General features: G+C 41.2%; 2 protein-coding genes across 2 annotated transcripts; both read right to left on the reverse strand.

The window, feature by feature from the left end:
• Window positions 1-4,883: 4,883 nt before the first annotated feature.
• CTLA4 (cytotoxic T-lymphocyte associated protein 4) lies at window positions 4,884-8,132 on the reverse strand. The gene is made up of 4 exons (XM_036387040.1): window positions 8,075-8,132; window positions 6,548-6,898; window positions 5,974-6,083; window positions 4,884-5,054 (listed from the first exon to the last, which is right to left on the reverse strand). Exons 1-4 carry the CDS (start codon window positions 8,130-8,132, stop codon window positions 4,884-4,886), a joined length of 690 nt encoding a protein of 229 aa, XP_036242933.1.
• Window positions 8,133-40,329: 32,197 nt separating this feature from the next.
• Window positions 40,330-50,282, reverse strand: CD28 (CD28 molecule). Its single transcript, XM_036387019.2, has 4 exons — window positions 50,204-50,282; window positions 43,746-44,099; window positions 43,374-43,492; window positions 40,330-40,641 (listed from the first exon to the last, which is right to left on the reverse strand). Exons 1-4 carry the CDS (start codon window positions 50,256-50,258, stop codon window positions 40,504-40,506), a joined length of 666 nt encoding a protein of 221 aa, XP_036242912.1. The 5' UTR covers window positions 50,259-50,282; the 3' UTR covers window positions 40,330-40,503.
• Window positions 50,283-71,941: the final 21,659 nt, after the last annotated feature.

Consider the following 71,941-nt stretch of genomic DNA (forward strand, 5'->3'; position numbering starts at 1 on the left):
CCAAGCTGCTGCATCACAGGCTAGACCATGAATGTTAGTAAATCCCACCCACAACACAGCATAGTCCAACAGATGTTACCCTGTTTCAAGTTTTCCCAGTTGTATCATCTGCGCTGTTAGAGGATGTGGTCATCTAAAAGTATCATCTAATGGAATCATGTAATTATGTGAGAAATTCCATTTTCTTTGAAAGCAAGGTCTTGCTTTTTGCTGAATGAAGCAGACCAAACTGGATGTTTTCATATGCTACTCTCTAAAAACAGCAGTCAGAAAAGAATGAAGAGGAAAAGCTGTCAATGAAGAAACTGAGATCTTTTCATTCAACTGAAACTTCATAATCACTAAAAAAAATGTTCAGTGAAATATAAAAATGTGACTGTGATTAAGGCAGCTTGCTATAAAAATAGAAATAGAAATAGAATTATGTTTGAAAAGTCAAAAAAGGAAAGAATAGTGAAATTTTGAGGAGGTAACAATCTTTTAGTTCATGGAAACATCTGCCATGTTACCCCGGCTGCAATTACTAATGATTCCCAATGAAGTTTTGTTCCTTTCCCAAACTTTTCCTTGCTTCCCCCCTCTAGTAAACCACAAAAATTTTTAATCTGCCTTCAGGCACAATTTTTAAATATCCCCTTCCTGTAATTTCTAAGACCTTTTATCAATAACTGTTATGTGCAGGGGCCCCACTGCTTAGCTGTGATAGAAGCTACCTCAAAATAACTTTTCCATATTCAAGCAAGAATGCAGTTTGCAAATGTCAACAATAAATTGGTTTCAGTAATGCATAAATCCATCTGCTATGCACCAGCCTTCTTTGGTTTGGATTTCCTGTTACAACTCTTGGATACATCATCTGATTCCTGTTTATGCCTCTCCTAGGGGGAGAGCTCTTTAGTCATGGTTCAGACTGTTCCTGTCACAGGCAAAATCATGCATTTTTTGGTTGATTTTTCAGAACTCGCTCCCCAGCAATAGCTTTTATCTAGTGAAAGCCTGTTATATCTTACCTTCCAAGGTACTTTGCCTCCAAACTTTACCTCAGTTCCTCACACACATACTCACACTCTTTGGACCTACAAAGCTCAAAATCAGTACTGAAGCCAGGAATTGTATCAAATCTGTTAGGAGTTACCTGGCCAATGCCAGCACTGGTTATTGGAAAACAAGAAATTAGACCCAAGGGAGTCTTGAGCAAAAGTCAGGACATTAGGAAAGATAGCAATAGGTCAAAAGTGTCTGCTCTTGCATGACCTAGGAGTCCTTGATGATTTTTGTTAAAATTTATTAAGTATCTGTGGAAAATGGCATTAATGGACTTTCCCTACAGACATCAAGGCCTGACGTACTAGTGAGTTCAGATTCATATATTCCTTCAAAGAGTGGGGAATCTCTAAACCTAAAATGATAGACTACTCATTGCCTACTCACAGAGTAGCTGTGTGGGAAACCTTTTTCATAGGTTTTTCTCTATCAGATAGGACTCTGAAATTTGAAAATGACAAGGAAAAAAATAGTTCAGATAAAGAAGTGGATGAAAATGAAAGTAGAATATTGGGAGCTGGGAGTGGTGCATGCATATGCTATTGTCTTTGATGCAGACCTGTATACCTGTGAATTCCCACCCATCCAGGCAGAAACTCACACTCTCTGTTTCACAAACAGGCCAACAGATCTCCTAAAGAGGTGAAGAGCACATCAAAAGAAGCTCTTCCTGAACCTCACCAAGCAGTATGGTCTCATAATTTGGCTGTCCAGGTAAGATACTCAGTTGTGTTTTAAAACTCCCCGTTCTAATGAGCAGAGTTCTGAGTTCAGAGTTCCTTTCATCTTTGCTTTGCACATTCTTCCCAGAAAGAGTCATGGTTTCCTCTTTATTGCATTTTCTGGGATGTACACTGATCTAGCATTTTCACCTTTCATTTTGGTACTGCTGCGATCTCACAGAACAATTTATTTGACTCGTACATATAACAATTTTGGAGTGCTGATAGTGAAAGATGCTTCTCCCGGCTATCAGGGAAAAGCACAGACCTTGAGGTTCTGGGAAGCATACAGGACAATGGAAATTTCCTGAGGTCTGGGCTCTTCCCTCACCAGAGCTAGCTGCTACATGAACCATAGGGAGGTAGGTATAAATATCATCTCTGCAGGTACTTAGGCTCCACTCATCTCTGTAGTGCCAGATATGAATGATGAGAATATGATTGTCAATAAAATCTGAACTGAAATCTCACTTTGGTCTTCACTGCCACATCTGCTGATTTGAGTGCACCTACTACCCTGCCAGAAAATTCAAAAGGGGAACCTGGCTTAGAACAAAAAGTAATAAAGCATTATATAACATTCTGCTCAGTGGTAAGGAAAGCCAAAGAAAATTAAGCACTACAGAAACAAGAGAAGGTTGGAAATAGTAACAACTAAGGAGGAAGAGAAGATCGGAACAGAGAATCTGGGCAAAATAATGTCTTATAAGATAATTAATAAACACCATAATTTTAGAGATTAATAAGATAATTAATAAGCATCAATAATTATTTAAGTGCAGGAGGCAAACACAAAATGTTGCTACTACCATATGTAAGACTATTGTTTCTGTTCTGCTCTCCCAAGACCTTCACAATTCAGCTATTTTAGTAACCTGTTAGTTACTTATGGCAGAATTCTTCCCTGGTTGTTGCAGACTGAATGTCTCAAGGAAACACAGGTGTACCAAAAGGAAATTGTCCAGGTGGATGCAGAAGGCCTAGTTATGGTCAACTTAGTGGTCAGAAATAGAGGTAAATTGGAATATGCACAGGTTCTGTGGTGACACAGATTCACAGCCAGCTGTGGCCAGATGTCATGATGTTGTGGATACAGATCCAAAGCATCTCTTCACCCAGGAGGGATAAGCTTGGAAAACAATGAACTTGAACTGCTTTTAGATTGCTTAAGAAATGTAAGTATAGAGAAATTGTCAAGGAAAGGAAATAAAAGAAACAGTTGATTCCTGACTAGAGCTCAGACACATGATTCACTACTTGCTATGGTGGAAAAAAATTGCCCTGGATAATTATTCATGCTTCCTACAGCTTCTACAAGTGGATCCATGGGTCAAACCTATTTTTCATCATGGAGTCATGGAACACACTTGCCTGATCAGGCTGCACCTCAAAGGGCAGAAGTTCAATCATTTTGCAGTGACAATAGATATATGATCTTTTACCATTTTTTATCCCCAAAACACTGGATTGTGAAAAATTGGGGGAAAATACCAGACTAGTGTCAGAATACTAAAATACCTTGAAAAGAAAGATATGTCATCAGATGCTACTTTTGCTTAAAGCAGCACTTGTATATCAACACTGAGAGAGCAGTTAGCACCTGCAAACACTGGCAAATTGAGAATGTGAATGTGTCTTTGCACAGTTGGAGGTGGTGCCAGATGAATGGGCAAGAGAGGGAAATCAGGCTAAAAGAGCTATGAGATTTGGTGTTCTGGGAGCTGTTGCCACTACAAGAACATAGAATAAAGGGCTCTGGGGTTTGGCTGCACAGCTGTGCAGCCAAGAGGATGGATTCACAGCTGTGAAACAGGCACATGCTGCCAGTGTTTTGGATTGCAAGGTGAAATTTTGATAGCAAAGAATCAAATTAATAGATAGTAGCTGAGAATTCTGAAATTGTTTTAAGCTCCAGCAGCTTTGTGTGTTGACTGGCATTTAGTGAGTGAGAGTGTCAGAGTGGTGCAAAGAAAACAGGATTTGAAACTAGGACAAGGTTTTTCTTTAAACATGTACAGGAGGTGCTGTCAAAGACATTAAAGCTACCTTCTGCAAGTGAGTAACTCTGATGGAAGTGAAAACATGATTGGTAGAGTGTCTGAAGCACATCACAACAGCTGTAACTAGACAAATAGAACTGACAGATTGTAATGGTGGCTGGCTGAGGAGGAAAGCTGAGAACGGAAGTGTTGGCATGAGCACACAGGCTGTCTCTGAAGGGCAAAACACGGGGTCAGAGAGGATAGGTTCATGTTGTCTTCTCTGCTTTCTAACATGTAGCCACTTCCTGTTTCTCATTATTCTGAGAATAGTGAACAAGAAATGAACTCAAATTTGGGCAAAGCTTCAAGGTTTTTATTGAATGGTACATAACTAATAAACAAGATTTTACACTGTCAGTATTTTCATGGAAAATAGACTTTTTAAATACAGCAACATACTTCTGCCTTTTGGATAGATGCTAATTTAGCATTTGTAAAACACAAGGCCCCAGCAGAGCTGGAGCATTCTCCCAACAAGAGGGCTCCTGCTGGTGCCTTTTCTCTAACCAAACTGTCAGCACTGGCTGAGAGACCATCAGTCAGCTCCATCACAGCACTTCTGGGACACAATGCTACTCAAGAGAGCTAAGATCAGGCTTCTAGAGCAGCAGTGTCATCAGTGCCAGCCTATGGGGAGGCCTCTGTGGAAGTGCAGAGCACTAATGCCAGAAATGGAACTAATAAATATCAATGCAGGGAAAAAAGTCAACATTCCTTTGTACATTAGTGTGCTCTCCTACTCTCCCCCCAGACTTGTGGATCAGCCTTGCAATGACACACAAGTCTCTGTGATAATAGTGTTTGGATTTCAGTTGATCAGTAGGCATGATGAAATTTGACAGTAAGATGCTCAACTGCAACAGCAATAGCTCTTAATGCTACACACTTACATATATATATTACATATTGGTACAATACATCTCAAAAAAGTCAATGGCCTAATGTAGCCATCTTTATGTGATAGGGTTAATCTTCAAATATGAATACATATGCTATTTATTTTCCTCCAAACCATTGAAGTTACAAAGAATATTCTCTCACCTTCCTGTATGTCTTTTGTAAAAAGATAGTTAATTTATTTCTTTAACTGAAATGAATTAGCAGGCACTCCATCCCAGCTAGGAAATGGTTTCTCTCCTTCCTTGTTACAGTTAACAGTGATGTGGAATGGAATCACTTTTTTCTCTAGCTTTTCAGAAGGCATTTTCACATAGACTCCAGTAGTGAGGCATCGTCTTCTCTTTATCTGTAACATAAGGGAAGAAAGTAAAATAAACAGGCAAACACAGCATAATCATTGAGCAGCACATTATAGAGAAACCAATGGATATTCTTGCTTTACTGAGTAGAATGTATTCTAGGCACCTTTCTCTGCTTCTTAATAGAAGATCTGTTAAGAGCATTTGATGGAGGATCAGGATGTACAGGGGCTATTTATACAAAGGGGACAAAAAGAGTCCTGCCATTCATTTAGCTCCTTGAAGGTGCTTCTGCTTCAGAGTTCAGTGTTGGTTCAAAGCTAGGAGTGTTCACACCTGACAGCTTCATTTACCTTCTAGGGACAAGGACTGATTGAAAAATCATTGTTTGGTTTCAAGATCAGGTTCATTTCTAGCAGACTATTAGTGCTGCACACCCCTGCTGGAAAAGGCAACCCAGGCTTACATTTTGCATACTTTTGTGCAGACATTTCTAGCTGTGAAATAAGAAATGCTTGAAGTTACACTTCCCCTATCCAAGGAGAAGGTTGTTTAAATTTGCTTTGCAGAGGTGAATGATGAGAAAAGGAAAAAATTAAATTCTGGGATTTTGTGCGACTCATTTGTGAAGAGAGAGTACACGTGAAGACTGTTGCCTTCATTCTCAGAAGTATCCAGGATTTTGCCTGGTTTTAAGCATCCAGCCCTAAGCCAAGGCTCAGTCCAGCTGATGGAAACTGGCTGCTGTCTAGTATGCTGGCAACACAAATGAGCCATAAATAAATATAAGTAGCAGGCCCAGCAAGTTCTCTTATTTTGCATTATTGTAATAACATTGCACTTGCAAAGTGGAACATCCCACTGGGTTTGTTCACAGTGTTCTTCCCTGTTCTCATTTCTTTCTCCTTGTCCTCATCACACAAAGGGGTATTATTAGCAGAAGGGGGCTGAGTTGATGGGACTTACCGCTTTGCCCACAAGAATGGCTGAGATGATGACACTGTAAAGAAAAAATCCTGAGGCAGTAGCTCCTAATACCCAGAGGTATATGGCAGTGTCTGGACAAGGTTCTGGATCTAAAACATATGATATCACACATGTCACGTCACACATGAGTCTCATAAGGAAGGCCCTAGAGTCAGTGAGTCAGTCTCTACACTGCTTTTCTCTTGCATGTGCTATCCCAGGATACCACCAGGACTGAGCTCTGAGTCGCTGCCTACTCAACCTCCAGTGAAAAGAGTTTTTATCTGTAGAAGAGCTCACACCTTACTCTGACTTTTGCACTTCTGTATCTAACTGCCTAGACATAGGTGTACACTGCATGGTGTTGCTTATGCTATCATTCCTTGGCTATGACTATGCTTGCTTTGGGCATCTGCAGGGAGACCTGGAAGAAATAAGAGCTAATCAAGATTTTCAGTGCTGAAACCAGTATTCACCCTCACTTCTTACAAACAGAACTCTGAAGACCCTTGAGATGTAATACCTGCTCCCTTAACTTGGAAGTATCCCAGTACTGTGAACCTGCTTGCCTTACCAATGACATAGAGATGTGTGCCGTTCCCCTTGTTCATGAAATAGGGTGGAGGGTACATCCGCTCCATCTTGCAAATGTAAAGCCCGGTGTCATTTGCTTGCAGGCCAGCCAGCGTGAGGGTCACATTGTTTTGGCCCGGGGTAACATGGCACTGAATGATCTTTTCCACAAAGACTGTTTTGAACTCCGTGGTGTATGATGAAGCACAGATTTCTGTGATCTGGTCACCAGTCTGTTTAAGCAAAGTCACTCGAATTTCCTTTGCATTCCCGATGTTCTTGTATTTACACACCAAGCTGGCAACTCCTTGCCTGTTGGCCAGCACAATTGCTGGCTGAGTCACTTCCATTACTGTAAGGAAGTAAAGAGTGTGATGGTAAGTGAGCAGTCAAGAAAGGATCTGGAGTCATTTACTTCAAACCTGTACAGTAGGAAGGGAGTTCTGCCACCTCCTGTTATCCATGGGTGATTCCTAGAAATGCTGTTTTCAAAGAAGGGACTCCTAGACCACAATTCACATTAGCAGTGCAATAATATTCTTTAAAAAGTTCAAGAAATGCTTTGAGTACTAAAAATTATATTATAAATCTCAGCAATTACTTGTTGCTTAAATAGTAGGTTATTTGGCCCCTTAGGCAATAAATGGCTTGCATGCTTCAGTTTTCCTCAACACCATCTTCTTAAAGATACTAAAAAAAAAATAGACTATAGATGATAAGGTTGAAATTTTAAATTTAAAATCAGACTTTTAAACCACAATTTCTGCCTAGTAGAAATATATTTACATTTAGGAACAAAAAAGTTGACATCCTGTATGGAACATGGAACAAAATGATTTAGGTAGCAGTAAAACTGAATAGAAAATCTGTCTGCATACTTTTGTTTCTGATCTTTTCTCTCCTTACTTTTAACTAGCTACTCCCAAGCCACAGTATACACAGCAACAATATATACCCCAACCTAATATAACAGCACATAACAAAGCCTGAGGAACAGACTGCAAAAAAAATCTTAACGGGAAACTATAGTATCATGTAAAACCTCACTGACAGCTTTTTGCAATTTCTATACTTTATCATGACACATGATGAGATGGCACTGTCTTTTGCTTTAGTAAGCTGTGAAGACTCAGCATTGTTTTTTCAATCTCATTTTATATCAGTCCATTTTGGAGCAGGGTTTATCTTGTCAGTTCTGCAATGCAAGAATTCCATATGAAGAGCAGAATTTCTCCATGCATTCAAACCCCTATACCCATGTTATCAGCTGTCACAACCTCACTTGCAGGACCTGGTTTTTCAAGATGTTTTCTTCCTTCTGGAGCTACTCTGAATGTTGCCCAGTGTCCCTGCAGATAGTACTGCTCTAAAGTCTGTGTCTGGTTTTCCAGACATCTTGCAGTGCACCAAGACCTCGCTCCCATTAGTCCTGTGTGTCACCCTGTTGTACCAAGTCTGTCTCCTGCAAGGACTTGAAACTGAAAACAAGTCAACAACCCCAGATACCTTGCTTCCTTCATCTACCCACCTTCAGCAGTGGCAGTGGCTGTGCAGAGAAAGCCCACGATGACCAATATTGAGAGCATTCCTGTGCTGGGACAGGCTGAAGGTGCTGATGCCTTTAGGCTTTAAGACAAACTGGAACTCTCAGGACTGGAAAAGAGGTGACACCTTTCAGGATACTGAATCTTCGAAATGTTTGAACCCACACAGAGCCAGTGTGTATATATAGCTTTGATCCCAGATGCTGTACCTGAAAGTAGTACGAAGCTTTGTTTTGGTTTTACGAGAAAGGAAGCAGTGGGTTTGATTAGTACGTGCACAGTTAACCTCAAACAGCATGAACAAAAACAACTATTCAGCACATGGAAAATATATATTCAATCTGAAACTGCCATCCATTCTTCTTTAAGAACTGTGGGAGGAAAGGTAATCATCATTAGAGCAGTTCAGGCCCTTTGGAGGTGCCAGCTTGCAGAATCATAGCACTTATATTTTAGCAATCATCAGGTATTTCCGACCAGGATAACATAAGAGAACTGTACTTCTGCCCAGTGTGGCACAGTGAATCCCTGCAAACTAGATTTTTTATGGATCTCTCCACCCCAAATTTCTTTGCTTGCTTTAATATTAGTGCTTTTGATGTTTAAAAATTGCTACCCCTTCTAAATACTGATTACACTTGCAATTACTTCATCTTTTTGTATCAGCAATGTGACTTGAATCATAACCCAGTCTCTTTAAGCTTTCCTGTTTCCAAGAAAAAATTATCTAAGTTTATAGCTAATGACTTCCACATCTATACAGAGCTTTGATACCTATGGACTTTACTGCCTAACTACCTTGACATCAATGCTGAAAAACACTGCAGGAGCTTTGATTATTGCTATCACTGCTTAGAGCACCTGCGTCATTTCAAACCTCAGTGAAACAGCTTTTGCTCATGGACCTTTTAAAAATCATGTAGGCTCTGAAAATTGTTTTGCTTTTTTATGTGATAAGCTGTCACATCCCTGAATCATTGCCTAAAGAATTCCATAAAAATGAGAGGTCACTTCAGCTATCCTGAAGGTCGGCATTCTTTATTTTTAAACCTACACTTTAAGAAGTTCTTTTAGAAGGTGTTTCATCATTTATATATGTAGATCTAGCAGATTGCAAAGACCTGCTTTTGCTCTGTGACCTAGAAAAATTAACAGCATTAGTTATTGAACACTAGCCAGCCCAATCCAAAGATCCAGGATAAATACTTAGTCTTCAAATCACATAAATAGTTAATGATATAAATAAGCTTACTGCTTCCATACCTAGGTTATGCAATATTTGTTTGTAATGACAGCTTCACAGTCGTTTTAATCTTAACCAGCATTCAAAACAGAACTGATGATAAAAATACTGCTATGGGAAAATGAAAAACTGCACCCTAATAATGAGACAGGCACATACTGTATTACTGGTTAGACAAGCTTAAATCAATTTTAATATTAAATGTAAAATAAATGCTGTTGCAATATCACGCACCAGAATATCAGTGACATTTATGGCATGAAATTACCAGTTTATGCCTGACATTTTCATATCCAGAGTAGTAACTAAATTATCTGCCCTTTGTATCTTTTGGGCTTGGGTTTTGCATGCAGTTAAACAAATGATGCATTTGAGTTTCATCAACTATGGTGTCATCTCCTGATAATTGATTGAGACTGCAAATGGATGGTGCAATTAGCCACTAAACACTGGCAAAGGATTGCCATGTAAAACTCAGTGCTCATGCCACACATACCCATGGGATCTTGCCCTGCTAGAGTGACAGGCAGCACTCTGGCACTCCTCTCTCTACTGTTTGAGACTGCTCTAGCAATCTTTGTTTCCAGTGGTACTCATGTACCACTGGAAACAGTGTACTCATGTTTCTTGGCTGTTTTGTTCTCAGGATGCATTTTCAGATCCACAGCTTTTTCCTTTTTACCCTTGTTCCTTCTTAAAAGCCTTGTGTTATGATAATTACTCTTCTAAGTAAAGCACAACCTGTCTCCCTTTGGAGTCTCTTGAAGTCGTCTCTGTCTTCCCTGCCCAAGTGAGCCCAGGCTGCTTTGGTTATCCCTTCCAATGCATGATTACCTTGCCATGGTGCCTTCTACCCTTCCTAATCAGACTTTGGCTCTTGAGTTAATGTATGCAGACAGCAGGTAGATCATGCAGTAGAAGAGATCTTTTTCCAAATAAGATCTCATTTTCACTGCTCCCATCCTTTCCAGCTCAGTTACAGCATGGAACAAGGTACTGATAACAGAAGGTGTTCTCCACTAAAATGAAATCCGCAAAAATCACTAGAGACACCTTTTCTCTCCTCTGTGTCCCTTATCTAACTACTCTTCAGCTGGTCAAGAGTCTCTGGACTTCTGCTTGCCCTTCCTTCCCTGAATATATCATATGAAAAGTGCAGGCCATGCTTTGTGGGCTACAGCCACTGGACCTATCTTACCTAGTTACTGCACCTTCTTGTCTGTGTAGTCTGGAATCTTCCTGTCCTGACTCTTTTATCTTGGGAACTCTTCATCTTTCACCCTTTCCCATGAATGGAACCTTACACATGGGTTAGTGACCAGACAAGGGAATGGCTGAAAGAAGAGCCCTAATTTTGACTCTGAGATTCAGGTTTTTAGAGTGAGGTTAATCCTCAGGCTGTTTCTAAAAGCTTGTGCTTTGTGTTCCAAAAGATCAGTACAATATTCTTCTTCCCTTTAATGCACTTACTTATACTGTAGTTCTCTTTGTTCTTAGGGGTGTTATTAATTCCCATGTCACAGAAAACCTTTATACTTTACATATGCTACCACAGCAAAGTGTCAGAGCAGGGGAGAGGACTGAGGTCTTGCAGTGCAACCCTTAAAAAAAGGGTTCATCTTAGGAGTGGCTTGGGCTTCACGACCTCTTTGAACTTAGCTGAGGGAGGAACACGCAGTTTTACACTGGACTACACTACTGTGATTACTCAGATTGCTAGGAAGTTAAATAACTAGGTTTCTCATATAAGTTTCTTTCTCATTTTGGGTTAGTCACTTGCATTCTAGTGATTTGCTTTTCTTCACTGAACACTTATTAGGGCAAACCTTCCTGCTGATACCCTGTCAGAATTCCCATTGCAAAATGTTTTTATTCACAAAATTATTTTCACACTTGTAAGCCTGTCTCATGATGCCCATGTTTTTTTCTGTGACAGGAACTTGCTTGGTAAATTGCTTGAGATGTAATGGGGAGAAGAAATTCTTATAATTTGCATAAGTATCTGGTTTCAGGATATTATGCTAAACTCAAAATGTGAGATCATGTCTTACTATGTTGAACAGTTCACATTTTTACCACGTTCGTTTGCCACAAACCTATTGGGGTTTCAAAGTGCTCTGTCATTTGAAAAAAATCCAGACCTCTAAGTGGTATGGCTGAAGAAAAAATTTTTTGCACAAAACAAGAGGTAAAGAGAAAAGGAAATAACAGAGTGACTGGAAAAATACTGTTTCATTACTATTAAAGGACTAAAACCTGGTTAATTTAAGTGAAGGCCTAGATATAAACAAGTTTGGTGGATCAGACTTAGTTCCTGAAGGAATCACAATCCACATCACAAAACTACTAATTTTTAAGTCTCTCCTAATTGTTGCCTTTTTCTCAGCTTTTAACCTGGTTTTGTAAATGCTGCTCTCCAATCCTAAGCCTGTGCCCTCAATCCAGCCTCAGAAGAGGTGAGAACAGCATTAGCTGAGGAATTCTCTTTCCACTACTTAGGGCACAGGGGGTTTGGTGTTCTTGTGAGTTTCTGCTGATGAATAGATTGTCCAAAAAGATTTAAGATGGGGGTGAATATTTGAGTGTCGTTTTTCTTTCTGATACAATCATTGGTATTTCTTTTCTGGAAGCTAGGTTTTGTTTCCCCTACAATAAAGTCAATTATATCCAAGCTTTCCTGATATTCACAGCATCTATAATTATCTAACACAAAAGTAAAATTTCTTTCCAACTTTTTAATGCTACCAGTTCTCAGTTAGCCTTGAGTGTCTGCATTCTAGCCCTTACCTTGCTGGGTTTACTATATGTTGTCTTGAGCCATCTATATCCCAGTAGCAACCAGGCCTGTGTGAATGTATTGCCTCCACCCCATCCTTATGTAGCTTATGGTCATAATGTAAGATCTGGGATGTATGGAAAGAGATACAAACAGAAGTAAGAGGAAATTGAGACACAGGACTGAGAAACAACACAGGCAAAAGGTCTTCACACACTGACTTCCTTATTCTTTTCCAGTTTCCTGCAGGATATTGTGGCAAGGGAAAGATTTTAGGACAAATTTTAACAGAGACCATAAGTGTCTTGGCAGATGTTTAACAACTTTCCTTTACTGCAAGGAGTTTTCCAAGGAAGAGCTCCACATATTTGTTGTTTCTAGACAAATCACTTGGGATTGAGCACAGAATAAAGCAGGTACCTTCACCTCAAAGCAAAGACTGAAAACTAGTCTGTTTTCATGAATAAGCAGAGAAGAACCAAAGGAACCCCCCAAGTCTAAAATTAAGATTTAAGTGTATTCCATGACTGGAGAAGTTCTGGAGAAATGTTTTACTTCTGCTTTCCTTTATTTCTTTAAGCATTGCAAAAAGGAAAAACAGCAAGAGGTAGACATATTTCTGAGTCTCTGGCTCTGACATTGCAGCAGTTTGAATTTAATAAGGGACACAAGAATAAATAATAAAGTTTTGCTGAAAACATATAAGAAATTACATTCTAATCGAAAATGAGATGGGTAAGAAATATTTTAAAAGGGTAGAGATGAGGAGCATAATTAAGAGCCTATTTCCAGTTTACACAGGGTTAATTAAGTCCCTGATGTGTAAAAAAAAAAAAAAAAAAATTATGGTATTTCAATCTAATAAAATCAAAACAGGACTCAGGAAAAACATAGAATGAAACCTTTATAAAGCAAAGGACTCAATGAAGTTTACATAAAGGGGATAGTGCTCCAGCTCAGTAGACTTATGGAGAATCCAAATGTTTGAAAGACAGGAGATCTGGCAAAGAAAGGCATTTTCATAAGCTCACAGAGTGAAGTTCATCCAAGGAAGGGCATGGAGCAGATTCTAAAGTACTACTTTGAATTAATGACAAGTGAGTAATGAAGGTCAACTTCATTTGCCAAAGTCTAGAGGCAATTTCGGAAGAGTGGATGTGAGCTGATAGTTAGAATGGGATGGGCTAGAAAATGAAAGTAAATTGAATTAAGTTAAATTAAGGGAGAAGTCAGAAATGTAGCAGAAGGCAGAAGTCACTGGATAGGCATAAAGAGAATGACAAGGTGTTGAAACTGACAGATTCACGCTAACATTTGGAATACACAGCATTGAGCCAACATTTGTCAAGGCCAGCAGAGATTGTTTCAGCAGTTGAGGTGAACAAGAATCATGAGCTAAGGCTTCTATAGGTATTTGGTCACATTCAACTTTGTCCACCTTTTGTCTGATTTGCCTTTGCAGGGACTAGATCTCAGAAGTAAAGCACAGTATGCATCTCTTCCCAGGGGCACACTGAGTTTGGGAAGACAAGCCACAAGCCTTGGACATTTCAGGGGAACAGCTTCTATGTGGAAATCTCAGATGGCTTGTAGTGAGATGGAGGCAGAGAAATGAGAATACCAAGGGGGGAAAGGATGTTCTGGCAAAAATATGAGTGGCTGGATCAGTGAAGGGTACATGTAGCTTTTTTTTGCTTTCAGATGTCACTGTTTGGCTGAGTGAAGTATATTCCGAGATAAAACCTGCCCAGAAGTCTCTTATGAGTGAAAAAACATTTCAGTGAAGACCAGATAATGCACCACCTGCATCTCTGTCAATAATGCTCTTTAAATTTTTCATGACAGAGCTAGGCAATACAGAAACTCAGCACTGAGGGATGGGGACCATTTCAGAATCCCTCCTTGCTATAAACCTTGCCTTGCTTTCCTGTTTCAGACACCTTCTCCTTGCCTCTTTCATTGCAGTTTTATTTACCAAAATCATAGAATGAATAGTGGCTTTATCACAGATTGCTTATTCAGGGCTTGTATGAGAATGTAATCCTGGGAATTATGTCTAAGATCTGTAGGGTTGATGTCCTGATTTAAGGAACTTTAATGTTCAATCTGTTTGCCTCTGGTCCATGCCACCACATGTTACTGACAGTTTACAGTGATGTATGTAAGGATTATGAGTTGCCATTAGAATGGTTATTTAATCATAGGCTGGGGGCTCTGGAAAACAAAGATACAGATTTTCAAGCAGAGGATTGTAGAATAAATTCCAGACTTTGCAAGAACCTTTCTGATTTTGAAGTGTAGCAGTTGCATAGAAAATTGTCACTCCATAAGGCAGACATCTCTGCAAATGGGATACTATAGCCAAACAGTGGCTTTATGGCTGGCATAAGCAAACTAAAATGAGGTCCTGTACCTCCCAAAATGTATCAGCTGCAGGATTTATTGTTCAACACACTCTTCCCCACAGAATTTGATCTCATGTATAAAGCCTTACTCTTGGAGTAGTGATGACTCAAACTCCCTTTGTCTTCCCTAGTTTATGAAATAATTGAAACTGTATTTCTAGGACTTAGCAATTGCCCTTTCCCAAAGTGCCTACCAGGGCTAAGTAAAAAACAAATCCCTGAAATATCTGAAAGGCCAGATGTGCAAGGGGAGGCTGAAGTCTTTCATTAGCCAAAGTGAAGTTTGAAATAGCTGACAAGCTCAGAAGCTCAGAAGCTCCTTCTTACTCTCCCTCTTTGCTGGCAGGTATTAGCGCTCCCTACAAGGTTTGTTTTTCTCATATTCTTAGACAGTCACATCATAGCAACTCTTAAGGATATTAACTGGAATGTGTGAGTGTGGCCAGCTTGCTCTTCTGGTTATTTGAGTACTGGATAATGCCTGCTGTAAGGCCTCTGACTGCAGTGAGCATTTAACTTAAGTGGTTCACCACAGCTCTAGCTGGTTCCTCCCATGTCATACCTGAAAACCCAGCTAGGAAATCCTACATTTTAAAATTCAAATCCATCCTCTAAAAGAATTCTGTATGGTCTGACAACAGGGATGACACACTACAAGGTATGATAGTGATCCATTTTGTTGGCTTGTGTCCTAGGGATGAAGAGGAGAATCAAAGAAGTTTGCAAATGTATTCCTAGAGGGGAAAGAAATTATGAAAAAAGGCTGCAAAACTAGTAAGAGAGGATGGGCTTGCGGGTAACACACCACTTGGGGAATTCTTCTTTTCAGTATCAGTGAGTTTATATCCAGTACACACAAAGAAAACAAATGGGTTGGATGGGGACCAATAACAATCAAACTCTAAGCAATATAGGAAGACATTTTGAATTTTACAATTTTGAAGAAATGTTGAAGGAAAAAGGAAATTTTTTTAGAAAATGCATGTACCCATTTTCATAAAACTTTTTTTTAAGTCTCCCACAATATAGTTCATTTTAAAATCATTAGCTCTTTTGCAAAAAAAGACCCAGCGGTATCTTAAATACCAGCAAAATATATTTTTTCTTTTTTGTGTCTAGAATCAATAATAGATGAAAGGAGGAAAAGGTGAAGGGAACCTTTTTCAGCAAAAGCAACTCTAGCTAAGCAAAGCTTTCTTGAGAAAGTTTCACTTCCTAAGGTTTTTTGCTATGTTTGCTCATTTAAATGGCCATTGTATTAACCCACTTTTTGAGAGTTTCAAATGTCAGCAACTAACTGATGCCGTTTAGAAAAAGTAGAAGAAAGCAGACTGCCTGGTTCTCATTAATCTAAGCACATCAACAAATTTGCTGCCACAGCCTTGTAATTGCTGTTCCTGCAGTACTACGTGCTTCGTGTATCAGCCTGTGCTGGGTTATTGCCAGGGCTCAAGATTCAGTGAAAGTACATGTATGGTATCTCTGTATTAGACACTTGGGCTAGAGGGGTTAAGCAGGAGACAGTCTCCTTCATTACCATTCCTTCAGCTACTGAACTACAGCATTGCCCATTCCTGCTTGAAGGGATTTAACTACAAATGCTCTCTAAGAGCACTTTTCTTGCTGCTCTTTTAATACTACGTCCTGAAACAGAGTAGTTTCATTTTCAAGCTATTTAATGGTAGATTGTGTAGAAGTCATAATGCACTGAGCTGGCAAATGCAGGCTCTGGAGAGGATGCAGCAATAATTTCTGTCTCTGACTTGGCAGTGACTGGTTAGTGTTTTCTTAAACTCCCTGGGCCACTGAGGAGCTGGAGACACATGGAGCTGCAGGCTCTGGAGTCTTGAGAAATTTGTATTTGCCTGATATACTGTCAATCCTTGGAATGGGGCTTTTGTTTTTGAAGTAAACTTCTGCAGCCAAAAGTTTAGGACAGGAGATTGTAATACACCTCAGGAGCTTGGCCAGTACAATCATATTCTTTAATAACAAGGAAAAAAAAATCAGAATTTCACATTTAATAATTCTCAAAATTTTTTTTCAAATTAAATTATTTTCTTTTTCTTTCAAAGCATTATTTTCCTTCCAAAACCCCTCTATTTTTAAATATTCAACAATATTTAAATAGTCACCATCCAAATCAGGTCTTAATTGGTTTAGGATTAAATGTCTGTTTTGAAGCCTCCAAATTATTATTTGTTTTACTTTTCTATTCACAAAAAAACCTTTTTTTTTTTTTCCTTTCAGTCTGACTGAAATGAGCCCTCTTGACTTTCCAAATTTGCCAGTGAAACACAAAAACTAATTATTCATTGAGTTCCAATGAACACCCTTCATAAAACTTCTGAATTATGCAAACGAATCACCTTCTGGGAAATAGTTATAGGTCATTTTATGGTAGAAGCTTGAAATATGACTCAATGACTCTCACTTGCACACTATAACCCTCCTCACTCACTTGATTATTTAGACTTTTGCCCTGTCTATGGTTTTGAGCTCATTGCCATCCTCCTCCATACCACCATCAATCTTCTCTAGTTTTCTTTTGCTTCCAAAAATTGTTCTTTATCTTTTGAGATATCAAATGCTGCCATCCTGTGAGGCAAATGTAACTGAGAGGACAGAAATGGTTACATGACTTGGTTCATGAAATTCCTTGTAAAACCTGTTACTACTCGGATGGTGTCAGCAGAAAGGACAAGGAGCAGCTGTCCCCACCTGTCCCTGGGGTACCCTGACACCCCCAGCTAGCACCAATACAGGGATGACAGGGAGAGCAGGGAGAGCAGGCCTGGTCTGCCAGCTGATGTTGCTCAGGATCTCTAGCAGGGCAGGAATTCTTTTTGGCAATAGGTGGAGGGATTCTCTTCACAGAGGTCTGTCCTTGCAGGTGAACGCCTAGGGAAAACAAATACCAAGAAACACACCAGAACTGAGACACACAAGGTCAAACTGAGGGACCAGAGGCAGAGGAGGGAAACGAAGAAGCTTTGATTTCCCCTACCGTTTGCACCCACCCCGATTTCTTCATTTCCCTCTTCTCTGTGCCCTGCGACTGCAAACACTGCCACCAGTGAGTGTGGTGGGAAGCAAGGGCTGCCAACTTCCTCTTTACTGTCAATCAATGCCCTCCTGAAGTGAATCACTGTCAGTCCCTCCCTAGCAGTCTCTCTGAAGGACCCTGGCCTCTTTCACCCTTATGCTGCCAGACATTTCAACTGACCTTGAATAGGAACACCTCTGCTTCTTGCTTTAGTACTGCTGCTTGCAATTTGCACAAGAAATGTTCTCTTTCTTGCACTTCTCACTCATATATAGGACCAGTGAGACCTCAGGGTGGTATCCCAGGTACCCCAGCTGGGCACAGGTCCTTCCCTTTGCACTAAAATGGACAGCAGCCATCTGCATGCTGTTTATATGGAAACCCATTTGCTCAATGATTAATCCATTATTAACTGCATTTTTAGTTAACCTGGATTTGCTGTTACTTGGATTCACTCAAATAAGTGCCCACAGTTTCTTCAAGGCTTTTCCTCTGTTACCCAGTTTAATAGCAAATGTCATAAAGGCCACATCAAGTCTGTACACTCCTAGCTGTTTAAATGTCTACCATAATTGTCCATGTCATTGTTGGACATTTTCTCCCCTTGATGGGTGGAACTTTCCTACAGGAGTGTATGCCTACAGCAACCAGCAGGAAAGGGAAGGCAGATGATAAGGTGTTTTGTTGTCAAGGGTAGATTGATACTTCAATTCCACTGCCAGTCCTTGAAGATCAGGCAGCAGCGGAGCTTAGCCAATGGCACCTTATCCTCTGAGTTGCACTTCACGGACATTGTGAAGCCCAGACAATCAGCATGCCTTAGTGGCAAATCATGTTTCATGTAACTTGATTTCTGGTGAAGATATGACAAAAAGTTTGTCCTTTTATTCTTGAAACTGCAGACAGCTCTAATTTCCATTGGGAATTCTCAACTTTCAAGAGGAAATTCTCCTCGGGGAGCAATGCTGTTTACCAACCAACTACCTCTGCTGTTACATTGTGGGCACACATTCAGTGCAGGCACTGTGGTGCTGCTTTTGAGCTGCTAAAAGATTCCTCTTGTGACAGTGACCTTACACAAAGCAGCACTAAAACTTCCCTGCAAAGGGAGGACTTGGCCTGCAGCTGGAGGTGTGCTACTGCCAGATCTCAGTTCTTATCTCTTAAGCTAAAGTAGCTATCGCTCTCCCACCTCATCATTTCCCTCAGGCAAGCCACCACCTTTTAATTGATTAAACTCATGGGATTTTACTGTATAAATTATTCTGATCCAAGTGAGAAGACACTGCATAGTGCATGAATTGTCTCATCACAGAGAGAAGGAAGGCTCCCTGTCATGTGGGTGTGGTTTCACTGACAGCCTGATCCCATAGAAGAGCAACTTGTACCAGAATGGGCAGGATCATTCCCTGCCCTCCCAAATCCCCAGCCAAGTAGCCCAGTGCCTCTCTCTCCCTTGTTGTGGAATTAGCCTTTGTGCAGCTGTGTAAGATAAATCCTTTCTTTGCTCCAGTTCATGCCACTGCCAAATTTGTCCCAGTGCCACCCCAATAGAGTGGTAGTACAGCTGGAGACCACAGAAACAGTCTGGATGGTGCTGCTTTTCCTTGATGATGCTGATTGAGATCAGGTAAAGCAGATCATGAAAACATGTTGTAAAATACTGCCTAGCACAAAACACTCCTGACAGTCAGACAATTCCTCAAGGCTTTCTCCTAAACCATATATGTTTTGTTTGTGTTTGAATCTTTCTGAGTCTTGACTCTCCTACACACTGTATGTAGTACATCTAATATACAGTGTAGATAATTAAATCCTAAACATGCAGTCTATTATATGGCTTGACACACAAGTGTGATATGGCACACACTTGTGAGCAGCATCACCTCAGGGAATACATGGATGGAATTAATCTTTGAAATTGAAATTTATTTCTGCACAGTTGCCTGGTGTGGCACTTGAGGTCTACTCAGCTTTGACTTCAAAGGTCCTCTAAGCAATGACTGCCATCATAAAGTTTTCTAGCAAAATGGTAATTTTGCTCTGATAGAAAGGGCTGAAGGAGGGGTTGTGAACAATATCAGAACTATTTAATTTGAACAGGAAAATGTCTTCCAGAAACACACAGTTCACTACAGAGACAGACAGACATATTAAGTGAATGTGATGGGGTTAAAGCAAGGCTGAGCTCTCTCTCCAAAGGAAAAGGCAAATCTGGGCATGTTGAGAACCTCAGGAGGGAGGTCAGGGAAAAGGAGCTCTAGGTGCCCAGAATTTCACTCTAGTTGTCTTTGTTTATAAGGTAAATGCTGTTGGATCAGCCATAGCCATAGGAATGATGGAGATGTGAGGAACTCTGCTACTTGTCTCTGTGAACAGCAGATGCTGCTTTGGCTGTTTGCCGCAAGATACTTGTTTCTGGAATGAGTGGATCTGGGCTCCAGGAATATCCTGTCTGTCCCCACACCATTCTCCAGCAGCCATGCCTGAGTGTTGTAAGGTATTTAAACTCAAAGATCAAGTGTTAGTTACCAGCTGACAGTTCTGGCAGGGGGACAGCCAGCCCTTACCCTAGGGGCAGCCAGCAAGTGCCTTCACTTGTGGAGTGAGTATGTTCCAGTACCCCCTCCAGCCAGATAAGCAGTTTGGATACAGCCACCCAGCTTTGGAGGCTGAGAGGTTTTCACAGGAGTGTCCTTGGGCCCATTTGATTTACTAACAGAGACAGAGCAAGATTTAGCCCCAAGGAAAGGGTGAAAAGGGCACTTTTCTTGCAAGCTTTCTGAACGACGTTCCTGTAACTCTGGCGATTGGAACCCTGAGGCTTTATAAGGAACTCACAAGGCTCTCCCCTTCTAGGAAGAACATACCTTTTACCTTAAAGAGTGGGCCTCAAATCTTAATAGCATTGTTAGTTTTTCCTCTAAAATACACCCACACCTTTAAGAAGCATTTGGACAACCCTCTCAGGCACATGGTATGATGTATGGGGCCCTCCAGTACAGGGCCAGGAGATGGACTTTGATGATTCTTGTGGGCCCCTTCTAGCTCAGGATATTCTATGATTCTATGATATTTATCCTTCACATTTATGGTGTTGTCATCCTCTCATTAGGACCAGGTTTGTAATCTTCTATCTAGTCCTTGTAAGTGGGGCTGCAACAAGAAACAACAACTACTGACCATTATAACTTGACAGCCCCAAAGAAAAGAGAAGATAAAAAGAGATAGGGAGTGAATCTAAGCCTAATTTCTCTAAATTTAGCATCCCTCCAAAATATTCAAGCATAGCCAATTAGGTAAGAACTCTGGTGTAAATGTGTAATGAAAAAAATAACTTAGAACTAAAAAATGAGTTGAGTGTGCAATAATGTCCTTATCAGGCCTCCTTGATAGGTGAACAGGGCAATATATATCTTTGGCCTTTCCTCTTTGGCAAGAGTGTTATGTGTTATCATGCAGTATATTCTTAGAAAAGCCTCTGCCATACCTTCCTGAAGAATTCATTTCCCGCAAGCCTCCCCCTTTTCAGTTTGAGAGCTGTGGGTTTGTACAAAGCGTCACTGTAAAATAGGTCTACCACAGCCAAATGTCACTTGACATGCTACATTCTCAGAACCAGCAATACCGTGCCCTTGGCAGGAATGATGATCAAGGGTAACTATGAAATGCGTGTGAGCCAGACAAGTCTTTCCTTTCGTATCCTCCTCAGCACCAGTGGTTTCTGCTTTAGTGTGGAATGGCTGCGTGGCTGGATGCCCCTCTCAGGTGCCCTCCAGAAGGGAATGTGCTCTCTGCTTTTTTTACTCAGTGTTGCTCACAGTAGTGCTGGGCACAGAGCTGGACACCAGAGCTGAAAGCTCAATGCCCTTCTGCAGGTCACAGAATATTTGCACCAGGGTCCAGTCACAGAGATTTGCATGGCCTCAGACAAAGCCCACAAGGCATATCATGAGAGGTGCTGCGTGAGATAGGGAAAAGGTGCTATCAGTGTCATGGGGTCCAGCCCAAAGCTTGAACAAATCCAATACATCAAGTTCATTTCTCACTGCACAGTCACTACACCATTCCCCAGTAAGCAGGTGAGGCATGGAGAGTGGAGCATCCTGGCAGGTGTTCTGGTGGGAGCACCACACAGGAAAACAGTACTGGCTTTGTGTCTTGGCCAGTTTTGTGCAGAGCCCAATTCGCCTGCCAGGGAACATTTCATCATTGCTCACTGCTGGTGTCTTCATAATTTACAAGGCTGAAGGCTCACTGCATAAGAATGTGAGCTGAAAACCCAACCTTTATCAGTAGTTTGGGAGCTCGTGGGAAATGTAGGGAATATTTCCTGCTATCCTAGGATGGAGTCATTCTTTGTCTTACAGAGTCTTAAACTGGGAAGTAGAAGTGTAAACCTGGAATAGTTGACTAAATCAAGTAAAGCTTATTCCTGGGGTTTGTATTATTGGGCTTTTTCTATTAATTGAGACAAGTGAGCACTATGGAATGAACAGAGCTGTGAGAACTGTGGTGAACCTTCTGAAGCCTCCAGTTACCTCATTTGGCCTTCATATAAAGAATGAGCAAACAGACCCCTGACCTCTTTCTCTCCTCCCCACATCCTCTTATGTGGGAAATATCCAAGCCAGTCCTGGGAGACCTCTAGTACTCCACACTGATGTCACTGCTTTCAAGAACATTTGTCACTTTTGGAAATGCATCAAATTCCTCTGGACCCTGGGGAAAGGCTGAATGGGATCTCAGCTGAAGAGGCACCTCCCATCACCTTTTCCCACATGCAGTTTTCCTCAGCACAGCTCACAAAGTGCCCGTGTTGCACAGAGGACTGCAGCCCCTTGTGTGCAGCAGCCCATCAGAGTAGGTGGTTTTCCAAAAGGGACACACAGCTTTTCTTCCAGCTACCTAACTTAGCCTTCTTCTGCTTGCAACTGAACAGTTAGATGCATGGACCAAAGCTGAGGCGAGGCACATCCCAGAATCTGTGGGGTGCTGCTAGCTAGCTCCCTGTGGGCCTGTAAAGGCAGGAGAATTTTGATCTACACGGATCAGCAGGTGGAGAAACACTGCTTCTTGAGGTACCAGGGACTGTCCCTTTCCTAGCTGCCCTCCTGTCCCCAAGTGCATGTGGCAGAAGGGCTGTGAATCAATATGAATGTGAAGAGAGCCAGAATGAGCCCTCGGCTGCTCAGGGGGGACGGTGCGTCCCGACGATTTGCAGACTCTTGGTGCAAAACAGCAGCTCACGGCTTTCTCACGGCAGAGACCCCGGCGTGGCCAGAGCAGCCGGGGCCGGCGGGGCCGGGGCGAGAGGAGCGGCCGCAGCGGCGGGTGGCGGCCGCGGGGGGGCGCTGGCGTTCGGTGCCAGCGCCGCGGGCAGGGAGAGCGCGGCCCCGCCCGGCCCCGCCCGCGCTCCCGCCCCGAGCGGCATCAGCGCTGTGCCCGGGCACGCACCGGCACGGCACGGCACGGCACGGAGTGCGTCTGTGTGCCGCGAGAGGGAGAGTGCTCGGCGTGTGCGAGCTCTGCGGCAGCGCATTCCTCAGCCTCTTGTCACTGACTGCCGCCGCAGCTCGGGAACAGGAGATGACAGTGTGAATGCATCTTTCTGTAAATTGTGGATGCTGCTGAAGTCCACTGCTATTCCATCAGCGCACCCACAAGCAGACCTACAGCAAATAGCAGCGTACTTAATCCACATTCGTTTATTTAATGTCCATGACTCAAAAGCTCCTGTGCAAGAATAAAGATTACTTTTTTCTTTTTAATTTTTCTTCCCCCCCTCCTCCCCCAGGAACTGCAGTTATGTGCTGTATGAACACTACAAGTTTAAAGGCAGAGAAATGGTTTACAGAATTTTTAATATCATTTCAGTCATTTAAAATCACTCTGCCTTGCACACTTGTATCACTTACACTTAGTAAAGCAATTGAGTTTCCAAGTGTTAGGCACACAGTGATCTATTTTTTTTTTTTTTCTATAATTGTTGCCATTTTATTCTGAAGGCAGTAAAGACATAGGTGTACATTACATTTCAGGATCATATTCTGTATTTTCTCATTTCCTCTTTTAGGATTAGATGCTCCTTTTAATTCCCGATTAATTTATTTCCTTCTGGGATTTTTTATTTATCTCCTTCTAGCTGAAAGGCTGCCTATGTGTTCAAGGGGAAAAGCTGAAATTCTATGCAGACAAGTAAAAACTGAAACAGCAAAGAGCTGTTGCTTGTGCCTTTCCCACTGTGACTACTTCAGGCAACATCTCAGGTCCATTTGGGTGTTTGTAGATCTTAGGGGATGGCTGGGCTTGGATGAGCAGCATACCCCCATCCCCAAATACCATGTAAGAGTTGCTGTACCACTGACATGGTTAACTGAGCAGTCATAGTACAGACACATTTTGTGAGGCCACTTGAGCTAAGTAGCTCTTTGGCAGCTGTCTGCTCCTGTCGAGCTCTGCATACTGTAAAGCCTTTTAATTCCTCTTCTCTTAGCAAGCGCTCAACCCCACAGAGTTTTTCTTCTAAATTCCTTTAACTGTGTCAAAGAATAAAGAAGTCTGCAGATGAAGTATTTCTCTTCTAATCTGAATTCTCTGCACCAGCTTGAGCAGTCTTGCTTGGAGAAGCAGCAAACAGTTTTCTACCCACCTGTGAGGGAGCACCTGCTCTGCTGCAGACGGATGTCAGCAGTGAAAGCTTGCTACTCCCTGCCCAGATCACTTTCCCTTGCCAGCTGATGTTCTGCACTAGGGCAATGATATTATTCTCTTAGGATTTCTGGCAGAGTACCCAGCTCAAACTGAAGATCAACCAAACAGAAGGCAGAGTGGAGCAAAAGGTGGGAAAGTGTTTTTCTGGGAACTGCCTAAGGCAGGCTGCTAGCCAGTGCAAATGTCTGTAGTCCAGGTAGTTCTCCAGAGCCCCCTCAAATCATCAGAGAGCAATCATCTGTTTACTGATGTCAGATGTTAGATGAAATGAACCTGGTTTCCTTAGCCTCTCTCATAGACCATTAATGAACTCGCTGTAGTGCCAAGTATAGATCTACATAAATTACTAAAATTAGCAAAATGCAGGTCATTTTAACATGTGATCTGGCAACTTGCAGTCGTGCCATTTTTGTGATTGAACAAAACAACCAGGAAAATGTGAAAATGTGAAAATGTGTCTTTGTATCATCCTGATAAGAAACAGGATCACCCTGATAGGAATGAAAAAATTGAGTTCAGAGAAGATCACAGAATCATAGAGTAGTTTGGGTTGAAAGGGACCTTTAAAGATCTCTAGACCAACCCTTGTGCAATGAGCAGGGATATCTTCAACTAGAACAGGTTGTTGCTCAGAGCCCTGTCCAACCTGACCTTGGATGTTTCCAGAGCTGGGACATCTCTCTCTCTGGAAAGCCTTCCACTGTTTCACTACCCTCGTTGTCAAAAATTTATTCCTTATATCTAGTCTAAATCTGCCTTCATTTAGTTTGAAACTATTACCTCTTGTCCTATTGCATCAGATCCTGCTAAAATATCTGTCCCCATCTTTCTTGTAGGGACCCCTTTAAGGCTGCAATAAGGTGACCCTGGAACCTGCACTTCTCCAGGCTGAACAACTCCAGCTCTCTCAGCCTGTCCTCATAGGAGAGGTGTTCCTCCTTCTGATCATTTTTGTGGCCCTCCTCTGGATGTTCTCCATCAGGTCCATGCCTTCCCTGTGTCAAGGACACAGTACTCCAGGTGCGACCCCATAGGAGCAAAGCAGAGGGGCAGAATCCCCTCCCTCATTCTGCTGTCTTCACTGCTTTGGATGCAGCCCAGGACACGACTGGCTTTCTGGCCTGGGAGCACATGGCTCATGTCCAGCCTCTCATCCAGCAGCACCCCCAAGTCCTTCTCAGCAGGGCTGTTCTCAGTCTGTTTGTGCCCTATCCTGGATTATGACAGGGCTTGCCCTGACCCAGGTACAGCACCTTGCACTTGGTCTTATTAAATCTTATAAGATTCCCATGGGCCCACTTCTCAAGCTTGTCCAGGACCCTCGGGATGCCATCCCATCCATCAGGTGTGCCAACAGGACCACTCGGCTTGGTGGTGTCTGCAAGCTTGCCAAGGGTGCACCCTATTCCACTGTCCAGTGTAACTGAGGAAGACATGCAATATTACAGGCCCCAGCACAGACCCGAGGGACACCATTTGTCATGATGTCCAGCTGAATATTGAGCCATTGATCTCTACCCTCCAGATACAATTGACCAACCAATTCCTCATCCGTTGATCAGTTCACCCATCAAATCCATCTCTCTCCAATTTAGAGAGACTATGTCAAAGGCCTTACAGAAGTTCAGATAGATGACATCTGTAGCTTTTCCCTTGTCCCCTGACATAGTCACTCCTTCATAGAAGGACACTAGGTTGTCTGTGTTGATCTGTTCCATGATCTTCCCATGCACTGAGGTGAGTCTGACAGCTCAGTAGATCCCATGGTCCTCCTTTCTATGCTTCTTAAAAATGGGTGCAGTATTTCCCTTTTTGCAGTCACCTGGGACTTCACTTGACTGCCATGTCTTTTCAAATATCCCAGAGGATGGTTTGACAACTACATCAGCCAATTCTCTGGGACTCTGGGATGCATCTCATCAGGTGCCCTAAATGGTCACAAACGTGATCTTCTCTTACAGTGGGAGGCACTTTGCTCCCCCAGTCTGCCTGCTGTGCAGCCCACCCACTCAAGAGATGTGGGAAGAGAGCTTTCCAGTGGACACTGAGGCAAAAAAAGTTTTTGAGTAGCTCAGCCTTCTCCTCATCCACTGTTACCAGTTTGCCAGGGGGCAGTGTGCACTTTCTTTGACATTCATGGAGATTTGGCATCAAATCAGGGCTGAACCATTTCTAAGTCAAACTGTTAATGAATACAAAGTGCCCAGGTGTAGAAGACAGCTATTACATTTATATTACGTGATGAAATTAGTATAATTAATTGAGAAACAAATAAATACACTATCTCCCATGAATTTTATGAAGTGCTCCTTCACTGAGGATCCTTTCCCTATTTTCTTTTTTTCCCACATCTAATTTTCCAAATCTTCCACCAGGGTGTTACTTTATTGTGCACCAGAGGAGGGAGATACGTATCCACAAACCTTCTGAGAAATAAATTTAGAGGAAATACAAAACAACAAGCAAGTCTTTCTGCACCACTGTCTGTGTGAAGAGACTGTTCAGTCTCACACCTGTTAAATAGCTTAGTTAGGGATTAAACTAGTGCTAGCTACTGAAAATGTAGTGAGCCACATAGTGATCATCACATGGTCTTCAGGTGCTGCAATGCATGAGTGAGTCTGTGGGAATCAGAGCCCACTGAGTGTCAAACACAAATGACAATCAATGCTGCTCTAAGTCCATCTTTTTAATTGCTTTGCTGGCAGATAGATTCTGCACAGTCTCATTTTCTCACTGCAGGCTGCCTTTGTTTTTTCTCACTTTCTAATCAGATAATTCAGGATGGTTTGCAGACACATCACTCTGCAGAGATATGTACACCACTAAAAAGGTCTCACAGGTTTTTTTTCTGCAGCGTTGGAGTTGCTCCATTCTGGTGACTTAACCCTTCAAAACCTAAAACATCTCAATAGAAAAGGAAACAGGTTTTACATATGTGAAGGTTGCCATGTTGTTTTTGAGATAATGGAGTGGTTTCCACTTTCTCTCCATTTTCCTTGTCTGAAAGTCATAAAAAGTTGACTGTCAGCCTCTTCATTTACATTAAAGACTCAAGCTTCAATGTATCTCCTGAAATACTTTTCCAGTAAGAGCATCTGAAAAGTTTTTGCAAAATTATTTGCTTTATTCATATAGGAAAAGATAAGATGACCTGACATTTTGACTCCTTCCAAGTGTATGGAGAAGTCAAAGGCTTTTAAAAGAAACCATGTCCTAAAAACTTAATGGATTATTTAGGTGGCATGCATAGTTCAGCCATGCAGGGCCTACAATGGTCTCTGTACATCTGGTGGTTCAGGAGTTCTGATTTATTTAAGCTGCTTTCAGGTACTTGACCCTGGAGAATAGAGATCTCACATTGATTTGTAGGTTTGTTCCTTCAGAGTACCAGATCTCTTGAAGAGCTTGTGTTTGTCCTTCTTTTTTTCTTGTAACACCAGAAGTTTGTTCTGATGTGCCACTGTTCTTTGTCTCACTCTTCATAGTGAGACTTCACCTTCTCATGATACAGCTGCTGTTGCCCAGTGGATGGCTAAATTTCTTCTGAGGTTTTGAAGGAATGCTTCCTCCCTTGGTTGTCCCCTCTGTGCACAGAACTTGCCAAGCCATATCAAGAGGGCTCTGTTTCAGTGGCAGAGACCTCTGATTTGGGGCAAAAGAACCATTACACAGCCTCTGTGTATTTTTGTATTAGCTCTTCAAAGCAACTTACATGTTGCCATACTATTTCCCTTGGGGATGGGGTTCCTGCTATAATGTAGAGATATCTTTTCCGCCATGTCAGCAGTGAGATTCTGTATTTGTTAAAGAAATATCAGCACATGCTGACATTGCAAAGAGGGCACAGTACTTGTGGTTTCATTCAGCATCACTGTAAGCAATTTCCCTATTCTGTCAGTTGATGTTTGTGAGTGCAGCTGGAACCTGGAGGCCAGTGGGCTGGAGATGACAAATTTGTTTTGATCCATGGAAGGGAGGGTTCTTCTGAAATCAAAGTCATTGGTGTTGAAATCTAAATTAAAATGACCCAATTGCCAAGGCTTCCTCAGTGCAGGAGGTTAATTAGGCACCATACTTGTCCTGAGCCGTCCTTGCTTTGAGAGAATGAGTAACAACATGAGCTGGAGTCCACATACATAATGTCATTAGGTTTATTGCTCTGCTTTTACAGCTCGCAGTAAAGAGAACTGTTGCAATTAATGAATGAAGTGAATACAATGCTGCAGTCAAGATCTGGGTGAGGCATAAAATACAGAGCCTAGTTCTGCCAGTCACATACTGGCAGGAGAAAGCACCATAGTTTGTCAGGAAAGGAAAATGGGATCAGCTCATCAGTGAAAAGAAATCTCTCCCTCACATGTATCAGGCAGCATCCTACTAAAACTCTCCAGGAATGATATCTGGGAGCAGAGAGGAAGTTAATGAAGGCTCAGAGGAAGAAAAAGACTGTTCAACCAATTAGCCAGAAACTGGAGACACTCCTCAGCATATTGCTGGCTGCAGCAGGCAAGTTATATGTGGTGTTATGAAACAAAAAAATGTTTCCAGTTCCAAATTTCACGCTCTTGCACCAGTGTAAATCCCAAACAGTCACTGCTGACTGTTCACTGTTGTGTAGCAGAGAGATGTAGATTGTGTTCCTCTTCTTAGGCATTAAACTGGTGTTTGACTGAAAACAAAGCCAGCTAACCCCAAAAGGCAGTAACAATATATATTCCTCTTTTCATTCCTTTTTCACTGGTTATACAGACAATTTAAAAGTAAGCAGCTACATATGTCAATCACATTACAATTCCTTACATTTTCTTGTATTCTATTTCCCAGTCAATCAGCTGTCATCTGTTTTGTCTTTACCCTCTAAACTCTTCAGGGCATGGAATTTCACTTTTCACCTTGTATAGCATCGAAAAAAATTGATCTTTGATTATTACTGTAATATAAACTGTATTTGTGATCACAGTTACTGCAATTGCATAAAATGAAAATCATAACTATTATTTCTCAAAGCTCCTGTTAAAGGCCCTGAGATGATTGCTAGCTAATGATAGAAACACATTGCTTTTAGGGCAAGTTAGGCCATCATAAAGGCTTAATATCTTCCACTGGAGCAGCTAGGTTTGCTGGAAACCAGACACCACTGCCAGATGGAGCACAGGTCTGTGTGTTTCTGTTCTGTTGCAAAAAGCCTCATGAGTTCTGAGTCCCCCAGGATGACGCAAGAGAGTTCCTATGATCTAGTTTGCAAGAGGAGGGACTGATGCATTCGGAAAGAAAATGTCTTTAGGCATGTTTTTTTCCATTAGAAAGGGACACACTTTGCCAACCAGAGAGCAGGGCAGGCAGCAGTCACCGAGCAGGTGAACGGTTTGTGCAAGGAGACCTTACACCGAGCAACGCTGGGGAAATAGAAAACTATGCTGGCATAACTCTAAAAGAAACATTAAATTCTCACAGAACTGATTATATGTGTAAATGTTTACCCCCTCTCAACCATGCACAGATATTTCCCATAGGATAAAGCATTTTCAGTATGTTCTAATGGTGGGAGTGGGGGGGAGGGGCAGAAGGGGTGTGAGTCTAAAGCTTCCTTCTGCCCTTTGAAAAGCACTCATTTGTCTTCTGGGTTGTGTACCTGTGCTTGATCTAAACTCTGTTCTTCCTCGTTTTTCCCCAGTACCATGATGTTGCAAATTTGTTGCGAGTCAAGCATCAGCAAATCTCTCTCTCGTGGAACTATTTCAGAGCAGTGCTGTGCTTGAATTCAGTGTGAGGGGATCACCTGTGGTTTCTGGGTTGTGCAGTGAGAGAGATCACTTACAGAGCTCTCTGTTGATACTGTTTTCTTGGCTTCCCTTGATGTTGACATGTACAGCCATATAAATAAGTGATAAAGTGAAAAATAAGCTTTAGAAAGACCACAGCTCTGATGGCCAGATGTGTTCCAAGTGGTAAATAAGAGATATGCCAGAAAGGAAGTGAAATGCGTGGAAGAAAGAAAATGAGAATATTTAGGTGTTTCTGTCCCAGCCCCTGCAACTTTGCAGGTTTGGTTTTATACTTTCCCCTCTGTTGCTCTTAGTGCTGGCATTTACTGAAGAAGGGAATGAGGAGCCGACAAAACATCTTCTGAAGTTATCACTGTCATTTGCACTACAAAATGAGGACCTTGACCAAGACTTGGAGTCCCAGGCACTGTACAAAGAGTCACAATAAGGAATATACATAGAAAGTGCCAATGAAAGCTCAGAGGCAGTGCTTACAACAAAGCTCACCTATCTGCTTACCTGTGTCATCTTTAAATTATCTGTGTCATCTTTACATCATCTTGCTTCTGCCACGACTTTCTGATGACCTCCCAGTACAGGTGATCTTGGCCAGCAAGTTGTTGAATTGTAGGGACAGCAGGTACCCAGAGGTACAGGGCATCTGCAGGAATAGATGAAGGAATAGACATCAGTCATTATTCTTGCTGTACATGGATTTGCTTGCAATCTGTGCAAGAATAAATTGCAGACTAATTTATCCTTTGCATGCAAAGCAAGTTCCACAGTTTGAAGAGGGAATGTATGCCAAGGATGCTTCTCAATACCCTGGCAATCTTCTTGAGGAATAAAAAATGTGAGTCAGTCTGAAGCTCCTGCTCCCAAGTCAGACTCATTACCTTCACTTGCCTTCTTTCTGTGTAATGTGATGTATTCCCAATCTTTCCTGAAAAGCAGTGGAACAGATGACCTTCACAAGTGTCCAACCAGGTGGCACAGACAAATTCTGACACAGATCTTTGACTTTCTGCTGCCTTCAATTTGCCATACTCTATTATCACAGTGTACAGCCATGCTGCTTTACTACTTTATTCCCACAGCAGCAGACATTCCTTTTTTCATGGAAATGTGTTTCCCAAACCTGTCATCTGATAGTCAAAGGTTGTGATCCTCTGTCCATAGTGCTAGGGGACAATTCGACTTATGGAAAGCCTGTGAGAGATGGACAACTGTGTGACCAGAGGAAAACTCATTACAAAAAAATCCCAACCCCAAAGCTTTACAATGAATGAATGATGAAATTATTATCCCCTCTAGTTCCTGTGGAGCACCCACGAGATGCACTTGTACGCATGGTGGGTGCAGTGGGTGGAGTTTACAAGCAGTGTGAAGAATGTTGCAGTTGTGCTTTCTGTCCTCACAACTGCTGAGCTTCATACGTGTGCATAAGCACCATACCTCTGCTTGCCCCTTCACTTCCTTTTTGCATTTCTCATCTCCTCAAGCAAGGACTGGCACATCACTCCCGTGTGTGTCACATGTATATGTCACAACTCCAGCCTCCAGTCCGTCCTAGTGCCAGCCCAAGTGCTTTCCACTACCCTAGCAGAGATGAAACACAGAGGGGCCGGGCTTCAGCTGGGAGAGGAGGGACATCAAAGTGCAAGCCAGCGTCACAGGGATGATGAGTCACCCAGGTATGCACAGCAACTACAGTGATGGCCCTTCCAACAGCCACAACATCCTTTGCACTGTCTCTTGGTTTCCTGTTGCCAGCACAAAACCAGTTTGCCTTTAGCAAGTAAAACCCTTTGTTTCTCTATATTTTCCAACTGTCTTGGTTCCTTTAGAATTTTACTGTGTCTTTGCAATCCATATGTGTATGAGATGCTAAACTTGGAAAGATTACAGCATGAACTCAATCCTAAGGTATCTGAGAGTGCTACTCAGCTGCTTCTGCTCATGTCATTCAACAGAGGCAGCACTGAATTGATCAGTCCCTCAAATTTCACAGATTTTTGGTTCTGATATTTTTCATCTACTCTTCTGTAGTCAAAAGTGCTAAACTTTAGTTTGTTGACCCAGATTGCAACCCAGCATTTACATTAGGGAAGAAGACACTCCCACACCAAGTTGCACAGATGTGCAACTTCCTCACACAACTAATGATACATCAACTGGATTCCTTCCCTCAGTAAACGAACACAAGAACTTGTGGTTTGCAAGAACAAGGAGTTAATCTTTATTGACCAAGCATTCATTATGGCAGCTATCGAGAACAAGTGAGTTTAATTTTTATAAAGAGGTCTATTTAGTGGGGAAGGTGAATGTCATATTTTGCACTTGGGGCAAGAAGGGTTATTCAAGACCTTGGTTTTCCTGGGCAGTAGCTGGGGCACAAGAAGAGTGCAACATGCACTTTTGATGATTAGAATAGCTGTAGAAGTGCCACAGGGAACCCACTTTCTGCTCTGCAGTCAAAAGGGATGGTTATCAGTGTTGTCACTGGGCTTAGTGATAAAAGTCTTATGGCTATATATCTCAAGTCCAGGGCTAGAGGAAATTACAGCAAATTTGGAGGTGTAAGAAAGTCTTACTTCTAAATACAGATAGTCTGAATTTATAATTTTTCTGTTACTCCTTATATCTCAGTGGCTGGTTAGTTGGCCCAGACAAGACAGCCAAGTCAAACATTATTAATCTAGAGATACCTTAGATGCAGTGAGCATACTGTGCTCGATGTGCAATTCAAAACATATGCTCACTTGTTTGGGTTTTTTTATTTCATAGTTACATACATACGTAATAATGTAGAGGAAAGACCAAAGCTTGCATCTGTGTTTGTACAGTTGTTTACATGCCCATATGTGAAGTATCCCTCAGTATCCAACGTAGGAGATGCCTTTCCTTTAAATCTCTTAACTAGTGATTTCTGTGTAATGTATGCAGCAAGCAGTGTTTAACTGTGTGCAGAGGTTCGTTCTGTTACAGGCACAAACACGCAAGAAAAACCAAAATTCTCCATGGACCTAACTAGTGTCATGAACCCAGGGCTTCCAGTTCCTGCTAGCATCCATCAATAGCCAACCAAACAAAATGTTATTCTGTAAACTGATTGCACAGCAGATAGCTTTTCTTGTTGCAAATCTCCATAGTTCAGCAGATTGGAGGAGGGAAAATCAAACTCCATGCCCTGGGAGCCAGGCTATCTTAGTGATTTACAAATGACCTCAGTGATTGAAGTCATTCTGAGCACTTAATATTGCTCAAGTCTCTCTGTCTCCCTCTCTCTTGCACTCTCTCTCAGCATAATAAAGCTAAGGAAATCCAGGAGACTAAATTCAGTGCTGCAGATTAGTGACAGGAAGGAAACTGGATATGCATGAATTAAACAAGACCATTTGCCTTTTTGGATCTGCAGATATTTTTCTCTCAGAAATGCAACCTCTTTTTTTTGCAGGTGACACCCACACATCTCCTCCACTTACTGGCGATGATAAAAAAGGAGATAAACAACTGGAGCTCGTGCAGTTAGGCTTAATCTTTGTATGTCATCGTCACCAAGCAAAGCCACAGCAGTAGGAAAATAGAGCTGGTTTCTGCTGCTCGTTTCTAACTGACATTTCTTCACCAGGTTGCTCATGTTACCTGGGGACTCTTTGAACTCCACTTTGTACCTGCAGTCTTTTTACAGCATGTGGGTACTGCTATGCTGTGACTGGACTGAGCTGCACTCCATATGTACTCTGCCTATACCCCAGTCCTCATTTTGTCTCTGCGTCAGTGGTTTGAAATCAGATTGCAGAACTACAACATAAATGCCTTAATAAAAGTAAAAAAAAAAAAAAAAAAAAAAAAAAAAAAATTAAAAAAGGGACAATGAAGGAACGCTGATTTTTAAAACTTCATACTTCAGGTTAAATGTATGATTTGTAAGTAAGTAATCATTTAGTACAGAAAAGAGAAAAGGCAAAAATAAGGATATTTTAAAATCTTTTTTTGCATATATATGGCTATTTTGACTTTAATGTCCTGAAATAATAACTTCATCCTTCCAAGAGCTGCTTTTACTGGAGGAAATCCACTACAGCTGCAGTTCGAACTAATGGATTTCTCTAGTTGCTGGAGGAAAGCTCTGAAGTTGCTTAACTTCCCTTTTTCTGCAGACAGCCATTCATCCATCCTACCTTTCCAGACAGTTTGCTTGTCCATTGCCCTTTGAACATAATTTGTGCTTTCAACTCAAGAGTTTCTTGGGAGTCAACTGTGCACCCAAGTCCACACACAGGACCTAACCTGGCTTTCACCATCAATGCAGCTTATGTCTCAATGATGCAGAGCAGCCAAACAGTAAAAAGTACTTCTTGAGGCAAGAAGGACTAGGGAGTTTTTAGGAGTTGTTTCTAGTGTATGGCTAGGGAGAGGCAAAAATCTGAGCTGTGTAGTACATCCTGCAGCTGGTTTGTTCATTTCCATTCCCTGAGGGACTTTTCCAGAATTTCACTGAAGAGGTTTTAGAGTGATTTCTCCTTTAACCCCTTTTGCTTCTTCCATCCTTACTGGTGAACTTCTCCCTTACAGGGCTGGACTTGAAAGTAGTGTCAACTGTGTGTGTCTTCAGGAGGGAGAGAGGTTATTCCCCTGCTGTCGAATTCTGTATCTTCATAGTCTTACACTTTTTTGTTGTTGTTAAGATAAAGCACTGGCATTACTCCAACAACCAGCTAATGAGAGAAAAAGCTACAAAGACAGGATAATGCTCCCAAAGTCGTCATTCCACCCTGGACTTCAGCCTCTGTCCCTAAGTATCAGGAGCTGATGAGCTACGCAAACTGATAAACAATTTCCTTTCTGCAGCCAGTTTTGATTTGTCTGGGGAAGATTGAGAAGCCCAGGAAGAAATGTGAGCAATCTACTTAATCATTTTCACGAGGAAAAAAAATAAATCAGCTCTCATCTTGACCACTGGTGTTTGAAGATTAAAGTAGCCCAAGGGCTGTCACAGGCAGCAAGCATAGCAGGAAAATTAGTTCATTCTGACTCACGACAGAGTGATCTAATTTAGGGGGGCACTGAGGAGGCTGTCGGGCACTAATTTAGCTATAATCTAAGCTAGCCTGATTGCTAGTTGTGCCCTGCTGCAGCCCTCCCATGTGAAGGGCTCGAGCTGCTGTCGGAATCTGTCGCCGCTGAGCGGCTGCTCCGGCCCTCCCCGGAGCCTCCCTGCAGCGCTGCGAGGGAGCGGGGCCGGCCCCGCTCGGCGTGGGCTCGGCTGAGCAGGGGAAACGCAGCGAGCTTAAAGAGCCGCTCCGGTCACACGAGGGGGCAGAAGGGAGGCTGGATAGGAAAGCTTCCTTCGGGCATTTCCTGCCTTTGATTTCTTAATTTCGCAACCTGATCTCTTGTCTTTTAAGGTACTTTACTATATAATTTATTAAGCTTCTTAGAGTAAAAGAATATTATAAAAAATTTGGCTATTTGATCCTCCTACCAGATTGAAACCACTGCGTTAATTTCCACAAAACTGTCATAAATTGCTTGCTTGCATTTTTGATTTTGCTGGTTAGGTAGTAATCTTTCCTGTCTGAAAAACTAGATTTGTTCTAACCCATGAGAACATTTCAACCAATCCAAAATAGTTCCCTTGAAGGAATAAGAAGACAATAAGAAAAGGAATTATGTAGCCCCATAATGATACAACAGCTATGAAAACTATGACATTTGAAAATTCCTCATCATTTCAATCGTCAGATGAATGAAACTGAAGTGGTCCTGGTAAGTTTATGTGACCTAAAGTTACATTTAATTTTTAATAAAACAACAACAGCAGGAGCAGCAGGAGTGGCAGGAAGTAAGAACCAGTGCCTTGATTCTGAAGATCCAGTAAGAAAAAGCAAAAAGCAAGCAAACAAAAAACCCACCATGAATTTGAGATCATTCAACTTTTTGTTTCTTTGCAAATGGGTTAATATGAAATTGGCAGCCTCCTAATACTCTGTCAGCCAAATTGGCCACATCATACTATCTGCATGCCCTTGAGGCTGGAATAGTAGCATACTGTAATGTGATGCTCTAACAAAAGCACCTAATTGGGAAGAACAACCCATTTGCATCAAGATAGGCAGCTTGTTTCCTTCTCACAGCCACTTAAAGATACTGACTTTGGCTACAAATTACTGCTTAATGCTGTTTTCAGCCTTTCCCAGTCTTTACTGAACCTTAACAAAGCTGATCCTGTTCTCAAACACCCTAACCTGTTTTCTGGTTAATATGACTAACAAAATTATGTCTTGGCCTGTGATTCATCTTGCATAACGCATTTTCCAGTCACACAGCAAAAGCCTTGCTGAGAGTGGAAAGATTTGATCTTTAGCACTGAAGCCTTTGCCTGTGTGCTCTTAAAACTCAAGCTTTTTGTACCATATTTTTATTAGTCAAACAAACCATCAGTAGCCAAAGTTGCTTCTGCTGTCCGAGCATGTCTGCAGGCATAATGAACTTGGCCATAGCCAAGAGCCTGCTATGCACAGGAAATGAAATGTACAGAAATTAAATGCACCGTGGGAAGCATGTGGTATGTGGGATTCCCACGTGGCTGTTTGGCACAACTGAAAATCTGAAGATGATGGGAAAAATCAAAGGGATGAAAGACCCTCCAAATCCTTCAAACAGAAAACATGTACCTATCCAATCACCACATGGCTTCAATCTCCTATGGCAACTCCCTACCCTAAGCTGAGGAGGAATGTGGCATACAAGACAGTCTTTGTGAAGCAAGTAACCAGTCAGGAAGGAGTACATGTGGAAGGCTCAATGGTGTTAGAGATTAACAAATAGGATGGATTCCTGAACTGCTGAGTCTGGAATAGCAATGAAAGGGAAAAGATGATGCACAAAGAAGGAAGATATGATATTGTTTGGCAGAGATGCAGGATTCACATTTATAGCTACAGAAGAAATAAGAGGCATTTGGGGAAAATGTTATACAGGAGGATGATATTGGAGTTTGGAATATTCAGACTAGAAGGAACATCCAAGACTTTTGGCTTTAGTAAGCCTGACCACCCCAATGGGGAAGGTTCAAGACTGCAGAGATAACACAAGCTACCTCCTTGGCATTAGTCTTCTAGGGCTTTGGTTCCTGGAAGCAAAGAAGAGGCAGGCTGTATTGTGCTGTGCTGGAGACATGCAGAACAGGAATCAGCATGCAGGGGGCTGGAGCTGCACAACCCTTGGTTGACCCCTTGCAACATATGTTGATTGCTGTTCAGATGTGATGACAGCAGATCAGATGTTCATTTGACACTGACACCCAAAAGCGGGGGAAAGGAGGATGAAAAATTAAATCACTCTTTGGCAGGAGTATATTTGCATTTGAATTTAAACCTATGTGTAAGGCAGAAAACCCTATTGATTTACCTCTGCCCTCCATGAGGCACAGTTTCCAAGTTCAGAGCTGCAGCAGAGGGAGGTTTCTTTTTACATCATCCCATAAACAGCATATAGACCCCAAAGGCATGGCCAGGGAGGGACAGGACTGTCCTGGCATGTTATGCATTGCCTAAAACCAGATGGAATAAATTAGGATTGCTGCTTGTAGACTCTGCTGATCCACATATGCAGACTGCAAACACTTTATTTTCATCCTTTACAGTGGTGGATAAAAGCAATTTACTGGTATCCCATCTCCAACAGTCTGCAATTCATGTCCCTGTAGAGCTTTGATATAACAGCAATGTCCGTTTTAACACAGTGCTGGGATTTCTCATGTCCTGATTCTCCTCATTTTTTCATGTTAGGATATTTCCCTGTATCTCCCTTCCTTTTTGGTCAGTTGAATGAATTAATACTTGTTCCAGATGTTCCAGGTCTTACTTTCCAGTATCATGTCCTGGGAGCTACCAGTATTTTTTAAATATGGAAAGTAGAAAAGTGTTAGGAGAAGGTAAGCAAATTATACCAATATTTGTTTTAGAAAGCAATAATTTCCTCTGACTAGCCTCAGACCTAATACATTCATTCAAGATTTAATTTACTGTATCTATTTAATAATTTTAAAAGGAGATTGCCAAAAGTATAATAAAACTCTAGGGATATATATGGAATGAAATAGATGCATCTATACCTAAATACGTATATATATGCAGTTTATGCAAAGAACATCCATTCTGTTTTGTGGGTTTGATACACATTTGCCATCTCACCTTATACTTGTACTAGAAGTTGTGGTTTTCCATGTGATCATGCATGTCATTGTGTCATTGTGCCACACAGTGACAGCCTGGAAATTGGCAAGACAGTGCCATACCCTGACAGAGAGCTGTGCTCAGCCTGCTGCTCTCTGCTGGAAGTGGCTAGGTGCCCCAGCACAGGATCACTCATATCTCCCCTCCAAGTAAGGAGGGAGGTGGCAAGGCATTAGCATCCCTCTGTCAGTGCCAGCAAGGAGGGCCAGGCTGGGACCATGCAGCGATGCCAATGTGCCTGGCTCCCTCCCCTCTGCTCTGTGCATGTGCTCCTAGCTGCCTCAGCTGCAGTACAAAGGTGCAGTGAAAAAATTGTATGTGGAAAAATGTCAGCCTTGGAGTGTTTGTGAATGTGGTGAGGGGAAAGGAGAAGAAATAAATCAGACTTTGTTTTGAAGTCCTTTGGTTCAATCATAAGCTTTTGAGTTTGCTGAACTGAACCAGACCAAGGCTCTCAGGGCCTGCCAGGTTCATGACTGGATTCTCAAGCTGAGGACTCAGCACTGCCTCTTGGGCTTTGTTTACCATTGCCATTGGGATTCTGCTGTCCCTGGCTAGGGCAGGGGGCACCTCAGAGGTGGCACTCAGAGGTGGCTGCTCAGAGTGGCACAGCATCCTCCAGGAACATGGTTCATGGTGATATAAGACTCAGAGTGGAAGATTTGAGGCCCAGTCAGCAAATTTTAAAAAAACCTTCCAATTTGGAAGTGCCAAAGTTGTTTTCTTGGCTTAAGACATCAAAGTAGATTGTTGTCATTCTCCACATCTCTACTTTCGCCCTGCCTCCTCAAAGAGAGAAAGAATATTCTTATCCTAGCTTGAAGGAAATTAAATGTTGTACAATCCAAATTTTATTTCAAGATGGGAATGTGGTTTTTTAAAATTGTTTATTCAGCAGTCTTTATAAAATAAACATTGTCTCCTCAGTATGAAAAGGGATTTTATGCCAAGGCAACCCCATTTACAATTTAGGATGTCCTGTTATTGTAAATATACTAGATTGAAAGAATGGATCACATTTTGCTAATGACTTTGTCCTGCTTTGGCATGGAGCAGCCCTGAAGAACATCTTTAGAGAGAAAAGCAACTTCCACATAACACAAAGTTCCTCAAAGTGCCCAGAGCAGATCCTGAAGATGTCTGAGAACTTGCATGTCCAATTTACAATGCTGAGAATGAAGAATCCTCTCACACCCCAAAAACCAGTTACTTACGGGAAAAAAATTTAAGTGGTCTTTAGTTACTCATAACTTGACCCAGATTTTCGGAAGAGCTCTGGTACAACCTAGGAGCCAGAAGATGTGCATGAATTTTCAGGAGGACTCAGGAGAATACCTTCTGAAATCTCAAATTAAAAAATAAAGTAAAAATCTTCTCAAAATCTGAACTCTCTGTTTCTAATGCTTCATATATGACTTTGCATTCCCTTGATGCAGAAGGCAAACAAAAAAGAAATGGGGTTGTTCATGATGAAGACATCTTTCTTCCTCTCCCACTTGTCTTGATTTTGTCTTCAGGTTGCTTGCTCTTTCTGTCCGTGGAGTTGCTTGGTCATGACTGCAGATGGCCTTATGAACATTTACAAGGTGTCCAGCCTAAGGACGCTTATGTTGAAGGTTTACTAGTTTTCTATTAGCTTGATTTGTCCTGGCAGATCAGTTGCTCCATAGCGCAATAGCTTGGATGCCTTCTGACTGACCTTTTCCTCTTTCTTTTAAGCATGTGTTTTGAACTTCAAACTGTGTCTTTGTCTTACAGAGAAAAAAAAATTATTTTTTACATTTTGCCAGGTTTAACAGTAACAATACAGGGAAGGAAATTAAGGGTTAAATCTAAGGTAGTAATAATTGGAAAAGATCAGAAGTTCTGCTTCTTCCAACAGCTGAGGCAAAACCACAAGTGCTAGGAAGAAACCAGCTCTGAGGTCTGATGCCATCTTTTCATCTTATCCACTGACAACCCTCAACACAAGCTGGGCCTCATTTTCAGCCATCATGGAGAAAAATTCTTTTTTTTACTTCCCCCCTTTCTGTCCCCCCTTTTTATATTGGTTTGTTGGTCTGATATTCTTTTAGTAGGTCAAAGTTTAGTTAATACTTGCTATGGTGTAGGTGTCTGTAATCAATAGCAACAAAGACGATGAGAAGGTGAGAGGCTGTCCTTCCTTCCATGCCCCAGAGCACGTGTCTGCCCAGAAGCACACGAGGCTCCTGTGGGATCAGGGCTGCCAGGACCGATAGGCAGTGTAGTCCCGCGTTGGTGCATAGGATGGGTAACCTTTGTTCTTGTATGGAGGGTGCCGGGGAGTCATGTTCATGTAGTCACTCTGATGGTACATATGCTTCTTGGATTTCTGCTGTGGGAAAGGGAGAAGACAACTGTGAAAACTCTCATGTTAGCTGCTGACAGTTCTGGCCCTAGGTCTCTGTTCAGGGAAGCAGGCGTATTTGTAAGGCGGCTTTAGGTTTAAATACATTTACAAAAGAAATAGAACACATGTTCTCATCAAATAATCTATGGAATTTGCCCAACCTAAAAGCAAGTCTCCAGCTTATCTGGCGGGAGATTAACAGTGTTAGTTCTTCAGGTAAAGGAATGCTACACACCAAGGATACAAACTGATGCCTCTTACCATCATCTTGCCTCTCTCATCTGTGGAATGATTCAGCAGAAACAACAGAGTTTGAGCTGTGAAGGCTATCCTCATTTATTAGGAAGTAAAGAGAAATTAGCTTAACTCAAACAAAAAAAGAGCATGAAAAATCAGCCCAGACTATGGTTTTCCTATTATTTACAGCAGTAAGACACAATGTATATGTTGTCCTGAACCTTCCTTCAAGGAGTGAAAGAATCAGAGCTGATTTTAATCTTTTATGTCTCCTAATCTGGGCCTCAAAAATCTTATTTCCACTGTTGGATTCCTGCTTATAATGCCCGTGTGTGACAAGGGAAGAATTGGCTCTTTTTAGAAATAAGAAATTTAGAAATAAGCAGAAGACAGGTGAAATAATTTGCCTAAAATCACAGAGGAAATATGTGGCTACAGCAGCATTTCAGCCTCTGACTGCTGCAGGCTGTGCAAAAGCTTGGTGTTTTTTACATAGCTTAAGGCTTTATTGATCAGGGGTAAGTAAAGTGCTTCCATGCTTTTTCCTTTAATAGTGATCATACCCTCTTTTGTGATCTCCTTTTTACTGATATTTCCTTCCCATGTACAGAAATAGTTGCATATGCTGCACTATACATGCATATGATGCTGTGGAATTGGAGGAGGTTTGCATTAGAAAATCTGATGGATGAATTATGTTGTATGTGCAGAGTGAGGCAGTTACTATGAAATATTTTAAGCTTTTTAACTTTAATGTTATATATATGCAAAGGGTTGAATGTGAGTTACATACTGCTTAAGCCATGTAATTCAGTCAGTGCGTGTAGAGCATTAGATACAAAGCTTTATCTCTGTGTTCATCTCCATAATACAGGATTTCTGATTCACCTAGGAGGTATTTTTGCATGGGAGAAAGACATTTTGCTAGCATGAGTGATTGTTGGGCTGTTACAGGATGAAAGACTGCTACGTTTGCAGTGGAAAGCAGTTTTCCTTCAGGGAAGGCAGAACTGTATGAAAATAGACAAATCTTTAGCTGCTTTCAGGAACTGATCAGGCTTGCCATGTCTGTCGAGTACCACAATTTTTTTTTTTACAATTCACAGTGTCTTCTAGGCAGCTGTATTTACATTCAACAAGACTCTAAATACATCCACAATCAGAATACATATTATCTGAAAAATACTACCAGCAGTAATAGCAGCAGGTAAAAAATGATGCAGCAAACAGCACACATGGCAATGCAGCCTTGTCACCCTTGTTGGGGACAGACATGTTAGTGGCAAAGTGTGAAGCCATTAGGTAGCAAATGAATAAAGCACAGAGAAAATGCTTCAGATTGTAAATGATGGATTTGAAGCTATAGCATCTCATCTGCAGCACAGCACTGTAACACCAGCAGCTGCTCTAGTAATCCTCTCAGCTCTCGTCAGTCAGCCTCTACAATAGGGCACAAAGAGGAACCACTTAACTGGCCTTTCTATTTTCCTGCGGCAGTGCCTCCTTTGATTGTTTTCCATTAGAAATAGCCACAGATTGAGAAAGTGTCCTTTTGTGAAACACTTAGCAGATCTTAAGCTTCAGCTAGCAGTGACAGTGGCTTTCTGTACACATGCAACATTTAACCTGGCAGGGACTCTGGACCCTTTATACAGGCTACCTCATAATCGTTGTGTTGAAAATTGCTATTTAACAACAAAAATGGAGGGGAAAGTCAGAGTGCAAGGAATTGAGTTCTATATGTTCAAGTCTTTCTCACATGGAGTAAGTAGTGTAAATTGGCTCTGGAGATCACAGTCCTAAGACTTGCCCTTAGGAAGGAAAATGTCCTTCTGCTTAGGAAGGAAAATGTCCTTCTGCTGCCCCTGTATCATGCCAGGAGGAGAACTAGATGCAACTCGGGCAAGTCAACTCTCCAGAGAGTTTAAAAAGCAAAAATTATGAGCCATAAGGCTGTCTCAGCTTTCTTACTGTTGATGTACAGACAAGAGACTATTGAGATCCAGGTGCTCCTACTCCCTTGTAGTCAAGCTGCCAGAAATAGTCTTGCTGAAAGGCACAAGACACCAGTGCAGATGGTCCTGGGCTGAGGGCTCTCTATAGATTGTTTTATTGTAGGGGAGCTCCTGTCAGTATAGTCTCATAGGGTTTTGCCAGAAATGCTTGTAGTTCTAGATTTCCCCGACGGGTTCAGCTGGCAGAGGTGTCCCAGTATTGCTGGTGTGCAGGGCACTGCCAACACTGTGGCATTACCATCTGCTGTAGGACTCTACTGCAGAGGCCTGACAGCCCACCTGGAGAGCATCTGGTGTTTCAGCTCTTTTGGGGTTCACCATGGGTGTGCATACATAGCTGGGATGAAGAAACACTGTCATCCTCTACTGAAGGGGTATCAGTGAGTTAGTGGTAAGCATGGCAAGTATAGCCTGAGAAATGAACTACTAGAGCATACAGAACAAAGGAAAATACAAGTTTCTTACCCAATAGTTAAAAAAACCTGCTGTTATTAGCATACTGTAGAGTGCAAGAATTCCAGTCACTGTTGCCAGAATCCACAAAGGAATTGTAGACTGAGGCTCTTGTATTTGGGTGGGTGTCTCTTTAAGGAAAGAGCAAAGAAAACTTTAAGTATATGAAATTAAAAACATCAATTTTTGCTTATTTATTCCTTGTTCCAATGTGTCGTTTTTACTAATCATCATTTTAAGATCTCTTCTTCAGGAAGTCCAGAGCAGGAATGTAGTTTTACCAGGCAATCCAACTTTTTTTTTTAAGGCAACAAACTGCCTCCAGCCATTATGTAGGGAGTGTATATAGGGAGGATATTGGCCTGCAGAGGTTTCTCAGCTTACCTTTAACATGAATGACAGTCCCGTTGCTCTTCTCATTGTAGACATATGGGGGTGGATACATGACCTCAATTTTGCAGAAGTAGATGTCAGTTTGGTTGGCATTCATGTTCCAAAGATTGAAGATGACTTTGTCTTTATCATGATCCCCCTGGCAGTTGAATTCTTTAGTTGAATTGCTCCTAATTTTGGTTATGTTCCACGAAATAAAGCAAACTTCAACTGAACTGTCCGTTCCTTTGTGTAGCGAAGCTCGAAATTCCTTCCCTGTCCCATTGTATGTGTAGTTGCAAACTAGAGTTGCTGTTTGGTTAGTTACAATGAGCAAAGGATGCTGAGCCACTAAAATCTTGTTTTCTGTAAGGGAGGGGAGAAAATGAGAAGAGCACTTGTTTATAAAATATAGTGTGAGATTTCAGAACCCCACATCCTCCCATGCAACTCTTCTCCATATCTCCTCTCCCCTGCTAACACTCCCTACCAGGGAGTACAAAACCACCCATCTGCAGAAGCAGTTTCTCACAGGAACTACTGTTGCAGCAATCCACCTGCATGTAAATAATATTACACAGTCTCTAGGGGAGACTGAGATCAAGAGTGTTTTTCTTCAGAGTCAGAACACTAGCAGAGAGAGTGTCCTGTGATTAAGATGTAACATCAGAGCTCAGAGGCCTAGTCTGCACCTGTGTGCTTGTGTGTATACCTAAGGCCCTCTTAGTCTATCCTTTACTCTGCCAGCAGTTTCCTGGGGAACATTATGGAGTGAAAATACTATGAATTGACACTGCAGTCAGATAAGAGAATATTATTTATACATTTTCTTTTTAATTCAAGAACTCCTGAAGAGTTTGCAGGTGGATTTGCTGAACCATTTCAAGGGTTTGGACCTTGGGCAACGAACACTAAAAGCATGAACAGCTATCATTTTAATGTAAAATAAGTAATTTCTCTAGCCAGAAGCTGTAGTAGATTCTTAATCTCTCAAAGGACTCAGGAGCTGACTAATCTGACACTGCATTGGCACGTAGCATTTGAAAAAAGCCTGAAAAAAGCATGTCACATGAATGTATAATTGAATTTTAATTGACCAGACTGATACATAAACAGGAAATGTTTTCTGACATGTAGACCTCTGTGCTATCATCTGCCAAACAATGAAACATAGCAAGGACTATGCAGAATGACAGCTTCTTCCAAGAAAAGCCATCCTGTACAAATGAGACCCTTCTTTCCAAATGATGACACCTAAGTAAGAGGAAGGGAGTTGTGGCTCTTAATCTAGAGACTTGTCAAAGCTTTTATATGACTTTATGCAAGCTCAGCTCATATGAGGTCTGGAAAGTCTTTTACAGATCCCTGAAAATCACTATGGCTGTTAGAATGACAATTGTGCCTCTTGTCCTCAAAATGTGGTGCCAACATAGATTCTTTCTACTTAATCCATGTGGCGAGACTTCAAAAAGGCTAGTAAGGGAAATGAAGTGGGAAGGAGGCCAGAACCAGAATGCCCAGAAAATTAGTGTTTAAAACTGTTTTTAACAATATTTAGGACCAAATGATGCTTACTGTAGTCATGACTGCACAAAAAGATGAAGTATCCCAGCCTCTTGAGCAGGATACTCCTTTGGGATGAATGCGAAAGTAAACACAAGAGATGCATAAGATGGCTAGGACTAGTGCTAGGGTGTGGGTAGTAAAAACAACCTTTGGCTAGCAGGTTCTTCTGTTATCAGCAGAACTTGTGAAACTGCTGAAGTTGTTAATTCTCTTACTGAAAGTCTCCTTTACCAGCCCTTGCTTCAAATGAGAGAAGGAGATGTGAGACAGGGAATGCTCTACTGCCTATCTTTAGCAAAGAAAGACTGTAGCCTACCCTCCTTGTGTCTCTCTGCTCAGCATTGTAAGTGCAGGAGTGGAGGAGAGCTCATAACAGCTCTGAAATTCCATGTCCAGGCAACCAAAACACTGTGAAACTTTGATTGAAGGATAACATTTCCAGGCCTTCCAATAGAAAGAGACAAGGATCTTTGAATCCTAGGACAGAGTGGCTAAGTAAGAGAGTAACTCAAGGTGGTGCCTGTGGTGAGTTTTCATCAAAATGAAGACATTTCAGCAAAACAATTTGGTTTCCTTGAATCAGCATTTTCCGACAAAAGCTATCACATAGGCTTATAAGGCATTCTAGTAAGGGGTGAGGTTTGGATTCCACTGCTTTAGACAAGGTATTTGATCATATTTTTGTTGGCCAGAAAAGTGATCTTTGGCCCGTGTGGCAGTTTGCAAGTCTGCAGTAGAATTTTCCACCTTTAGCACAGCTGAATTCTACACATCTCACTTGAGACAGAGTTGTTCTACTGTTTTGCAGTATTTGTGCACTACTACAACCCTGATTGTCACAGGGAGTGAATACACCTTCAGGTGAGACCTTTTCTGTCTCAGAGTTGACAACCAAAATAGGGTCCCAGAACAGACAGAAGCGTTACACTTAAAAAAATGCTTGCCTGTTTTCATTGCAAGTACTTACAGAAAACTAATGGATATTTATTGCTCAGCCTGATCACATTTTCTCTGTGGCTAGAGGAAAGTCAGAGAACACTGAAAATCCCATCCCTGAGGGACTGCCTTCAGATGTTATTTAGACTCTTCTGCAGACCCCAATGACTTACCCCCCTCTCTTCTGGTGTCATTAGCTAACCTGTATTCCTGATGATGATGATGACCTGCGAGTTCATGCCTTGAACTCCACCGTTTAACTGCAGCTCTGGACTATTTATGTCCCTGCCATGACACGGTGCTAATTGGCAACTAGTCTCTTTTGATACACCCACCTAAAATGATAAATTTCTTCAACTTATTTTCACCTCTTGTATTTATAATCCACTCTGCTTGCCTTGTGTTGCAGGCTAGGCTTGATAACCCAGCTCCATGCTGCTGATGCTGGGATGGAGACTGGCTGAGCAGTGGGAAATGCTCATTTGCGGGTCATTAAATGAAGACAGCTCCTACATGATTGAAGATAAGCACCCAAATCTACTTTCACAAATTAGTTCAAATCTAAATTAAAGGAGATATTTTTGTTTTCATTTATAGGAAGAACTCATTAGCACCATATGAATTGGTTGGGCGGCAATGCCAACAGGGGCAAGGCAAGCTTACCCCGCTGGCATGCTGAAGAAACCCTGCTGTTGTCCTCCTCATTTGGACTTGGAGAATGTTTTGAATTGAAGAAAGTCAGTCATACTAAAATGTGTGCTGGATTCATGGGGATGACAGAGTAATGCCGAACATCCCTCACTTCCTGGGTGATCTGAATAGGATTTGACTACGTTCTTAGTAGGATCTAGCCCATTCTGAGCAAACATGGGCTGAGGCTGCTTTTGCCTTCACAAAGACAGTTTTTCCTAATAAATGTCACTTTGGGTTTGTTAAATGGTGAAACTCTGAAACATGTAGTTGGTGTTTCCATTCCCCTAAGTAGGGTTATGATTGCCACTTCAGAGCTGTGTTCAGCCATGCTGTGTAGTAATAAATATCCATATCTTGGCCTTACCCAGCCAAGAAAATACCAGTTATGAAAAATAATTGTTTACAGTTTCAAAAAGCAGTGACTTTAAAAATGTAAAATCATTTCAGTCAGTGTACACAGGCTGCAAGCCTTCTCAGGATCTTAGGATTTACATGCAATGGTGTATAAGATCTCTGAATGCTTTTTAAGCTTTTTATTGATTATTTGTAGTGTTGAATATTTCTTGTAATCACATGTGAGGGGGTTTTGGACCATGAAACAAAATGCCATCCATCTATAATATCTGTAAAATACTGACTCTCTGATCATTGAACCCAATGCAAGCAAAACTTCATTGAAGTTTTTTTTTTTTCCTGTTCGCCAAGAAAGTGAAATAGAGTTGACAAAGTATGGAAAATAACTATTTTGAGGTGTTGCTTTTTTTTTTTTCACCAGAACTCTTCATGAATCATCATCAGCTATTGGAAAAAAATATTCTGCTAAAATATTTTGTGCTCTTCGTCCTTTTTTATGCCAGCTGACTTCAAGAAGCTATTTTCCATAGCAAAGTATCTAAAATAAGTTGGCATTTCTGAAAGCACAGGAAAAAAATGGCCCACCTAACTCCCTGGGGGGATAGGGAAAAACCTAAATGAAAAAACTGAAAGGAATTTGTTTAAGCCACAGGCAGAAAGGCACAGAGATATGTTATAAACAAACTATTTTGTTTTTGCTGTTACTGGTTTGTTGTTGTATTATGCTTACTCTTCTTTCCCAGATACAAGGGTCCTTCTTATTCACTTTGGTTTGAGGTCACCCAGCTGTGTGATGGGCAGCTGGGGGGATCCTCTCCTTCTGGCTCTTTCCTGCTTTGCTGCAAGTACTGCAGGAGTACTCCAGAAAGCCCAGGTGCCACTCTTGCTTTAGTCAAACCCAGTGTGAGCACAGGGGTTTTTCTTGGCAGTTTGTGATTTGTTTTTTTAAAACAGGAATTAGTTGATGTCATCCTACTCTTGGCTAACCTTGCCTCATATCCATCCATCTTTTGCATTCTGGTAATCTGGGTAGGTTAGAAGTTGGTTTTAACCCCCAGAGACCATAAGCCAGGTTATGTGGATAGTAAAAAGATGAGGTCAGTTGTGGTACACTGCAGTGGGAGCCTCCTTATATTACTTATTTCACAAAATACCAGACGCTTGATCTTTGATCTAGCTGCCTCTCTGACAGTCCACAGCAAGGTAATTATTTAGCCAACAAAAAGGGGAGGAGGACAAACTTTGCAAACGTTAGTGTTTCTGCAAAAGGAAAATGACTGTACTAGTATTTCAAGTCCTTTTTTATGATTTAAACTCAACCTGCAGCAGCCACTGGTATAGTCTAACAACAGGATGAATTCTGTGGATTTTCCCAAACCAAAATACCTGAGGCTTATAGTGCACTTCATGGCTTGAGGAAGTCCTGCAGGGTTTTGACCTGCCTTAATGTTTTCCACATACTAAGGACCACTTATCTTGAAAATGAAGAGTGAAGAAAATAGAGATGGGGAAAGGATGAGAGCCCAGAGAAGCAAATGACCTCATGTGCTTCTCTTTAAGAAGTTGTACAATCTTGGTGAATCTGTTGGAGAAACACAAGGTCTTCATGCAAAGCAAGTGTATGTGTGTCTATAAAGCCGTGGCATAACACCTGTGTCTGAGAACCACACACTGTGATTTATTTTGTTGCAATTCAAAAGCACTGCTTAAAAGCTGTTCACACCTCATGGAATAGTGTTCAGAACTGTTAACCTACTGCTGATACTTATCCCCTCCTGGAATTAGTGTCTTCTTTGACAATCCAGGGGCCTGCTGTGGAAATAATTATGATATTGCAAACAGAATTATAAACATGGGAAAAGACAAGGAAAAAAAACTCTATGATTTCTTAAAAAATGTATATCACAGTGTGAACAATGCCTTCACTAAGGAAAAGAACTACAGAAGAATAATGTAGAAATAAGAAAAAAAGATATTCAATTACATCTCTCATACTAGAAAAAGGGACTTTTTAAGATGTTCTCTATGTTAAAAATTTTGTACTGGAAAACAGATTTTTATTCCTATTTGTAACTTCCCTGGAAAATACAAAAGACTGATATTTGGAGAAGTTCACAGCCAGCAGTCTGAAGAATTGTCTGTCTCAAGATTATCCAAGCAAAAGCCTGCATCTTTTGCCTTGCTTTGCCTTAAATGTACCCATTGGAAAGATGTGTTAGGTCTGAACATAGGAACACTGCATCAGCAAGCCAACACCAAGATAAATACCCTCAGCACAACAACTGAAGACTCAGGAAGATTCACTAAGATTCAGGATTTTAAAATCTCAAAAAGATTTTTTTTTCCCAAAGATCTTCAGAAAGAAACTAGATGTCTAGTTAGTATCGGTAAACCACTAAACAATGCAAAAATCACAAACTTGGCAAGTCCCATCCTTCCACCTTTGAGCTCAGTAAGCAACTCTCCTTTTGAGCATTTATTTGCTAAACCTGTGAGGATGTTTTTGCACTCAGCACTGGAGCCCATGACACGAAGCCAGGCCATGGGGAAGCCTAAAGCTTTAGAAGTAGATTTGGGGATGTGGAGAGTCTGCCCCAACACAGGTGCTGGCGCCAGGTCTGCTCAGACCTGCTGCCCCCAAGAAAAGGCACTTGTGAGCAGAACTTATTAAACCCAGGGGGTAGGTGAAATAAACACCCCTCTACCTATGCATGCAATTTCCAAATGGATCTAGAGAGAAGTCAAATTAAAAGAAAGCTCCTGGGTCTCATCTTGGAGGGATACTTCTGGCAGGAGAAAAATTAGCCTCTTGATTATATCAAATTGATCCGATTGCAGCATGCTCTCACTCTCCTTTCCCAGACCTTCAAAGTGAGAAAAAAAATAGGGGAAAGGATTGAAATGTCGGGGGTTTTTGTTACCTGTTACATCAGCAGTGGGGATGAAGAAGAGCATCAAGAGGATCCCCAGGAGCATGGTGTTAATGGTGGGCCCGCTGCCTTGTCTCCACCCCCTGCAGGCACTGCTTCGACTCCCAGGGCCCCGCAGCACCAGCCTTCTTTCCCAGTGTGGCCGGGCTGCACCCTCAGGTGCTCACACAATCTCTCTCCTCCTCTCTCTGCAGCACGTGGTACACTGCCAAGTAAAAATGTAACAGCAGTGCTTGAACAGGAAGTTTAATTGTTTGATGATTTTAGTCTTAGGAAGTTGCGCCTGCGAAGCTCAGTAATGCTTAAAACATGCTGGAAGCTTTCAAGAAGGGACTGTCAGCCCTGTATTGCCAGGAGTGGTTATGTTTGGGGCTCTGCAAGGCTGCTCCTGTCAGGGAGAAATGGAATTCCCCAGGGATGCAGTGCTCTTTATTTACCAAGAGTACATACACATGTATACTGGTTCCATCAGGACGGGAGATGCAAACACCAGTTTCTAAGTTCCTGGTGGCCAGATCTAGCCCCTCAGGAAGTTGTGTGCTCAGGAACCTTCACCTTTCCTCATTCCTAGGAGCAGAAATCTTCCTCTCTTGCCCTGCCATGTTGCTTCTGCCTGTTTTCCCAGCCCCTGGGAACACTGGCATTTTTGGGCAGTTTTTCGTTCATAGTAATTTCTCTGCATCTGCTTGTTGCCTTGAATGCAGAGCCAATAATGCAGTAAATAGTGATTTGGAATACCTTCACATTTTGAAAAACATCCCAATTTATCATGACCACAACTGTAATCCAGTTAACATCTAGAGTAAATGCAGCATGCAGCAAGCACGTTGCTCAGTCAGTGCTTTCATGGAGGCCACCTTATGTAAAGGTTTTTCTTGAGCTCATCAGGTAAACGCTCTCCCTTCCTTTGCTCTGCAAGCTCAATGTCACCTCCTCCCTTGCAAGAGCACGTTGTGAGAGCCAGGTGATGGCATTTAAAACTGTGAGGAGCTCTGGTTATTAACTGTTTATTTTGTAGTTACTTGCCAAAGTGGAAATATTTAACCGTATCAATGCCTGTCCCTATCTTTGATTTATTTGAGCGAAAAGGGAAGGCATTTAGCAGGAAGACTTTCAAGAAAATTGGGCAGTTATAGAGAGAGGTGAAGAACCATGTACTATTCTTTCATATACCTTAGTATCTGAAGCCTTTAGACCATGTTTTATCTGAAATTGCAAATGCAATTTATGAACAGCCTCAGCAGGTATATTTATCTGCAGTCTAGAAATTTAAACAATATTCTTTTGTTTCATAATCAGTGTTAGTTGTCTGCAATACTCAAAGTTTTGGAATTTCCTCAAATTATTTTAAAAGTACAAAAGAGAAAAAAATAAGATTCTCTCTTTCTTAGCCCACTTTTGTTGTATCTAGATAAATGTTCTGACACATTTTTTTTAGTCATATGAGTGTACCTGCAGTTAACAGTGAAATTGTTTCTGCTTAACTTGTAGTGAGAATCCCTCAAAAAAGTTACAAAATTCAGTACCTTTTTGCTGAATTGTGTCACAGAGATGAGAACTGACTGCTGGCTCTGGTAGCATCTTCTGGCTCTGGTAACTCAATTTACATAATCTGCATCTTGGCTGTCAGATCCTTTCTGTATTTGGGATATGGACTGGAAATACACAAGGAGTGCCTTTTACCCTCATCACAGAATTAGCAGAATACATTGCAGAGAGAGAGAGATACTGCCATTCATTTCCCTGTCATTGGCAAAGGGACACCATTCAGGTGGAAACCAGATTATGGAAACAGCTGTGCAGGAAGAGATCCTGCTCTAAGAATACCATTAACAAAAACCTGAGGGAACAGTATGCACTCTCCAGGTGAGGTCCCATTTATTCCCTTCCATCCCTTATTGCTCCTCATGTGCCTCTCCCATTGTGAGGACAGACCACGGCACTGAGTGCAAACAGGGGCCGGACTGGTGGAATGGAGGAGAGGAAAGAGGGGCCACTGGGCAATTATCCATTGGCTCTGGAGACCAAGCTGTGATGGATGATTTCTCTCTGTGTTGGTGAATAGGGGTAACAGTATTGCCCTTTTCAGAGAATCTTTTTTTAGTTGTGATTTTAGTCTTGCCTAATCATTTCTTCTTTGATCTCTGGAGTAAGGAAAGGTGCTTTTCTTCCCCCAAATAGCTTTTGGCTCATCTGCACTTCTTGATTTTCTAGGACTTTTAAACCCTTGTCTTCCCAAGGGTATGGCTCCTTTCCTTCTCAAAATTGCATCTCTTCCTCTAATTTAAACAGTTAGTTTCCAATCACTTAGGTATTTGGCTTCACCACTTCGCATGTGTGATCTATTTCTTTTGCCAAAATTATCCTGAGGGCAGGGGAAGAAGATATTTTAGCTTTCAGCAAACCATCTTGTACTCAGGACAAACCACATAAAAGTTTATCTAGGAAAAAAGAATGTGTGAAAATCTCTGTCTGTATGCCCTCACTTTTAAATTTTCATTGTTCTCCCACCTCTTAAAGTATCTCTCCTTCTATATCCTGAGCATTACTCAAGGCTGTTCTGCAGTAACATTAATTCAGGCAGTATTGACTTCTATTCTTGCCCCATTTTCCATTCATATTTCAGGTCTGTTGAGTCTGTCTGTACACTGGCAGATAGGATCTGCTTGCTGTCACAGCAATGGAAATCCAGACTAACACTGTAATTTCAGTAGAACGAGAGCTGTGAGAGCGCTGAAAGAGCTAAAAATGCAATTTGGCTATGTTTGGGAAAAGAAAATGTTTCCATTCCATCACAAAATGGCTGAAATTGCAGTCCAAGTGAAGTAAATTAAAGGTTTGTAAATAGTTTTCCAGGGTACACAAGAATCTGGAGTATGGGTTTGGGCTTTTTACTCATCACTGTATGTAAATAAAACAACAGTCTAGGTATTTGAGCATAGCTTTTCATGCCTACTGTTAAAAAACCAAGCACTGACATGAGCTATGACCTGAGTTTCAGAGAAATCTAACAGGATCCAGCATGGTTTCTGAAGGAAAATATCCTTCTAAAAGGTTTTTGAAGGATATTTCTGGATATCTTTAAGAGTACCAGGAAATCCCAAGCAGGCTGCCAGTTTGCCTTTACATTAAAGAATGAGGAGGTAATGACCCACATATCCTCAGCCAAGTGTTCAGCTGTTAAAGAAGGACATTCCAGATTTGTTATGATTAAACAAATGGATAGTTTAGAAGGCAATTTTAAAATAAATGAAGCCTTCCTTCAGGCACTGGAAGTTGCATAGTACCATAATTGTTCCCAGCACATACTCTTGTTCTCAAGCAAATAAAAATGTATATGCACACTAGAAGAATAATTGCACTAATATACTATCATTCACTTATTTCTTAAAAGTCCAGTCTGATGGGAGATAGTAGGTCTCTAAAATTCCCTTTTAACTATTATAAACAATTAACTTTAATATCCCTATACTGTCCTGCAGCTACATAGTAAGATTAAATTTAACAGTTGTCTGAGACAATCTTCCTCTTGCTTCCCTACCATAAAGAATCATGACACAGGCCTTGAGTGAGTAAGTCTAGGTAGCATTCTTTTGCTTGTTCTGCATACTTGTACATTGCCACCTGCTAAAGTAAATGCTTTCTTTCTTTTTCTTTCTTACATGCTTTAATTCTTAAAGCATCTTGATTCTTCCATTGCTGCTCCAAGTAATGATTTGATTTGAACAGTGCTATGTACCCTTGGTACAGATGGAAGGTTGATTCTTTCACATCTTGCTTATAAGCAAGTGTGCTTTAACTAGATGTAGGGGGATAGAATATAAGAAAATAAAGATAGTGTAAAAAATAATCTTACCCCTAAGGAGTTGCAGCAGGGCCAATTATCAAAGATTAGGAACAGGCCTGACTTTAACAGGCCACAGCTGTAACCAATGAGAAGAAGAGTGCTATAAAAAAGTGGGGTGGCTGGTTGAGAAGGGAAGTGAAGTCAGTTGGCTGCTTTGTGAAGAAGGAAGAGTCAGTGCTCTGAGGAGCTGCTGACAAGGAGCACCAAGGAGGTATGGGACTTTTGTGGTAAGGAGACGGCAATAAGTAGCCCTGGTAAGCTGTGTAACTTGCAAGGTCTGACCACTGTTCTGTTGGCCTTCATTCCATGTTGTCATTTCCCATGCACACTGATGAATGTTCACTATGCTCCAAGTTTACATCCTTCCTTCTATGAGTCTAGGTACCTTCACATCACAAGTGCAAGGATTATCCTTAGACGGAAATACCAATATACTCCTTCAGAGACAATTTTGTTTTTCTGTTACTTACAATGTTATAACTGATGTCTGGTACGTAGGAACCTTCCAGGACCAGAACTAAATATGACATGTCATGGTAGAAAGGGAACTTTCTCTTTTGGAAAGATGTGAGTTTTTTGTTTCTAGCCCTCAATATAGCAGTCCTAGTGTGTCACTAACATAGGACTAAGCACTGCCATCAAACACATATAAACCTGAAAGAGCTTGAGAGAAGCCTTCCCTCTTTGAGAAAAACATTTCCTTGACAGACTGAATATTTTAATGCTACTAGATGAAGGTGTTCATTAGTGCTTGCTGGGCAGGGGTTTGCACATGAACATTCCTGGCTCTTATCAGGTTAAAAATCTCATCCAAGTTTCAGAGTTGTAAGCATTTCTTCTGGCTGTTGGTATTTTTGGTTTGAACTGTTAGAACAAGTCTTAAAGGAGGTTGATTAATGAGTAGCAGAAAAATGGCTCAAAGCTGCATGATTAACTCCTTTTGTCACCTGCCTGTAATCTGACATATGGCTGCTGCTTCATTAGAGGCCAGTGTTTAGGTAGGAACACCTGAAATAAGGCCCACAGGTGAGTACATATGTGTGCTAAATCTTGTGTAATAAAAGCATTTAGAGATTAGGGCTAGAAGAAGGATTTTTGTTGACTGAACTGCTTGGTGCTTTTTCCTCTTGGGTAGAGAAGGTCAAGAACCCTACATATTACCACGGAAGACAGAGCAACAAAGCAGTTGTCCAGTATAGGAAGGAGTTTGGCATGTCTCATTCTTTCAAAGGTAGATAATTTACTTCCTTCTCCTTTGTCCTGCTGAAGACAAAAGAGATAGTAAGCACTGCAGATATATTACAAGCAATTTTAAATAAGAAGCAGCAGCTTCCAAAGAGCTTAAGACCTAGAAATCTTGAGCAGACAAATTCAAAATTCATCATTGTGTGAAAAGACAGCTTCCAGATCTGACTGTGTATATCTTCTTCAGAGAAGTTACATAGATCTCTAAATACCAGTACAAAGATTTCTGTCTGCTGGGACTGGGTTTTCATATCTGAGGGCAAGGTGGAGTGTCATGGGAGGTCCTGTCTGAAGATTTGTAAAGGGCTGCTGAGGGATGAAGGCTTTCTGGGGCTGTGCTGAATGGCAGTCCTGTGGAACAGGAGCCCAAGCCTAGGAATTACACATCCAATATGATCTGAGTAGACGTGGCTTCTCTGCCATTTGTGCCAGCATTTCCTTTTGGAGGGAAATAATAGACCAAAATTGTTGCTGCCAAAAGCAGGGCATGAATGGTATGGATAATCAGGAATCCAGAGCCCCGGGGCAAAGTAAGAATGAAATCAAACTGGTGGTGTAGACACTTGAGTCACTTGGCAAATGTTACCCATAGTAAGGGAATGCTGTAGCTGAGGCTTCCAAGGAATTGCCTTTATTTTTAGAGAACAATCTGTATAGCCTGTGTATATGGATAAAGCCTTAGCTAGAGAAAGCATTTTCACCTCCTCTGGGTTCATCAGAACCAGCACAACCCAGGCTCAGCTCAGTATATTAGGCTTCAAGACTGTCATGTTCAAGCTCATTTTAAAAGCTTTCACTCTTTCACATCCTCATCGTTGTTACTTTTTGTCTTGCCCTGCATTTCACAATGATTGGTGGTAGTGCTATCAGCAGAGTGCATGCATGGTGAAGCACTGTACTTTTGCAGTTCTTCCCATTTACACAAACTTAGAAGGAAGCATTACTCATATTTATGAACAATTGAAACTGGAATAGAGCACTCCACACAATGAGAGCCCCTTTGAGGAAGTGTCAAAGGGCTGCCCAGCAACCTCACTCATCCAATGGAATAGATCCTTTGAGATTACTTCATTCTGAATGTTCCTCACAGGAAATAATTATTTTGGTAGACACTAGCACACTAACTTGTTGGATAAGCATTTCCAAATTAGTCTTTTCCCTGAAGACAGTGGCTTCTTTACGCCTAGGCAAACCTAGCTCATGTCCAAATTCAACAATTTTTTGCCTGAGAAATGCCCTATTCTTAGACTGTGGTGTTGCCAACACCAACCCACAGAGCTGTTTTCTGCCAAAATACTATGAGAAACAGACTTTTCATTGTATTTCTGCTGCTTCAAAAAAGTACTGAGTCATAGCACACTGGAAATGTTTGTGCAGGGCTGCATAGGAAAACATCACAAACACATTAGAAAGAGTTTTAAATATTTCCATATAGGAATTAAAGACCAATATTCCTGATTCTTAACTGAAAAGTGCTGAAAACAGAGAGAAATAATTTTCAAATCACAGTACGAAGCATCTGCTTACTCATTTGGAGATTCATGTGAATTCTGATAAGTGCTTATTAATTTTATAATGGAATTTTTTCTTAGCAAATAAAGCCTGCATTTTTTTCAGCATGCCAGCGTTCCCTTAAACTATTCCTTTAAACAGGAAATTGAAAACAATTGCTTTGCTGTTTACTAGGACCTTACTGGGTTCGGAGGGTAGGAATCCTTGCTGGCTTAAAGAGGAGGAGAAAAAAATTGTATGGTGGTTTATTAGAAGTCACATCCACACGAGAAGCAGAGAAAATATCCATCCTTGATTTCAAAGGTGTCCAGTCTGTCTACTGGTGCAATCCATAGGGTCCTGTAGGTAGCCACCTGAATGTTTAGGTGTGTCCCCTGATGTCTCTTGAGCCCAAGAGGTGTTGGTCCCCCGGACACGGCAGTGGAACATCCCTCAGCACAGGAGTGGCAGGCGCACGCACAGCCCTGTAATGCAAAGTGCCACCCGCTGTCCTTGGCATGGCCACCAGACAGCACAACTTGCTCTTACAAGCTAAACCTCCCACCAGAGATCATCCCAAACTGCCTGACAACCAAGCACCATGTGCCAGAACAGCCTGGGAAATCTGAGCCTGTAGGCAGCTATTAGGATTGGAAAGCTTCCGCTTCATGTTGCTGCTGCCCTGTATGCATATGAATTCCTCTCTAATAAAAGCAGAATAATCTCATCTCTTCCTATACACAAAGTTTGACCCTGAAGAGGTCCTGCTACGTATTGCTTATTGCAGCTGTTGGATAATCTTTCAGATGATATTAAAATACAATCAAATTCTAATATCTCACTAAGCTTTGGAAGTTATTAAAAGCAATGTAAAACCTCTGGTTTTGCTGATTTCAGGACAGTCTGAGAGTTTATAAGAATTGAAGTACATTTTTGTAGTCAGCTCTATTAAGGTTTTATGATAAAATTGGAGTTTTCATGATTAAATTTCTGAGCTTTTAGTTTTGTGCCTTGGAAACCTGAAGTTTTCTGCTGTCATTTTGCTATGGCTTCAGCAGATTATTATTGATGATCCTATTAACCCTAATTCTGAATTCTATTTGCACATGCTTTTTTTAAAGAAACATTCTCACAAGTCTCTGAAGCGTCCATGTGGTTCATAAAAAGGCAATAATTAATTCAGTCCTCCTTTCATAAGTGGAAGTAATTTTGTAAATGTTTTTTACAAAACAAATTATTCTATATAACATTTTGCCTGTTCAGCCAAATTTCTCTTACTATTACTTATATTTCCATGACTAGTTGCATGTGGGTTTTGCATTATATGTAGTATCCTTGGAGGCCATTGCAGAGCAGCACTGTCTGATAATAGACAAATTAGAAGTAGCAGAGCTTTTGGAAATTGAAGAAATTTCTCATAATCCCATCTCACTCTTGGTTTCCAGGGGTCGTGTTTACTTAAACTGTTAGTTTAACAATTTATTCGAGTGTCCTAAACATTTTAAAAACAATTTTTAATACAGAGTAGTATTAATAATTATTATCTGTTCAGGAACTGATATGCTTTCATCATTATTCTCCTATTTAAAAGGTTTCACTTCTTCTGTGAGAAATGATGGCATGTGAATTATGCAAACAGTCACATACCCTTGGGGGCTTAAACAGTAATTTGGATATTTTCAAAGACATTGGTCTACAAACAGCTCATCAATTGAAATGTATTTGTATAATCTGTTTGGTGAATATTTATGATTAGTCCTACAAACACAGGAGTCAGGATAATGTGATGGTCAAGTCACAAGTAGGAAAAATGTACTAAATTAAACGAATCACTTATTACCATAAACAATTCATCCAGCTCCAGGTCTGGGAACTAATACAGCCAGTAGAAATAGTTATCTCTTTCTCTGAATGCCTAGAGGGGATTAACTGTGTGAGGACATACCTGTATAAAGAACGTAAATATCTTTGCTTGTAGCAGGGAAACAATTTGAAAGAGCCCAATCTCTAGTACTACTGTAATAATGGGAAGGAGAAAGAGTGTTTAGTTCTTTATTTGACCTGTATTGGAGTAAAAGAGCAGCCTTCCTTTTCAGTCTTTCCACTTGACTGTTTTGTAAAGAGGTTGAACTGACATCATCACTTTGATATTCTTGGCTCTTGACTTTTCCTTTCATCCCTGGGAGTAGGTTGTACTAGTTTTCCTTTGTTCATTAGCCTAGAGCAATGCATTTAAGCTAATATCAGAGCACTAGAGCCAATGTTGGTTCTGGACAGGCAGAAGCCTACAAAGGTGTGGGGAGCCAGAGCCAGCACAGGAGCTCTTGAATTCTCTCTCAGCCTGGCTGTAAACAGCGACAGGAAGTGTGAAGAGCACAGGACGTGCCCATGGCAGGCATGCACAGGCAGTCTGCAGGCAGATGGAGTGCACTGTGCAGCTGTAGCCAGCTGAGGTGGGGAAGCATTGTTTGAGACTGCAGGGTAGATTTCAAAGCAGAAGGAACAAATGCACAGTCATGACCCAGGTTTCCCCCTTGCTAGGTATGCCTGTTTGTTATGGTCCTGTCTGTTGAGGAAGAGCAGTGATCTTGGGCTAAGCAGCTGGGGGAGAGCTAATTATCTGGGGTTCTGGGTGCCAGTGTGTTGGAGTTCCAGAACACCCCACTCAGCTCTTGCAAACAGCACTGGCCTCTTTTAATCTGCTCAACAGAGAGACTTCTTCTGTTCCTGAGTAGCATTTGAGCTCATTGCATCTTGCTGAGAATAATATAACTCACATGGATCTAGGGAGTTATGGGCTTTCATAACAAAAACCATAGCTCAAAAGAGCACCTCCTTGGCCACCATCTGCCTGCACTGCAGTGTGTTTCTTTGTCCGTGCTTTCATCTACAGTGTGTATACTGGAACAGCAGTCCATTTTAACCACACAGCAAAGTCACCTATGTATATTTCCTTGCCCAAAAAACATTCTGGTTTGTATGAATATGAATGTGTAGATGTCTAAAACACTGTATGATGTTTTCTGCTTTTTAAAAAAGGTCAGGATTTGAACACAATATGACCAGACTGAAATCCTGGTCCCATAAAAATAAATAGGATTTTTGACATGGATTTAATTGGGTCAAGATTTCTTACCTACTTATCATTTGGCCTATTGAATTCTTTTAAACTGGTAAGCCAAGACTGCAGACCCTATGAGGAGACTGTCTTCCCACATTTTTATAATCTGTTTTCTGGAATATTCCATCATAGTCAGAAATATTCTAAAGCTTTGATGCTTTCCCACCCTCTCCCCCACTTTGTAATAACTATCTAATCCTGATTCTAGTTCAATTCTTGGACAGGACATGAAAGCAAGAAGAGGTATAGGTGTTCTTCAGTTAATGTAAAGATGCAACTTTTACTTTAGGTCTGCCCTCCCTAATATTTGCAAGTACTCAGGTTTTGTGTGAGACGTGTTAACTGTAGGCTGTGGTATTATTGTGTGGTTACATCACACTTTAGGAAGTGTGCTGAAAGGATGTAGATTAGTTTGTTGATTTGTTACTTGGCTTTGATTGTTCCATCAGCATTTCATTGTTCAAGTAAGACATATATGGGCTGAATTTTGATGACTTCAGACATATCATCTTACATGTCATAGATATAGGCACCAGCTGAAAGGCTTGAGATCAGTTTCTAATACAAGCAGATCAGAATTTGAAAAATATGCAGAGTGTGGCTCTTGAAACCAAGGTCTAATGCCTTCTAAATGTGCTCTCTCATCACAGAGCAAATGCACAAGTTTTGTCTAGCTTGTCATCTAAATTTTCAAAGCCATTGTTGCTATCAGGTAGCAAATGTGTCTAGATTAAATACAATTTCAGGAAGATACAGTTGTGCTACCTTGTGGGCAGTTGACGTTGATGATTTATATACTTGGGCAAATGCACTTTAATGGATATAGCTAAAAACCCACAGAGACAATTGTATTTCTCTCAGCAAGACCAACTGTGTCTAAGAGTGACATAGTCAGCTGTCTCTGCAACCCTTGTGAAAGCTCTGATGATATGAGGCTGTTTTCTGTGATAGGGACTAGAAGCACAAGAAACTTTTGCAGCTGGAGATGCTGCCATTTTTTTTTTAAACTTTCACAAAGCACTCTCTGCACCTTGCATCAGATACCATGAACAGATAAGAATGCATGAGAGGCATCCACACTTTAGTGCTGTCTGGCAGAAAATATCTCTACATGTTGAAGAAACAGAAGGCCTAGAGCTCTTCTTGCTATTCAGTTTTAAAATATATAAATAAAATGCTGGCCTTGTGATCAGAATAATAAAAACACAATGAATATCTTATTTTCAGAGGAGGTAAGTGCTTCCAGCTTCCATGACCTTCTTTTGGAAATTGGAAGGGAACAAATAAAGAGTGTAGACCTCCAGAATGCATATTTTAAAATGTTCAGAGATTTGGTTGGGAAGCTCCTGCTCTGGACAGACGTAAGGGAAAGTCTGCTAAGAAAGAAAAGACAGGTGTTAAGAAGCTAGAGGATTGCTGAACATGAGTATACCAGTGTGGCACTAGCATATGGGATTGAAACATAACTGCAAGGACACAAAATGAAGTAACATGAGTAAATTATGTAAAGACTAAGAAGAAACACTTCTGTGGGTACACGAAAGAAATCTACAGTAAAATAAATCCCAGGGAAATGGGTCATTACTGAACAGAAAGGGGAAATGTTACTCAGAAAACCATGTGCTGTTTTTGACTCAGGGGCTTCAGAACCCAGCTGCAGGCAGACAATCAGCACAACAGACACCACAGCAAAGCAGTATGGTCTGCACCTAGAGTAAGGGAAGAAGTGGTTGGAAAGGGCATAAAGAAGCCAAATATATTCAAATGAACTGGTCTTAATGAATTACAGCTCAGAATACTTTGAGAATTATCTGATGTAATTTCAAAACCATTTATGATTCTCTCAAGAAAGCTGAGGTATCAAGAAAAAAAGAGGGCATACATAATACTTGTTTTTCTCTCTTTTTAAAGAAAAGTCAGAGTATTAGAGAGCTCAGCTTATTTCAGTTCCTGAAAAAACACTGGAAAAATTAGTCAAGCCATTATTCATAAGTACTGAAAGGAAAAATTGTGGCTCTCTGAAGAACAAACTGCGTCAAAACATCTGATTTCATCATTGGATGAGGTAATCCTTACCATGCTGACAGGGAGAAGCAGTAAATGCCATGTATCTTGATTTTCATAGGCTTCTGGCAGAGCTTCCTGTAAGCAAGAAAGAGAAACATGGTCAGATGAAAGTATCAAACTGTTTGGAAACAAGGCTCAGTAGTTACAGGCAATTTGCTGTAAAAATAGAGGGATAAACTGAGCTCCTTGGTTCTTAGTTCCATGGGAGTAGGTCTGGCCTGGCACTGTTCATTACATTCATTAATAACGTAGATGATGAATAAAATCTGCTTTTCAAATCTGCACACATAGCACCGGGTGGGAGGGAACTGCAGGCATATTGGGGGATAGGATTCAAATGGTAAAAACTAGACAAACTGCAGAAACTGGTCTTGCACCAAACCAGTAAAGTGCAAGGTTCACCAGCCATGCAGGAGCAGTCTGCAGTACAAGTACATAGTGAGGAGCAACAGGTGAGGTAACAGCTCTGTGGTGGGAAAAAATGGTCTGTGAGGATCTGAATCAGCCATGCCTTTAGCTAGAGCAGCAAGTGGTGGTTAGGGCAATGTGCAGACAGAAAGCTGTGCCCAGCTGGAAGGAGAGGAGAGAAGTGCAGTAAGATCAGTCAGATGTCTGGAAAGGATTGAGGAGTGTGTTCACTCACTGAAGAGGGGACTGAGGGGAGAATAGCAGTCATTGAATGCACAAAAGACTGCTGCAAAGAGGAAGGAAATCGTGTGCCCTCCATGTCTGTCATAGGCAAGGCAAGAACTGATGGGATTGCACTGCAGCAAGCCAGATTTCAGCATTAGGAAGACCTCTCTAAAGGGCAAGAGTACCCGAGCAGAGCAGCAGAGTGACCACAGGTTTCCATCTCTAGTGCTGGAGTCTTTTAACTGGTTAGTCATCCCTCCAGAGTGATTTAGATGTTGAACAAATCCTGTTTTGGATCACAATCCCCTTATGCACCTTTTTCTATTGACATTGAAAAGTGTGTAACACATCACAGTGAGCTGGTATAGCCATTGTAAAGCTTCATGAATCTTTTGTAGGTTAAGTCTGTTCATTTTACTACAAGATGATAAATGTAGGGAGAATATTTGCACACAGCATCCTGCCACACATGGAACAAATGACCTGGTATTCTTTGAAATACTTCACATAAAAAGAGGTTCCTTGATTGACTCTTAAAATTAAAACAGTACTCACATGTAGTTTTCAGCATTATGCGATTGTTCACTAGCTTGTTGAACCCATTATGTTTTTCATAAGGACTGCTCTCAGTTTTGGAATTTTTAATTCAAGAACAGTCTTTCTAGGGAAGAAATATGCAGTCAGGTAGATGGTGGCAAGTTACTACATATTGAGTATAGATCTAATGGCAAGCTGTAGACATCAAAAGGGCAAGCTCACTAGCCAAACATTGCTTGTTCACAAGCACTCATGGCTCATGCATTCTTTTATGGGAAAAAGATTTATTTGAAGATTTCCAGTACTCCTGGGCTTCTGTTCCATAAAATCCAGCAAAACAGCTGTTGTTGTGGTATTTTTCCTGTTATTCCTGCTTGCAGCCTCAGCTGAGACTGGGATATGTACATAAAAAATAGCACAAGAATGGGAGCACACAGATGCAAGGCAACTGACACTGCCACATTCAGCCAGGTCACCCCGGAGAAGAGGCTGGCCAGTGGCCTCACTGTCCCTGTGTCATCACAGGGTGTTCCTTATGTACTGAACTCTTTTCCTGGAAAGGGAGGCACTACTTGAAGCAATAAGTCTTACTATAAGTAGTGTTTATTCAGAACAGAATATACTTATCCCAACCCAAGAGATAGTCTTAAACTCTCACATAACCTGTGATAGGAAGCTTTGAGAAAAGAAAAAAAGAGCCAGACAACTCCAGCAATTTATGATTTAGTGACCTAGCAGGGTTCACTCTGCTTCTTTCTGCCCCTAGTGGTTTCCTAAATGAAACCACTGAACTTTGCCAACTCTACAGAATTATAATCTTCATTTTATAGCTCTGTGGTCCCTGCTTCTCTTGCAGCTGGTACTATCTCTCAGGAGGACCTGCCCTTCTCCAAAATCATGAGCCTGGAGACCTTCTGAGAGGTTCTCTGGGAATATGCCCATGACTGTGATCACATGACACACAAGGCAGTGCAGCTCTCATCTGCATCCTGTTCTTCTTCACGCATAGGGAGCATCTCTCTCTCTCCAGTCTCCTCCATTCACCTTTTTGTTTCCTTATTCCCTTCTGCTTTTCTTCACTATACAGAATTGCACACCACAGAACACTTTTTTCCAGTCACTGCCCTGCCTTGCTTGCTTTGTGGCTGTTTCTCTTTTTTGCCTCATACCCTTTCCTCTAGACTTTGTAGAGGCCCTTAGAAAATGGGTGCATCTCTACCAGTTTCTGTGGTTTCTTTTGCAAAGGACAGTCTGTCCCCAAGTCCAGCCAGATCTTTGCAGACGTTTATTCAAGCTGCCAAAATCCTTGAGGTTTGCCCATTTAGTTTCTAGCCAGTGCGCTGGAGTTGTTTGCAAAATGCCATGGTAACAGTAGAAAACACTGCTGTGTCATTTCATGGTAATGAACAGTCTGAGGAGCTGAGTCTGACAGTCTCAGTGGTCTTCTTCTCTTTCTTTTTGTCCATTTCTCATAACCCTTTGAGTAAGGATGTTTCTGTGTCAAGAAGTGGCCAGCCCAGACAAACACAATCTGTTCAGGTCAACTAGACATGATTGCAATACAAGTAATAGGACGTGTCAAGATGATGGGAGGTAGCAGATGTATCATAGCAATTCTACAGCTTCTGGAAGCTACGTGGAAACAATATTGCCCAATGGGAAAGTGGAGGAAGCTTTTTCTGGGTGACCAATGAGATAGAAATGATTGTTAAATCTGCAAGGCTTAAATAAAATACTATTCACTGTTTTTTATCTGCAAAGTTAATTAATCAAATGTCTTTTAAAATAATAGGATTATGCTACAAAGGTGGAAAACTAAAATCCCCCAGGAAATTATCTCTGTTCTTCGTGTATTTTTGGTGCTGCACCAAAGAACAGCAGTAATTTTACCTGAGGAATGAATGCTTGTCAGAGTGCAGCAGAGATCTTCAAGGCACTGTTTTCTTCTAGTTTTGAATCAGATACAGCTTGACCTTTGCTCACTAGTCGATGTTACCTCTGAGTTGAAAATACTGATGTGTTCTGCTACAACATAATCATTCTCTTGGTGCAAGTGTAGACCCATGAATCAGAAGAGTCCCTTTGGTTTTTTAACACTGTAGTGGTTTGAGTCACAGCATCACAACATGCACAAACATACCCTCTCATGCTGTGAACACAGACCATTCTTACTATGCCTTTAGTCTCTTCCTTATTGTCACTTCAGGTTTGTTTCATTGAATTTTGAAGACACTGAATTTTATCTATGAGACAGAGACAAATACAGCTGTTTAGAAAATCTGCCCTGTACTCTTCTTTTCCTAATTAAAAACAAATAACATATGACAAAGCTTGTTTCAGGTTTGCAATGAGTTTTATATAAAGGTTCAACTACATTTTTTTTAATCTGGGCAGATTACTTCTCTGAAAAAATTACTGCTATCAATTTCCTGGAGTATCTCATTAGTAAATCCAGTAATTCATGTTGCCATTAGACTGTAAGGGATCCCAGCTTAGAGGTTCACCTGCTGTAATGAGCATCAATCTTGAATGTAGGAATTATTTTTAGCAGAAAAAAGGCACCATTTTCTAACCTGTGTCCCACAGGATAATCATAACTAGGCTACAACCCTCAAATCACAGTGTAGTCTCAGGATGGGGCTGTGGAAAATGTCAAATTTTCAGAAGTCAGTGATAAATAAATTTTTTTTTTTGGCCACTACCTGAATTTTTGAGTGTGCATTTTCTCTTTAATATAAATTATCCTCAGCAGTCTGTCAGCATGACACAGTTTAGTTCTGATCTGAAAATGAATCTAAACCATCCCACAGCCAATTCCCAGAAACTCTGTTCCTGAAAACCCCAATGAAGCAATATAAACTCAGTAATAACAAATAATGACTGCAGCTTAATGAGGGATGGCAATTCTGCTCCAGGGAGATATGTAATGGATGTGGCTGCTCTGGTAGCTTGATCTTGTGCCAATTCCCTTCATGTTTGTTCATCCCTATCTTGTTGTATAGACAAAGTCAGGAGCTGCTCCAGTGTGGGGAGGAAGGCCAGCACCCAGATGCTATACTTGGCCTAGAGCTCCCATCCCAACCTGGCCTGAGGTCTCCTTTCCTTTGGAACAAGGCAAAAAGCAGGTGTGTCTTTATCCCTGTATGAAGAAATTAGCTTTTTTCTGCATATCTCTGAGCTGGAACATTGCTTTTGAAGCATTGGTGTCTTGTTTATTTGGTGTTTTAATTACTGGGTGCAATAGGCTGCTCACTAAGTGAGCTCAGCAATTGAAAGGAATCTGTTATGAGTTTTCAAAACAGCACTGAAAAATAGTGAGGCGAGAAATCAGGACACAGAACACACACGCATTCAGGGTAATAGACTTTAATGCCAGAGCTGGGAAACAAAACAAAACAGAAAAGAAAAGCAAGTGGCCTTTCCTTCTCTTCTTCATCTTTATTTAGGGTCACTCTAGGCTAACCACTTAGGGGAGGCAAATGTTTTCTGTCTCTCCTTGCTTCTGAGACTGATGCCTTCAAACCAAGTTAACAGTACTGGATATACAGCTGTCTTGGAATTCAAAGATATCTCAGTAAAGAGCACATACCACCCTCTGTGAAGGGCCTTGTTTCAGACCAAAAGTAAATAGCCAGTGTCACAGAACCTGCATAGTGATCAAACACTGGAAAACATAACTAGATGTTTTCCTTAGTCATGAAAGGTTAGACTTGTTAAAATTGCCTTCTTTGTATGATGCTTTAAGTCAGTGAATTGAACCCAGAAGAGAGATTTTAAACATTAACCAGTCAAAACAGAAGCAACTCTTAGATTTCTAGAACTAAGAGCTGCTTGTGGTTTTTTTTGAGTGTAGTCTTTCCTGTTTAATACTGTTAATAATATTGTTAATAATTCACCTATCATTCAGAAGTAGATTACCTTTGCTGCCATACCTCCATTCAAACATGATAATAAGCAGTAATCTTTACAGTTTTATTTGTTGTTTCATTTTTTTATAATTTATTATATATTTAAAACCCTGCAGAAGCTTTTACTAGAGATAAAAAGTTCATCTTTGGTCCTTCCTCCTCCTTGTAGCATTGTCTTTATCAAAGCAAAACACTTGTGTATTTATTTATATATTTATTTATAAATATCTGATTGATTGTCCTTAGAAAGGGCCAAGGTCAACAAGATTGTACTAACTGTCTGCTCCCAACTCCATTTCCTGAAATCCTTTCCCAGTTAGGAACAAGAATGAACTTAGAGTCCTGCTCCATCAGTACATCAAGAAAAAAAACCAAATTTGCCATTTATGCTACACTTACTATGTGACACCTGAGATAATTATCTCTTCCTGTCTATGCATATACTATTTTAGATATATACTAACAAAACCTAAGGCAAGCATTGCTCAGATCTTTGACTTGTTGCTGTGTAGATTTCAACTGCTTGAATATTTAAGGAAAGAATGACTTGGTGGTTAAACACAAGTGTAGGAGTCAAGAGGTCTGGATTCTATTTCTGTACTGTTCCAAGGTTTCCTGTACGCCTTTCTACCAGTTACATGGCCCCTTTGCATTTTTATACCCATTTTTATTCCTGTCTACTAAATGGGGAATAGTCATCGCTTCATACATGCTGCTGCTGTGAGACTTAATTCATGTTCCTCTGAAAGAATTTCAGGTTTCTTCAGAAGCAAATAGAAATAGAACCTCATCTCAGATTACTTATTCCTTGAGCTGTCTCTTGAATGTAACCTCACCCAAAGGGAATGGTATTTGTAAATGTCATCCTTAAAATGAAAAATCTGTTCTTCTTTTTCTGCACCTCCATGCCTTTTCCACTTCCCTTCTTTCTCTTCCAACAAGCTGCAGCATTCTTAAGATACCTCCTCATCCTCTGGGGCACCCACCTGATCACCAGCTTGGGTGTGGGGTTTGTTTTACATGGAGATGTCTGTTCACTTATATTGCAACTCTCTTTTCTCTGTCTCTGAGCAGGCAAACAGCTCTGCAGAAAGAATAGAGCATATCTGTATTTGATTTAAACAGACATTTGGAACAAGCTGGGCATTTCAGGGAAATGATTGGTCTTTAGTTTCATTTAAAACAAAGGGATTCCCAGACATTTCTGTGGACTTGGGGCTTTTTAATCATCTCTTGAGAGTTTCTGAACACGCAGAGATGAGATACTACAATGCTCTTGGACATGCATGTTTCAGTTAATGACTGATTACTGAATGATCTGTTCCTGAAACAGCATAATACAAAATTTACAGTGTTTGCATAAGGAGAGGAGAGGAGTGCTTGGTGGGAGCTGGATATGTTGTCTAGGCCTGATAAACTAATCAGCAGCTTTTATTATTGGTATAAGTGTTTAATTAGTGTCATCTTTGTGCTGGCTCAGCCAAGTGTGGCCGTTTTAAGGCTGTGCAAGGACTGCAGATACTGATGTGAGTTGTAAGATCCAGGCCCTGATTCTGAGCATGCTGGATATCCCAGAGGCAGGGGTAGGGCAACCTCACAGCCCCTGCTCAGGCTGACCTTATGGAGTAAAGGATGGTGGTGATCAGGGTGATCCTGCTGATCCCCAGGGTGCAAAACCAGCACCAGGACTGCATGGGAGAGAAAGCCTTTGCACCCAGAACACAATTGCATCTGATTGCTCTGGACTAATCGAGTAGCCCAGAGGACACACAGCTCTGATGCACTGCTGAAATCACTACATAGCTGCTCAATTGATCTCCTGAAAGCCCCATTGTGCACTGCTCAGGAAGGAGATCCTTGCATTTAATCTGCACATATACAGAGGTCAGTTCACTGAGCTGTGTGAGATAACCACTGATTTTCAAATCTGTAGGATCCTTCTGCATGTAACAGAATGACTACTGAGACACTCAGTGTATTTTGGGGGAGCATTGTTGCTGTAAATGCTTTGTCAGAGAGATACTACAAGTAGAATAAGCATTAAAAAAGTGTGGCATAAAATTTGGCATGTAAAGAAGAAAGGAAGACAAGTTGCTACCAGTAGGTATGAGTGCTGGTGCTAAAAAATACTTGATATTTGGAAGACCTGAAGAAGCCCTCATCAGAAATAAGAAAATAAAAACAGAGGAGCAAGATTTGAAACATTGACAGCCATGAAAACAAGGAGAGGAAGTTGGAGCTTGCTGCAAAAGGGAGAGGAAGCAGGAGGCAGAGCTAGCAGGAAGCCAGGATTAAGAGAGGACACACACTGTGAGGGGGCCCGGGTGTTTCGAGCTCAAGGTCCCATATTCCCATGCATTGGGTGCCAAGTATCGCCAGCTGTCAATGCTTTATGTGTGGGTAAGCTGGTTCTCAGATGAAGAACCTTTGCTTTCTGCCCATTCCTCCTTTTCTCTGTCAGTTAGGAAGGGGAGGTGTTGAGGGAGTTGTTTGATGCATGCTGTGGATATCAGCTGTCGGAGCTGCAGCACTCTACCCCTGCAGTGTTGTCGGGGAACACAGGGCTCCTTTAGCAGTAACTTTAGGAAGTTGCATTGATCAGTGGGAAAATTATTAAAAGGCTAAATGGATATATTTATGGTATTTGGCCTGCCATAAACTGTCTCACAACAAATGTTTTCATTTTCCACTCAGTTTTCTCCTGAGGATTAAAACATACAGCTCTCGAAGTGACAGACTTGGGAGAGCCTGGGAAAGCAATGATATTGAAAAAACCATGTGCCCCTCCTACACCTTCAGTACATTCTTCTCATTACCACAAACTGTCCTCAGGAACACTTGATCTGAATTAACTACTAGCTCTGCAATATTTTGAAGCTGTCTCCAGGCTGTTTCCTGTCCTCCTCAGGCTCCCTTACTTGGGCAGATATCCCAGCGAAGGGCCATGGGAGTTTTGCTTGAGACATCTGTTCAGATTTCTATTTCTTCTTTCTTCTTTTCAGCCAATGTTTTGCTCCTTTCCTTTGACTCTTTGCTGCTTAGTGTAAAGTGAGGAGAAGAAATGACTAGGTGATACCAAGTAAAGAGACAAAGAAACCTGTCAGAAAGGAACAGAAAGGGCTCAGAGTAATGGGAAAGACTGGAACCTGGGAAAAATTAATTTCTTAATACCTCTCAGCAATGCTGGACACAGCTGGTTTGGTGTATACACTTTGAGTTTGGCTATCCAATTCTTGTCCCACTAAACACATCCTCTTGCTTTGTAGATGTAATTACCAGGTCAAAATTAGCTTAATTAAGTGTGATGAAAAAGGCAATCTGTTGAATGGGCAGCTGCCCCCTGCATTATTTCAGGTCTGGGAAGGTTTGGTCTTAAAGCAACACTAGGGAAGAATTGGATTTCTGTAACTCTGAGCTACCTTTTTAGTGTCCTCTCAGAGGGTGCCTATGCTTTTGTACTCACTGCATCCACTCAGCAGGTTAAACAGCCACACAAAAAGAAATGGCAGGCAAAATGAAAATATAATTAATTCTTATGGATGATTTGAACCACTAGAGAAACTTGTTTTCTTCATGAGAAGAGACACATTGCAGCACTTGAGCCAGGAAGCAGGTGAAAGTCAGAGATGTAGCTATGCTTATTTCTTTTTTTGTGATGAGTTACTTGTCCCTGTATAGACATGTAGGTGGCTGTATACGTTTTTTTTTTCTCATTTAAACATATCTAGCAGCCACTTGGTTTTATTTTTCAAGATGGGTTTAGGTTTATTTCATTTTTCAATTCCAACATAAGAAATTCCAAACTAGCTTCTTGTCACAAATATTCTGCTTCAAGTTTGTACTGCAGAGTAAGTGTTGCTTAAATATTTTAGTGATTCAATCGCTTCACTTATGAATTTCTGTCTCCATGACAACCCCGTTATGCTTTGTAATACCTTTGGCAAACACAGTGGAACTGACTATTATTTATTTCAAACTATGTAATGTTTAGCAGTGAAGACACAAAGGGAAATGGAAGGAAAAACCAAAATACCCAAAGGGCTAATTCATACCATTCCCTTTAAAAGTAATTTTCAAAATGATCACATCATTTACTGTATGGAAAGCTTGGTCATGTTAAAAATGCCTAATTCTTTCTCAAAACCCACTTCTGTGCCTGTTCTTCTCTCTCCATTGTGTGCTGATACAGACAGGCTGCAGAATCTGGCCTTCAGTGTCATCTCTATGACCATTACTGTTCTGTGAAGGAAAGTTATCTTCCTGTTGAAAGTGCTTCCCAAGCATTATATAATATTTTTTTCATAGGCATCCAACTCAAATGCTCCCACACTGCAAAAAACAGAAGTCTGTTCCTGCCTAAGATGATGGATCTGCCACATCATGAAAGGTATGGCAGGGTCACACAGTTCTTGTGAGTCTCAAAAAAGATCCCATACTTCCATCATTTGGAAATTCAGATATGCAAATAATATCCTGTGTATGGAATTTCTGTGGTCTATTGCTCTGTTGGGATTCTAATAACAAAATACCACTTAAAGTAATTTGGCTAGGATTTTTTCCAGTCCATTCTCAGACACACTCCTACATTTGTACCTTCCTTTTTCTTCCTGATGCTGTTCTGTATCTTCCTCAATTTTCTAGCTTATGTCTGGTTCATATATGCAGGCTAACCTGCACACCTGCCAGATGTCAGACTTCTGTCAGTTGCAGGTAGCACGAGCTGTTTGTGAATAAAGCTCTTAACAGGCAGGTATTTGAATAGTGGTTTGACTTGTGGGTGCACCTGGAGAGGCAGCAGAACAAGGCCTTATTTTCACATGATATTAAATGCTAGGGTCTTTATAAATTAGACCACACAAAAGTGTTTCAAGTTAGCTATG

This window comes from Molothrus ater, chromosome 7 (genome assembly GCF_012460135.2).
Source record: "Molothrus ater isolate BHLD 08-10-18 breed brown headed cowbird chromosome 7, BPBGC_Mater_1.1, whole genome shotgun sequence".
Taxonomy (NCBI): domain Eukaryota; kingdom Metazoa; phylum Chordata; class Aves; order Passeriformes; family Icteridae; genus Molothrus; species Molothrus ater.

Excerpts from the sequence above, each read along its gene's own strand:
- CTLA4 (XM_036387040.1), bottom strand. The coding sequence starts at position 8,132 with ATGCTCTCAATATTGGTCATCGTGGGCTTTCTCTGCACAGCCACTGCC. Across the intron at positions 6,084-6,547 it reads CACACATCTCTATGTCATTG|ATCCAGAACCTTGTCCAGAC; the intron begins GTAAGGCAAGCA and ends CATATGTTTTAG. Across the intron at positions 5,055-5,973 it reads CCATTCTTGTGGGCAAAGCG|ATAAAGAGAAGACGATGCCT; the intron begins GTAAGTCCCATC and ends CTTATGTTACAG.
- CD28 (XM_036387019.2), bottom strand. The coding sequence starts at position 50,258 with ATGCTCCTGGGGATCCTCTTGATGCTCTTCTTCATCCCCACTGCTGAT. Across the intron at positions 44,100-50,203 it reads CCCCACTGCTGATGTAACAG|AAAACAAGATTTTAGTGGCT; the intron begins GTAACAAAAACC and ends CCTCCCTTACAG. Across the intron at positions 43,493-43,745 it reads GACTGTCATTCATGTTAAAG|AGACACCCACCCAAATACAA; the intron begins GTAAGCTGAGAA and ends CTTTCCTTAAAG.